Genomic DNA, 72,089 nt, shown 5'->3' with positions numbered 1-72,089 from the left:
TGTAACTAAAAATGAGTGGATAGATGGAGTGCTCACTTCTCAGTTCTCATGCCCTTACAAAATTGGGAACTTATTCACCTTGATAATCAATAATATTCTGTTCTTCTCACTGTGGCTGATCCCGCAAAAAGCTTCCTGGTCTACATGCAGCAGCTAGCAATCCTCTTTTAATCAGTGGCCAAAATACCAAATTCTCATCTGATTAATTGACTTGGGCAAAAGGTTTTCTTATCTACTATATTTAATATCTATTGTAGCTTCTAAGTTATGTAGTATGAATATGCTATTGTCTTAGCCATGGTTTACAGTATAAGTTGTCAGAACACCCTGGTGATGATTGAGTATTGAACATTGATTATCGGATTGTTGGATATTGAATTTGTTTGGAAGGTTGGAAGTTGAAACAGGTTAAAGTTGACGTAATTACCTAAATGGAATTTTAGGTTGTCCATATTTAGGGGAAATGCTGCCGAAATTTTCAGTCATCACCTGCTAAAACAATAGAAATGGTAGCCATTTATGTTGAAACTACTATCACCTAGAAGCCATGTTTTCCCATCAATATAAAGGCATAAGCTAAAGGAATGAACTAAATCACAAGGTGCCTTTGTCACATGCATACGAGTCAATTGTCATAGGAAGTTTCAATCGTAACATAAATATGAATCCAACAACCTGAACTATAACATGTTAGATAAATATGAATCCAACAACCTAATTACATGACATCATAATACCATACATTGTATTGAAAATATAATAAGTCATCAGACCCCTAATAATGTTCTTTGGTGTATTCTTTTTTGCAGAATGACTATAAAAACAGAAAAGATGCAAATCTACAATGTGAGGTTGAGAATCGAAGAACAGATGATGAGTTGTTCCTTGAGGCTACTGGTGGGTGGAGTGACAAGGGAAGGATATTTGGTTTGGGAGCAGCAGCTGACTCTTTCTATGAGAGACCTGAAGATAGGAGGACAAAAAAATCACGATTAAATTATGCAATGGAACAAAAGAAAGAGCTTGATGAAACCAAGGAGAACCTTGCTCAAACCCAGGAGAATCTTGCTGAAACCCAAACAAAACTTGCTGAAACTCAAAAACAATTGGAGGCTCTTCATGAACAAGTGCGACTTATTGTGCAAGCCAACAATCTTTCGGTCACTCCTCCTACTTCTACATCATCTCCTTGAGCTGCACTTATTTGGTAGATGGATGACTGCAAGCGTAATGGATTGAAGATTTCTTTTTGGATTGAAGATGGATTTTTAATTTGCACATACATGCCTACAAAGTCTCATTGTATTTCATTAAGCATGTTTAGTTATATTTTTCTAAAATATGCCTTAAGTTAGTATATTTTGTAATTAATGGTACAAAATATTAACCTAAGTTAGTCAGAGGGAGCTGCTTTTGCATAGGGGTATAAGCTCCTTGTTAGCCACTTTCTAAGCTTAGTTAACTAGATGATCTAGTTCTTTTGGGCATACTTGGAAAATTTTATTACAATGGTTATTATTTTGCAAGTCCCTTTTATTTTACTTTTAATATTCAAAGTTCAGGTACATTAAAACCTTATGTTTATTTAAAATGTATTTATCATTAGAATGTAATACTTGTAATTAAAATAATTGAAGCTCAGCGACAGATTACAATAAATCGTAGCTGAAATCTGGAAATCAAGATTCTGAAGTTAGAGAGCGAAGTGGAAATCCGTAGCTAAAACCACCGACAGAAAAACAAAATCCGTAGCTAAATCCAGAGACGGAAAATTAAATCCGTAGCTAAATTCAGAAACAGAAAAGCAAAATCCCTAGCAAGGCTCAGAGACAGAAAACAAAATCCGTTGCTGAAACCAGCGTGGGATTTAGAAATACCGTAGCTGGGTGTTTCAACGGTAATTTCCTTTCCGTTTCTAAAAGCAGCAACAGAATAATAAGTTCTGTTTCTAAGTCTTAGCAACAGAATTTTGGAACGGACATTTTTTTGTCGCTGGTTTATCGACGGTTTTCTTAGCATCCGTCGATATCTTCAGTTACCGACAAGGTTTTTGCCAACGGAGGCTTTCCGTTTCTGGATCCGTTGCTAACCTAGTTTAGAGACGGATTTCATGATTCCTGATACGGAATATTTCCGTCGCTATATCAATTTTTTTTTGTAGTGAACATAGTAAGAGCCTTATGTTCCAAACTTAAAAATTGAGTTAAAAGGTGCCATGCCAAAATAACACTTACTTGGATAACCTTCACATCAATCTTAGTAATAGTTTTCCGCCATAGCGAGGTGTTACTTATTGATTCTAAAGGGGTAAGGTACACAAACAATTGTGAGTACATGTTAGTTTTGGTAAAACTCAGCGATATAAGTAAGGAGTCCTTTTATGTCGTGGCAAATTCGATAGGTTTACCTAATAAAGTTCTTAGACGTACCTAACCAAGAGTAGTTTCTAGACTATTAGCAAAAGGCTTTTGCTTACCTAAAAGATTTTAGAATTGAGTCAAAATACATAATGTGCTTAATTCTTCAATGGTTTTTAGAGTCTTGGAATCATTTTATTCACACCTGCCGGAACACATAACATGAATAAAATGCTTAATGAACATTAAATTATGCATGTATGCTAGAATTTGAGTTTATTAAGAGAACCTGTGAATGATTATTTATTTGTTTATTCTTTTTCAATTGTAGTTTTAACTATGGCAAACAACAATTCATTCAACATTCGATCAATTCTCGAAAAGGAGAAGTTGAACGGGAAAAACTTCCTTGACTGGCAAAGGAACTTGCAAATAGTTCTTATCCAGGAAGAAAAGGAAAATCTCCTGGAAGAGGCGATGCCCGAAGCCGCGGGCGACGGGATCACTCAGTCAGCCCTCAATCGTTGGATTGATGCCAACAAGGATGTGAAATGTCTAATGCTTGCAACCATGGGTGCAGATCTGCAGAAAACGTTCATCAACTCAGATGCTTTCACGATCATCAATGAGTTAAAGAACATGTTCCAAGATCTGGCTCGAGTCGAAAGGTTCGAGACCCATAGGCAAATTCGTGAGACCAAGCTTAAGAAAGGCAAATTAATGGAAATGGAAATATTGCCGGAATCGGAAATATTGCCGGAAACGGAAATATTGTCAGAATCGGAAATATTATCGGAATCGGAAAATAATTACGGAAACGGAAATATTAAATATTTGTTCGAAACGGAAATTAATTCCGAAATCGGAAATATTAAATATTGTTCGTATCGGAAATGAATTCCGGAACCGGGAATTTAATCGGAAGCGCATCGTACGAATTAGCATCGGACGAGGCTTGCTAGACGAAGGCCCAGCATGAAGCCAGGCCCGCGCCCAGCAAGCCGAGCGCCCAACATGAAGCTGCCACAGCCTCGCCAGGCCCAGCGCAAGGCCAGTCCCAGCAAGGCCTTGGCGCGCGCACGCTAGGCGTGATGTTGGGCTGCGAGCATTGGCTGCTCGTGTGGGCCGCAAGGCCTGCGCGGGTGGTGCGATGCTCATGGCCTTACGATGCTCATGTTCGTAACAAATCCTAATCCTATCGGAATTCGTGTATTGATTAAATCCTAATCCTAATAGATTAAGTTTATTATTTAGAGTTCAAGATGGATTCTAATTAATAAACCCAAATCCTAGTAGGATTATAATTCCTTTTCCATACCTCTATAAATAGGAGCCTAGGGTCATAATTTATAGAAACAATTGAAGTATTCTAAAGGTAAGATTTTGGAGAAAAATCAGCCATACTGCACCTAAATAGACGAAATTCCTAAGCAACCTTAAGGGCGATTCTAGTTGGTCAAGCTTAAGGCGGACCCGGACGTGCTGTGGACTATCTACGGAGGGACGACACTTGGAGTCCTAAAGACTTGTTCTTGTTCGGTTCGGGCGCAGCTAGGGAGGGCACGCAACAAAGTGTATGCATCTAAACTATGCTAAATGATTATGTGTAAATAATATGCTTTCTTGGCTTTATGGTTTTTCCGCATGATTTATTTTTTGTCATTTGAATCATAATCTGACAGTGGTATCACGAGCCTCTTATTATTTTCATAATCTAAATTGCATAAACATGGTTAAATGTTACAAATTTGCAAGGAATTAAAAGGGGTGATTAATTTTCGTAATTGTTAATTAATTGCAAATTGCGCTTATTTAATTATATATACGCAGTTTTTCGGCAGAATGTTCGTTACTCATCCAAATCGAGTGATTTTTGTGTCAATTCTGCATGTAAAAGACGGACGCTACGTGTTACCCTTAAGGGGTTTTGTATAGTGCGGGCATGCGACGACGAGCAAGGGAGCTCGTCGCCCATGCGGTACGAATGCAGCGAGCAAGGCGAGTAGCACGCGAGCACAAGGCAGCAGCCCTACCTTGCGTCGAGTGCTGCGATGATGCATGGGCGGATGGGCGAAGAAGCATGGCGAGCGAGAATGGCAGGCACGCACGCGCGGGCAGCGAGGGGTGCCTCGCAGCAACGAGCGCTGCCTCGCCCAGCCTCGCCAAGCAACTGCTGCGCTACGAAGCAGCGAGCGATGTTGCGCGCAAGCGTGGCTCGACTTGCTGCGTTTGCGCGTGGTAGCTGCTCGTGCCTTGCTGTGCGATCACTCGTGAGGGGCGATGCTACCTCGTGGACTCGACGGGGCATGGGCGCAAGCCCATGGCCTTGTCTTGACCCGATTGATGCGTTTTGAATTTAATTTTTAATTTTCAGTTCGGAAACGATTTTAATTAATTTTAAAATTCGAAATTTAAATTGTTTTCTTGGATTTTAATTTTGAATATTATAATTATTATAAATTTTATTTATACTAATTATTTTACTAAAATTAAATCTTGAATTAATTTAAATTCGTTTAATTAAACTGAAATAAATTAAATTAATGGATTCGATTATAAATTTATATGAGCTTCAAATTTTAATTAAATTTGTATGTTTCCGGTTAGACTAGAAATACATTTTTATGTTTAAAATTAGTAAAGCATATGAATTTATTGGTTTAAGTGGAAGCATTTTTAGTCATAAACTCTTGATTAGGTCTACAAATCCTTTAAGGTTAAACAACTTGATTAGAATTAATAAGGACTGAATAATTGGTAGATTATTGGTGCCCTTAATTAGTTGCTGCAAATATTTATGTGATGCATAACATGTTTTACTAACCAGCTATATGGGCCATTCATGATAATGAATGGGTGAATGGTATATATTGTATATGTACTGTTTTGCAGGTTATGGAGTGACTTGTATGGCCCAAATAGGATAGAAAATATGGTCTGCGTACCATTAATTTGAATGTAATTGGTCTAATGCACCAAATTTGTTTTTCAATTTAAATATGGTCTGCGTACCATCAAATAGTTGTAATTAGTTTAATTATAGCTTATCCTATTTGAAGAAAATGGCGCCTCCCACGGTGAAATTCAAGACGGAATTTTCAATCCATTTTCATGACGGACTTTGAAGTTGAAGCTTCAAGATGAAGTCGGGCCATACTAGATCACATTTATCTTATGCATGCTTTAAGTTATTTTTTGCTTTAAATATGTCTTAATTATGCATCAGATTGTGGCTTGATTATGTTGCATGATTCAGGATTTTAGTTCACTTAAAATCTAACCAACATAGTAAGAGCCTTAAGTTCCAAACTTAAAAAAAAATTGAGTTAAAAGGTGCCATGCCAAAATAAACACTTACTTGGATATACTTTACATCAATCTAGTAATAGTTTTTGATCAGCGAGGTGTTACTTATTGGTCCTAAAGGGGTAAGGTACACAAATAATTGTGAGTACATGTTAGTTTTGGTGAAACTCAACGATATAAGTAAGGAGTCCTTTTATGTCGTGGCAAAATCGATAGGTTTACCTAATAAGTTCTTAGACGTACCTATCAACCAAGAGTAGTTTCTAGACTATTAGCAAAAGGCTTTTGCTTACCTAAAATGTTTTAGAATTGAGTCAAAATACATAATGTGTTTAATTCTTCAATGGTTTTAGGGTCTTGGAATCATTTTATTCACACCTGCCGGAACATTAAATTTGAATAAAATGCTAATAACTTGTTTAAATTGCATGAATGCTTTAATTTTCAAGTTATTACTCATGATAAATGTTTAGACTTTGCATGCTTCAATGTATGTTTTAATTATTGTTTATAATTAAATATCTTGCAATGCAGTAAATCCTTTTATAAAGGTAACAGTAAATTTCCTCGATTGGTAGTGAATCCAAGAACGATTCACGGAAATGAGAGAAAATGAGCAATTTAAAATGTACGTTTCTTTTAGCGACTTTTATGGTTGTTTTCGAGTATCAAAGTCGAATGGCAAACCGATTGGTGCTGGTGAATTCAAAATACAATGTAGTTTTGAGATCATAAAGCATTGAGTTTAAACACTCAGCTTTACCAATGGTTAACAACCTAAAATCTTTTTCCATTTAATTCTCGAATGAGTCTAGCCCTAGACATTCGAATAGATCGATGCTTAGAGAACTTTAGAAGCTTCTGGTAAGATCATCTAGTTGAAACAAAACATTCAACATAAATTAAATGGTAAGAACTTTGTTGGAGTACATTGAACATGTCTAAACAATGTATAAAAGTCAACACTAAAGAATTCAATTCTTAAGACTATAAGAAAGGGTACAAGAAATAGGAAAACAAAGTAACAAATGAAAGGAGTTTACAATTCCGTTTCTACCTATAAGTTTATGTTTAAAGAGAAGTAACCTAGCAATCAAACTTCCTTGGTATCATATACCTCTTGAGGTTCTTACTTCGGTAATAACTCAAACAATGGAAGCTAGGCTACACTAATGGCCTACAAGTGGGAAATGAAGCATGGCAATGCTACATTAGTTGTAGGGTCATCTAGTTTGTTTTAAGTCCTTTCAAAGGCTGGAACTTAATGGCTATTTTGTTCCATAATCAGCATACCTAAATTTCTGTTTTCAAACACAGAAAGACTCACATTCAAGAAAAACAAAAACAATGTTTGTTTGTTTATTTGAGTGAAATGGTCAATTACGGGTTGAGTCAATATGCTTGATTAAAACAAACAACTCTTTAACAATAAAAACTTTACTAGGTTCAAATCAACCCCTTGATTTGAGTTCCACTAATCTTTGGCATTGTTGCTTAGACCATATCAACAATTTAACATTCAAAAGCTCTATTTTGATGGACTTTTGAAAGTTCATTGATTTCTAGATCAATTTAAGACAACTAGTCTTACTTGTTGAAAGTAACAAAAGATATGAACTATTGTTAGAACGCCTAGAAAATAGAGTTCAAAGCTAAAGCAAGGTTTTTATGACTTTATTATTTCACACAGATTTGAGTGAATATAGGTTTATTTACTCAATGTGATATAAGTTTGAATCTGTTTGGCTAGTTCAAAGATTCAGAAGTATAAAATCCACTTGGCAAGGAATCATAAATATCTAGGTCAGATCATGTTGATGATTACTTAAGTCAAGAATGATCATCAATGATTGTGTGTTGTAAATTCACGATCTAGCTCCATAAGATATGGCATATCTACGTTGGAATAATCGAAGTCAATTAGTACTTGATTCGATCAATGATGAATCATAAAGACTTTTCCTATAATTTCTAAAACAAAATGCTCAACTACCACCAAACTAAACCAAATTCGTCAAAGCTATTGAAAAGTAATTTCAAAATATCTTTTCATAAATATATACCTAAAGAGTTGCTAAACTCAATGGGAGCTTAGTGTTTGTTATTCAACAAACTAAGGCCCATGTCTAGATATATGTTTCATTGTGATTTATTCAAATGAGACACAAGGGTATTGTTTGTACCACGAATTTTTGAGAACATAATGTTTGTTTGCTCGAAATGATGTCCTTTTGGAGATTCGTTTCCAAAATGACAAGTGGGAGAAAATAGACCTCGAAAGTCTTCGAGGCGAATAACAAACATAAACGGACATTCCGGAGGCTTTTCGAAGTGCTTCAGAAAATCCGAGTTTATTCTTTAAGGACTTTAGAAGTGGCTTTAAAGAATAGACATCTCTTAGAAGACTTTACAAGTGCTTCCAGGAGAACAGAATATTCAAAGGACTTTCAAGTGGCTATTGATATTATATTGTTTGATGTTCTATACCCAAGTAGGCATAGAGTTCAAGTCACTGAAACTATGAGATTCTTCTATTAGATAGTGAAGAAACATAGAGTTAAGGTCAATGAAACTATGAGATTCTTCTATTAGATAGTGAAGAAACCTACAACTTACAGTCAAACTATTATCATGTAGATTAATGATTTTATGACTTGTAAGAAAGCTATGACGAAATATAGATTCCCTAAAATGGTTAGAGGCCATATATAGACTTAATGTTTAATTGGTTAAAGGCCATAAAACATACTTAGTGTTTTGATGACAAAATTGATTTTTTGTTGATTTGCAAGAATAGTTTCACACCTATTGGTTGCAAGTTTGTTTTAAGGATAAAAACCATCAAACATGGAATTGTGTTCACACACAAAGCTAGATTAGTTGCTAAAGGCTACAAGCAAATTCATGGCGTGGATTGTGTTGAAGCCTCATGCATAATCTTAATGCTCAAGTCTATAAATCAAGCAATGATTGCATATTGGTACATATGGCAATTGGATGACAAAATGTATTCCTCAATCAAATGTTGGAAGAAACTATGTACATGGCATGTCATAGGATTTGTGGATCCAAATAATGCTTAAAATGAATGCTAGCTTATGAAATCTAATTACAGATTTAAGCAAGCAATTGGGAATTGGAACTGTATTTTTAGTGAAGCTAATAAGTATTTTAGTTTCATAAAATGTACATGATTCTTATAGATATATAAGAAGTTTAGTGGGAGTACATAAAACTTAATTGGTCCTGTGTGTATCACACACATATCTCTCTATTGTGAAATAGCATTCAAATGCTAATGACTTAGATTTGAAATTATTCATCAATGACGGACCAAGGCGAAACTTAGTGCATACTGGGTATTAAGATCTACAAAGATCTTATATTATTGTTTTGGATTAAGTAATGGCATTTAATAAATCAAACACGAAAGACTCCATTGGAGATATTCGATCCATATGAATAAATCTAAGTAATGAATGTTTTAACTATGTATAAGCATTTACTAAGTTAAACATCAAAGGATCTAAGTGAGATTCTTAACCTATATTATATGTCAAAGAATTTAGCTGGATTTAGTATCTACTGAAACTAGAATGAGCTAAAGTTACATGAATAGAATTCAATTGGGAATTATTCTGCAAACGAATTTATCATGTATGATATAATATAAGGATCGCCAAAAACGTATCGTAAGGCTTTAGGCATGACGAACATATACCAATCTCTATTGATCTAAGTGAAGATCAACTAGATTGAGATCAAGAATACTTATGGTATTGGAAAAAGTACATAGGAATAGTTCTTGATTCAAGGAAATAAAGATACGCTAAGTATTAATGCTACACGCATAAACACTAGCAAAGGATCAAGCAAGATTCCTTTGGAGTTAACCATTGACAAAGACGAGCTAAAGAGCATCGTGTTTTGAAATGACAACATGGATTGAAGACAATGAGTTGTTGCGTGGTAAATTAAAATAATAATTTCTATGTTCTAAGATATAGTTGGAGAGTCTTCCACATATCTATGAACTGCTTGGATAGGTAAATCCAAACAAAGCATCACTAGCAACCTATACAGTTGAAGTAAAAGTAATTATTGCCTAAGAAGCAATAAAACAGGGTTGTTTAAAGTTCTTCACTAAACTTGGGTAGATCAGCTATCTGCTGGCTTGATGGTTCTTCATTGAAAAATGCGTAGAACCACTCTTGAAGCAAGAAAAACGTCTGCTAACTTTATGGTGCTTCATTGCAAATTGCGTAAAACCACTATCAAAGTAAGAAAGACTAGATCACATAATAAACAAACTCAAAAAGGATCTTATCATCATATCTCGAAGAACTTTCGATGAAAAGGATATTAAGATTGGCAAAGCATGATAACTAAACATATGCAACAAGTGATAAACAACACTCACATTGTGGCATTGGAAATCAAGCATAGCTTTGAATTCCACGAACTATTTATCATATATGAAATGTATTTTCATATTCCATTTAATCTTGGTTTAGTATTAAATGATGTGTCCCTTCAATTTGACAATATATTCAAGATAGACTGTCAGGACCAGTCATGTGACTAAGAAATATCTATCAAATGAACTTGAATGTCAAAAGTTGAACATGGTCCCTGGTCGGAGTTTTCTATAAAATTGGACGCATAGAAAACGTTAGACGACTAGAATGCAAGATGACTAGTAGTTCTGTTTCTTGAACTATGTGGACATGGAAATGTCGTAATCATTTGCATAGATACTTACTTTGGGAAGACTAGTATCGGACAGACCTATGAAACATTACTGTAAGAGATGAAAATCTGTCATAAGTAAATTTCATTAAAATTATTAGACACTAAATCCTCAATACCTGAGTGATTTGAGATTACTTGTTTGAGAACTGGTTACTTTGCCGTTGACCAACCGTCGCACCGTAAAAGGAGGCTATAAAGGCAACGCTCAAGTAATCACCTATCAAACGAAGTCTAATCTCAAGATCGCAAGATTGGGATTGTCCTCCCATAAATCGGGATGAGATGCTTAAAAGTTGTACAAGGCCACTCGGAGAGCTAGAAACTGTAAAATGCATGGCCGTGCTCGGATGAATCATAGGCTATGATTATCTGTTTATTTGATCAGTTGAACTCTGAAAACCGAGAAACACCTCTACACATAATAAGGATGACAACTTTTACCTTATGTTCAAGAGCAAGCATCGAGCGACAAAGGAATTAGGTAATGCACACTTGTCCCTAGGGACAAGTGGGAGACTGAAGGAAATAATGCCCTTGGTCCAAGTATGCATATAATATTAAGTCTAATAAATGCGGTTCAGTATTAATTAACAAGTTAATAATTCAGTGAGATCAAGTGAGCTGAATGCCTAGCTAGAGGCCGCTTCAGTTCAAGTGGAATTAATGATATTAATCCACAGCTTACTCTTGACTGAACCCGTAGGGTCACACAAATAGTACGTAAACGGATCAAGTATTTAATGGCATTAAATACTCCATCTATGGATATTCGGAATCGACGGATCTTGGTTTCAGTGGGAGCTGAGATCGTCACAAGCAAGAAATGAATACTCCGGAAACGATGATATTACCGGAAACGGAAATATGGATCATATCGAAAATATAAATATTATCCAAGTCGTAAATGTTGCCGGAAACGGAAACATGGTACGTATCGGAAAATATTAATGGAAATGGAAATATTGCCGGAATCGGAAATATTGCCGGAAACGGAAATATTGTCATAATCGGAAATATTATCAGAATCGGAAAATAATTCCGGAAACGGAAATATTAAATATTTGTTCGAAACGGAAATTAATTCCGGAATCGGAAATATTAAATATTTTTCGTATCGGAAATTAATTCCGGAACCGGGAATTTAATCGGAAGCGCATCGTACGAATTAGCATCGGACGAGGCTTGCTAGACGAAGGCCCAGCACGAAGCCAGGCCCGCGCCCAGCAAGCCGAGCGCCCAACATGAAGCTTCCACAGCCTCGCCAGGCCCAGCAAGGTCTTGGCGCGCGCAGGCTAGGCGTGATGTTGGGCTGCGAGCATTGGCTGCTCGTGTGGGCCGCAAGGCCTGCGCGGGTGGTGCGATGCTCGTGGCCTTACGATGCTCATGTTCGTAACGAATCCTAATCCTATCGGAATTCGTGTATTGATTAAATCCTAATCCTAATAGATTAAGTTTATTATTTAGAGTTCAAGTTGGATTCTAATTAATAAATCCAAATCCTAGTAGGATTATAATTCCTTTTCCATACCTCTATAAATAGGAGCCTAGGGTCATAATTTATAGAAACAATTGAAGTATTCTAAAGGTAAGATTTTGGAGAAAAATCAGCCATACACTTGCACCTAAATAGCCGAAATTCCTAAGCAACCTTAAGGGCGATTCTAGTTGGTCAAGCTTAAGGCGGACCCAGACGTGATGTAGACTATCTACGGAGGGACGACACTTGGAGTCCTAAAGACTTGTTCTTGTTCGGTTCGGGCGCAGCTAGGGAGGGCACGCAACAAAGTGTATGCATCTAAACTATGCTAAATGATTATGTGTAAATATTATTCTTTCCTGGCTTTATGGTTTTTCCGCATGATTTATGTTTTGTCATATGAATCATAACCTGACAATGTAACCCCGCGTAGATCGCAAAGATATAGATCTCAACCGGAAAGGTACTAAGGTATTTTGACGAACGAGAACTATGACGTTCTATTACTTGAAAGTGATGAACCTGCGACTTACAAACAAGCTATGACGAGCCCTAGCTCCATGCAATCTGAATTAGACTCCATGTCAGAAAACCAAGTTTGGATTTGGTCGATTTGCCAGATGGCTACCAAGCCATAGGAAGAAAAATAGGTTTTCAAACTGAAAAAGGACAAGGATGGGAAACTTGAATTTTTTAAAGCTAGATTGGTTGCAAAAGGTTACAGGCAAGTCTACGGTGTGGATTACGATGAAACCATTTCACCAGTTGCATTGCTAAAGTCTATTGGGATAATGTTAGCAATCGCTGCATATTACGATTACGAAATATGGCAGATGGATATTAAAACCGCTTTCTTAAACGGCGTTTTAACAGAAACTGTGTTTATGACACAGCGTGAGGGTTTTGAGGATCCAAAGAATGCTAAAAAGGTATGCAAGCTTAAGAAATCAATCTACGGATTGAAGCAGGCATCAAGGAGCTGGAATATATGTTTTGATGAAGCAGTCAGTGACTTTGGTTTCATCAAGAACGCAGACAAATCTTGTGTATACAAGAAGGTCAATGGGAGCAAAATTGCTTTTCTAGTATTATATGTCGACGACATATTACTTATCGGAAATGACATTCCTATGTTGAACTTTGTCAAGATTTGGCTTGGGAAATGTTTTTCGATGAAGGATCTAGGAGAAGCACAGTACATACTGGGCATCAAAATTTACAGAGATAGATCTAAAAGGATAATTGGACTTAGTCAAAGCACTTATATCAATAAGGTGCTTGAAAGGTTCAAGATGGCAGACTCCAAGCGAGGCTACCTACCCATGTCTCATGGAATGACTCTAAGCAAGACTTAGTGCCCAAAAACACTTGATGAGCGTAGACGAATGAGTGGGATTCCATACGCATCATTGATTGGTTCAATAATGTATGCTATGATATGTACACGCCCGGATGTTGCGTACGCACTCAGTGCTACGAGCAGATACCAGTCAGACCCAGGAGAGGCACATTGGACTGCTGCCAAGAATACTCTGAAGTACCTGAAAAGGCACAAAGATGACTTCCTGGCCTATGGTGGAGATGATGAATTAATTGTTAAAGGCTATACGGACGCAAGTTTCCAAACCGACAAAGATGATTTCAGATCACAGTCTGGGTTTGTCTTCTACCTCAACGGAGGTGCAGTAAGCTGGAAAAGTGCTAAGCAAAGCACCATTGCGGATTCTACAACTAAAGCGGAGTACATTGCCGCACATGAAGCAGCAAAGGAAGCTATATGGCTAAGGAATTTCATAGGTGAACTTGGTTTAGTCCCCTCCATTAAAGGACCAATAGCCCTATATTGTGCTAATAATGGAGCTATTGCACAGGCAAAAGAGCCTAGACACCACCAAAGAGTCAAGAATGTACTTCGTAGATTTCACCTTCTACGAGAGTTCGTTGAAAGAAAAAAAAGTCGAGATAAGAAAGATTGGAACTGATGACAACATCTCAGATCCATTGACTAAACCTCTGCCGCAAGCGAAGCACAACTCGCACACTGAGCTATGGGAATCAAGCATATTGGAGAATGGCTTTGATGTCCTTGTTTAATGTTTTAAAGTTTTAGAGTTTAATACTTTGTAAAACATTATTGGTTAATCATTCACAATAAATGAATAGAATTCATTTTCCATTTAATTTGTGGTTTATTAAATGATAAGTCCCTTCAATTTGACGAAATATTCAAGATAAACTGTCAGGACCAGTCCTGTTACTAAGAAATGTCTATCAAGTGAACTTGAATGTCAAAAGTTGAAAATGATCCCTGGTCTAAATTTTCTATAAAGATGGACGCATAGAAAACATTAGACGACTAGAATGCAAGATGACCAGTAGTTCTGTTTCTTGAACTATGTGGACATGGCAATGTCGTAATCATTTGCATAGATACTTATGGGAAGACTAGTATCGGACAGACCTATGAAACTTTACTATAAGAGATGAAAATCTGTCATAAGTAAATTTCATTAAAATTATTAGACATTAATCCTCAATACCTGAGTTATTTGAGATTACTTGTTTGAGAACTGCTTACTTTGACGTTGTCAATCGTCGCACCGTAAAAGGAGGCTATAAAGGAAACGCTCGGGTAATCACCTATCAAACGAAGTCTAATCTCAAGATCACAAGATTAGGATTGTCCTCCCATAAATCGGGATGAGATGCATAAAAGTTGTACAAGGCCACTCGGAGAGCTAGAAACTGTAAAATGCATGGCCGTGCTCGGATGAATCATAGGCTATGATTATCTGTTTATTTGATCAGTTGAACTCTGAAAACCGAGAAACACCTATGGACATAATAAGGATGACAACTCTTACCTTATGTTCAAGAGCAAGCATCGAGCGACAAAGGAATTAGGTAATGCACACTTGTCCCTAAGGACAAGTGGGAGACTGAAGGAAATAATGTCCTTGGTCCAAGTATGCATATAATATTAAGTCTAATAAATGCGGTTCAGTATTAATTAACAAGTTAATAATTCAGTGAGATCAAGTGAGCTGAATGCCTAGCTAGAGGCCGCTTCAGTTCAAGTGGAATTAATGATATTAATCCGCAGCTTACTCTTGACTGAACCCGTAGGGTCACACAAATAGTACGTAAACGGATCAAGTATTTAATGGCATTAAATAATCCATCTATGGATATTCGGAATCGACGGATCTTGGTTTCAGTGGGAGCTGAGATCGTCACAAGCAAGAAATGAATACTCCGGAAACGATGATATTACGGGAAACGGAAATATGGATCGTATCGGAAATAAAAATATTATCCAAGTCGTAAATGTTGCCGGAAACGGAAACATGGTACGTATCGGAAAATATTAATGGAAATGGAAATATTGCCGGAATCAGAAATATTGCCGGAAACGGAAATATTGTCAGAATCGGAAATATTATCGGAATCGGAAAATAATTCCGGAAACGGAAATATTAAATATTTGTTCGAAACGGAAATTAATTCCGGAATCGAAAATATTAAATATTTTTCGTATCGGAAATGAATTCCGGAACCGGGAATTTAATCGGAAGCGCATCGTATGAATTAGCATCGGACGAGGCTTGCTAGACGAAGGCCCAGCACGAAGCCAGGCCCGCGCCCAGCAAGCCGAGCGTCCAACATGAAGCTTCCACAGCCTCGCCAGGCCCAGCAAGGCCTTGGCGCGCGCAGGCTAGGCGTGATGTTGGGCTGCGAACATTGGCTGCTCGTGTGGGCCGCAAGGCCTGCGCGGGTGGTGCGATGCTCGTGGCCTTACGATGCTCATGTTCGTAACGAATCCTAATCCTATCGAAATTCGTGTATTGATTAAATCCTAATCCTAATAGATTAAGTTTATTATTTAGAGTTCAAGTTGGATTCTAATTAATAAATCCAAATCCTAGTAGGATTATAATTCCTTTTCCATACCTCTATAAATAGGAGCCTAGGGTCATAATTTATAGAAACAATTGAAGTATTCTAAAGGTAAGATTTTGGAGAAAAATCAGCCATACACTTGCACCTAAATAGCCGAAATTCCTAAGCAACCTTAAGGGCGATTCTAGTTGGTCAAGCTTAAGGCGGACCCGGACGTGCTGTGGACTATCTACGGAGGGACGACACTTGGAGTCCTAAAGACTTGTTCTTGTTCGGTTCGGGCGCAGCTAGGGAGGGCACGCAACAAAGTGTATGCATCTAAACTATGCTAAATGATTATGTGTAAATAATATGATTTCCTGGCTTTATGGTTTTTCCGCATGATTTATGTTTTGTCATATGAATCATAACCTGACAATGTAACCCCGCGTAGATCGCAAAGATATAGATCTCAACCGGAAAGGTACTAAGGTATTTTGACGAACGAGAACTATGACGTTCTATTACTTGAAAGTGATGAACCTGCGACTTACAAACAAGCTATGACGAGCCCTAGCTCCATGCAATCTGAATTAGACTCCATGTCAGAAAACCAAGTTTGGGATTTGTTCGATTTGCCAGATGGCTACCAAGCCATAGGAAGCAAAATAGGTTTTCAAACTGAAAAAGGACAAGGATGGGAAACTTGAATTTTTTAAAGCTAGATTGGTTGCAACAGGTTACAGGCAAGTCCACGGTGTGGATTACGATGAAACCATTTCACCAGTTGCATTGCTAAAGTCTATTGGGATAATGTTAGCAATCGCTGCATATTACGATTACGAAATATGGCAGATGGATATTAAAACCGCTTTCTTAAACGGCGTTTTAACAGAAACTGTGTTTATGACACAGCGTGAGGGTTTTGAGGATCCAAAGAATGCTAAAAAGGTATGCAAGCTTAAGAAATCAATCTACGGATTGAGGCAGGCATCAAGGAGCTGGAATATACGTTTTGATGAAGCAGTCAGTGACTTTGGTTTCATCAAGAACGCAGACAAATCTTGTGTATACAAGAAGGTCAATGGGAGCAAAATTGCTTTTCTAGTATTATATGTCGACGACATATTACTTATCGGATATGACATTCCTATGTTAAACTTTGTCAAGATTTGGCTTGGGAAATGTTTTTCGATGAAGGATCTAGGAGAAGCACAGTACATACTGGGCATCAAGATTTACATAGATAGATCTAAAAGGATGATTGGACTTAGTCAAAGCACTTATATCAATAAGGTGCTTGAAAGGTTCAAGATGGCAGACTCCAAGCGAGGCTACCTACCCATGTCTCATGGAATGACTCTAAGCAAGACTCAGTGCCCAAAAACACTTGATGAGCGTAGACGAATGAGTGGGATTCCATACGCATCATTGATTGGTTCAATAATGTATGCTATGATATGTACACGCCCGGATGTTGCGTACGCACTCAGTGCTACGAGCAGATACCAGTCAGACCCAGGAGAGGCACATTGGAATGCTGCCAAGAATACTCTGAAGTACCTGAAAAGGCACAAAGATGACTTCCTGGTCTATGGTGGAGATGATGAATTTATTGTTAAAGGCTATAAGGACGCAAGTTTCCAAACCGACAAAGATGATTTCAGATCACAGTCTGGGTTTGTCTTCTGCCTCAACGGAGGTGCAGTAAGTTGGAAAAGTGCTAAACAAAGCACCATTGCGGATTCTACAACTAAAGCGGAGTACATTGCTGCACATGAAGCAGCAAAGGAAGCTATATGGCTAAGGAAGTTCATAGGTGAACTTGGTTTAGTCCCCTCCATTAAAGGACCAATAGCCCTATATTGTGATAATAATGGAGCTATTGCACAGGCAAAAGAGCCTAGACACCACCAAAGAGTCAAGAATGTACTTCGTAGATTTCACCTTCTACGAGAGTTCGTTGAAAGAAAAGAAGTCGAGATAAGAAAGATTGGAACTAATGAAAACATCTCAGATCCATTGACTAAACCTCTGCCGCAGGCGAAGCACAACTCGCACACTAAGCTATGGGAATCAAGCATATTGATGAATGGCTTTGATGTCCTTGTTTAATGTTTTAAAGTTTTAGATTTTAATACTTTGTAAAACATTATTGGTTAATCATTCACAATAAATGAAGAGAATTCATTTTCCATTTAATTTGTGGTTTATTAAATGATGAGTCCCTTCAATTTGACGAAATATTCAAGATAAACTGTCAGGACCAGTCCTGTGACTAAGAAATGTCTATCAAATGAACTTGAATGTCAAAAGTTGAAAATGATCCCTGGTCGGAGTTTTCCATAAAGATGGACGCATAGAAAACATTAGACGACTAGAATGCAAGATGACCAGTAGTTCTGTTTCTTGAACTATGTGGACATGGCAATGTCGTAATCATTTGCATAGATACTTATGGGAAGACTAGTATCGGACAGACCTATGAAACTTTACTATAAGAGATGAAAATCTGTCATAAGTAAATTTCATTAAAATTATTAGACATTAATCCTCAATACCTTAGTTATTTGAGATTACTTGTTTGAGAACTGCTTACTTTGACGTTGTCAATCGTCGCACCGTAAAAGGAGGCTATAAAGACAACGCTCGGGTAATCACCTATCAAACGAAGTCTAATATCAAGATCACAAGATTGGGATTTTCCTCCCATAAATCGGGATGAGATGCTTAAAAGTTGTACAAGGCCACTCGGAGAGCTAGAAACTGTAAAATGCATGGCCGTGCTCGGATGAATCATAGGCTACGATTATCTGTTTATTTGATCAGTTGAACTCTGAAAACCGAGAAACACCTCTGGACATAATAAGGATGACAACTCTTACCTTATGTTCAAGAGCAAGCATCGAGCGACAAAGGAATTAGTAATGCACACTTGTCCCTAAGGACAAGTGGGAGACTGAAGGAAATAATGCCCTTGGTCCAAGTATGCATATAATATTAAGTCTAATAAATGCGGTTCAGTATTAATTAACAAGTTAATAATTCAGTGAGATCAAGTGAGCTGAATGCCTAGCTAGAGGTCGCTTCAGTTCAAGTGGAATTAATGATATTAATCCACAGCTTACTCTTGACTGAACCCGTAGGGTCACACAAATAGTACGTAAACGGATCAAGTATTTAATGGCATTAAATACTCCATCTATGGATATTCGGAATCGACGGATCTTGGTTTCAGTGGGAGCTGAGATCGTCACAAGCAAGAAATGAATACTCCGGAAACGATGATATTACCGGAAACGGAAATATGGATCGTATCGGAAATATAAATATTATCCAACTCGTAAATGTTGCCGGAAACGGAAACATGGTACGTATCAGAAAATATTAATGGAAATAGAAATATTGCCGGAATCGGAAATATGGCCGGAAACAGAAATATTGTCAGAATCGGAAATATTATCGGAATCGGAAAATAATTTCGGAAACGGAAATATTAAATATTTGTCGAAACGGAAATTAATTCCGGAATCGGAAATATTAAATATTGTTCGTATCGGAAATGAATTCCGGAACCGGGAATTTAATCGGAAGCGCATCGTACGAATTAGCATCGGACGAGGCTTGCTAGACGAAGGCCCAGCACGAAGCCAGGCCCGCCCCCAGCAAGCCATACGCATCAAACCACACGCCAAAGCCTCGCCAGGCCCAACGCAAGGCCAGGCCCAGCAAGGCGTGGCGCGCGCGCGGAGCAAGTGGGCTGCAAAGCAATTGGTTGGGCGCTGTGCAGTTCGTGTGGGCCGCGAGGCATGCGCGCGGGCTGTGCGGTGCTCGTGCTCGTGCTCGTGTGCGTGCTATATGAATCCTAAAGCTATCGGAATTCGTGCTATGATTAAATTCTAATCCTAGAAGATAAAAATTAATTAAATAGAGTTCTAAAGGGATTCTAATTAATTAATTTAGTATTCTAATAGGATTCTAAATCCTTTTCCATGATTCTATAAATATGTGCCTAGGGTCACAAATTCATACGCGAGTTTAATAAGTATTCAAACAATAAAAGCTAGGGTTTTTAAGCAGAAAAATCAGCCATATTACTTGCCTATTTAGCCGAAAATAATAGTACCTTAAGGGCGATTCTAGTTGGTCAATCTTAAGGCGGATCCGGATGTGCTGTGGACTATCTACGTAGGGACGACACTTGGAGTCCTAAAGACTTGTTCTTGTTCGGTTCGGGCGCAACTAGGGAGGGCACGCTACAAAGTGTATGCATCCTAGACTAATTATATGATTATGTGCAATTAATATGTATCCTGGCATTAAGGTTTTTCCGCATGATTTATGTTGTTCATATGTATCATAACCTAACAGCGGGTGCTTTCATCAGGTCATCCTCTATGTCGACCCCGATGTCGTAGGTTCTCTTGAAGCTTTCCAGGCCTAGGTACTTCATGTGAGCATTGTACTTTGGAAGAAGACCGGCAATGAAAATCTTGACTAATTCTCTCTCGGAGGGCCAGGTCACCATTAGGGATTCCATTTCTCTCCACCGGTTGAGGTAAGTAGTGAAGCCTTCCTGAGGCCCTTGCCTGAGAACTTCTAGTTCCCTTAGAGTGGTTTGAAGTTGAATGTTGGGTTGATATTGCTCCATGAATGCTCGAGCAACCGCCTCCCATGTATTTGTTTGATGTTCCTTGAGTGAATAGTACCACTTCTGGCAGACAGTTTCCAGAGACATAGGGAATACCACTGGGTATAGCTGGAGTTCGACCCCCTTGATGGCCATTGTAGCTCTGAAATTCTTGAGATGGTACTTGGGATTGTCAGTTGATTTGAACTTTGGAATGTCATTGGCGGAGAATTTGTCTCGCAGATTCGCCTTCCCCTTGAGGTTGTCCTCCATTGAGGTGTCAAAGTAGTTCTCTTGATTGGTAACCTTACTGACAAGACTCTCGATTTTCTTGGTTAAGTCATCAGTGGGCGCGCCCTATTCCACGGCACCCAATCGGTTGCTTATGCTCTCCACATTGGCACTGAGGCTGGCGAAATCCGTTAGGAGTTGAGCGAGATGATCAGAGGCAGACATTTGGATTATTTCTTGAATGGGACTGGGAGTTTGATTTGTAGGAGATGAACTGGCTGCTCGTTCGATGTCGGCTATGAGGGAGGCTAGGGCTGATGGATTTCGTTTCAACCTCTCTCCTCTTCGGCGAACCCACATAATCCTTCGACTCCTAGTTAGAACATACCAGACGATTTTAGAACTTGGACTTCCCAACACATGATATGATATGCATGCAATGAATGAGACCGGCCTAGACTTGACCCTAAGTGCCACTCCGAAGATTCGGGATTTTGGATTTTGTACTTGTATTCGGGATTTGCAACCCGTTGGAAATGTTTGACAGGAGCCTTTATTCTTTTGTAAGAGTTGACTCTTTGTACTAGGACTTGGAATATCAAAAAAAGAATATTTCGACCTATTGGAAATTGGACTTATTTGAAGGGAATTTCAACCCGCTCAAGAATTTGGAAATTGGACTTGTACTAGGAAATTGAATTTTGTATTATTTCAAGGGAATTTCAACCCGTCAATATTTTAGGGGATTTCAACCCGTTGGACTTGGAGTATTTGAAGGGAATTTCAACCCGATTGAAAAGGGAATTGACTTTGTATTATTTCAAGGGAATTTCAACCCGTCAATATTTTAGGGGAGTTTCAACCCATTGGATCTGGAGTATTTGAAAGGAATTTCAACCCGCGGGAGAATTGGGATTTGTATTATTTCAGGGGATTTTCAACCCGTTGGAAGATTGGACTTGCATTATTTTAGGGGAGTTTCAACCCGTGGATAGAATTTGAACTTGTATTATTTCAGGGGATTTTCAACCCGTTGAATGGAATCTCGAACTTGTATTATTTCTGGGGAGTTTCAACCCGTTGGAAATGTTTTGAATTTTGTACTAGGGAGCAATGGAAAGAAAGATTTCTTTGTAACTTGAAGATGAATTTGGAATTTGAATTTGGCTCGAAGTTTGAACTTTGAAATGGAAAGGACGCACTTTTGTATGTAGAACATGAGGCTTTGTATTTGGAAAATCCGGCATTATGCCGCCGTGGATTTGCAACATTGAATTTGGGAATTTGAAAGTCCGGCAGTATGCCGTCGTGGACTTGGAATCTTGAAGTATAGTATTTGAGGTTTGAAATATAGAATAGAAAAGTCGGGCATTACGACGACATGAATTTGGAATTTGACCCTTGAAGCTTGAAATTTTGAAAGGTCGAGTTGGAAAGTTGGCATTATGCCGGTATGGGCTCGGACATTTGAACTTGAGACTTTCAGATTGGAATTGAGTTTGAGGTTTGAAGACTTGAATGTTTGAAATAGGAAATCCGGCATGACGCCGTTGGATTTGGGTTTTAAACTTGAAATTTGAAACTCGAAATTTGAACTAGAAAAATCCGGCATTATGGTGTCGTTGGATTTGGAGGTTTTGAATTTGGAAATTTGACTAGAAAATCCGGCATTATGGTGTCGTTGGATTGAGTCTTGACTTGAAACTTGAAACTCGAAATTTGAATTAGTATGTCCGGCATTATGGCGTCGTTGGATTTGGATTTGAAAATTGAGGTTTTGGACTAAAAAATTTGGATTTGAACTTGAAACTCGAAATTTGGACTAGAAAATCCGGCATTACACTAGTGGAAAAAGGGTCATTTGCATCGCACTTTTAAGCACATTTGCGTCGCACATCGTGCGTGGCAAAAGCTCTCGACGCAAATGACTAAAAGTCATTTGCGTCGCACATTTGTGCGACGCAAATGAACCTTATTTGCGTCGCACAATTAGCTAATGTGCGACGCAAATAACTTTTCAGGCATGGTGCTGAAAAGTCATTTGCAACGCACATTAGCTAAATGTGCGACGCAAATGACTTTTCAATATGTTAAAAAAAATGTCATTTGCAACGCACATTAGCTAAATGTGCGACGCAAATGACTTTTCAATATGTTAAAAAAATGTCATTTGCAACGCACATTAGCTAAATGTGCGACGCAAATGACTTTTCAATATGTTAAAAAAAATGTCATTTGCGTCGCAGATTAGCTAAAGTGCGACGCAAATGACTTTTGGATATTCTAAAAAAAATGAGCTGCTGATTTTATTTAATCCATAGATTAAATAAAATAAGCAGCTTTCAGTACTAGTATATTCAGAGCATAAAAATAAAAGTAAACTAGGTGAAAATTTTGACAATATTTCCTTTGTAATTTGACCCTCCCCAATACCGGGAATGTTATAATACATTAATATATACCTGTCAAAACAGTTTACAACCCAATAAAAGGCAAATTCACCATAGATCAACCAACATGTTGATAACCTAACTACACTTTAAACATAAAAGTTTAAGTAAATATCTCTATCCTGGATATAAAAATGGAAGATGTTAGAAATCAAATCTATGACAAATCAAGATATGACTTTCAATACAAAGATGGGATGCATTACCAACGGTGATAGTCACAGTTAAGGCAGAGAACTTCAAGAAAGTCCAGCAACTGGTGAAAATAAACACTCTTTAGGCTGGCTTGGTTTTGTTCTTGTTTCAACTGGCTGCTGCCAGAATTGCTGCTTTCTACTTCTGCCAGAACTGCTGCTGCTGCTTCTAGCTTGTAATCGATAACTGTTGTTGCCAGAACACCTGCTGCTGCTGCTGCTGCTGAAGCTAATGAGGTAATATTAGCTTGTAATCGATAACTGTAATCGATAACTGTTCTTAGAGTCATCTGCGTCGCAGATTAGTAATTATGCGACGCAAATGAGGTAATATTTTGCGTCGCATTATTACTAATCTGCAACGTAAATGACTCTGAGATCATCTGCGACGCAAATGACTCTAAGAACAGTTATCGATTACAGTTATCGATTACAAGCTAATCTGCGTCGCAGATTAGTAATAATGTGACGCAAATGAGGTAATATTTTGCGTCGCATTATTACTAATCTGCGACGCAAATGACTCTGAGATCATCGTAGAGTCATCTGCGTCGCAGATTAGTAATTCTGCGACGCAAATGACTAATTTTAATGCTTAAAACTGTGAATTGCGTCACATGTTTAAATGTGCGAGGCAAATGCGGTGATGCAAATGATTGTTTTTCCACTAGAATTATGACGCCGTTGGATTTGAACCTTGAAAATTGAGGCTTGGACTTGAAAATCCGGCATTATGACGCCGTGGGATTGAATTTTGAACATGGAAGTTTTGGATTTGAAAATTTTGATTTGAACTTGAAACTCGAAACTCGAAATTTGGACTAGAAAATTCGGCATTATGACGCCGTTGAACTTGAACTTTGACTTGGAAACTTGAGGTTTGGACTTGAAAATCCGGCATTATGACGCCGTGGGATTGAATTTTGAATTTAAAACTTGGAATTTGGACTTGAAAATCCGGCAATATGACGCCGTTGGATTGAATTTTGAATTTGGAACTTGGAATTTGGACTTGAAAATCCGGCATTATGACGCCGTTGGATTCAATTTTGAGTTTGGAACTTGGAATTTGAACTCGAAAATCCGGCATTATGACGCCGTTGGATTGAATTTCGAATTTGGCATTTGTGTGTGAGGCGTGTTTAAGGTTTTTGAATCAAATGGAGTGACACTCCTAAAGACCCTAAATCGGCGATTTAGATGCATGAGGTTTGAATGATGCTCCTAGGGGTTTGGTTTCCTAGTTGGAGGCTAATTGGTTTTGGCAAGCTAGAACTCGAGGTTAGCCATTCACGCGTGCAAAGACGCCCACACAATGCACAAGTAGCACGTTGTCACACTAATCATGAATATGAATGCGACATGCAAAGTTCTCAACCTAAGGTCGGTCTAAGTTTTGTATGATGCAAGTGGTCGGCTTTGGGTGTCAAAAGGTACTCGGCTAAGTGACGGATCCGGCGACAACTTTCACATCCGCCTAAGGGAAGTGTGTGTCGGCAGACGACCTCCATACTTGACATCGGGAATGTCAAGTAAATGCCAAGTTTCGGTAGGTGCGGAAATGGTCACACACTTTGGTCGGGAACCGTATGGAGAGTCACCATTTCGTTTCCCCCGGGGCTAGCCCGGATGTAGAACACATCCGTTTGGGCAAAGGTAGAAATTCATTTTGCACAGTATGGTTTTCGAAAAATGCATGAAACGCCTAGAAATTGAAATTGAAATCGTAGTTGAATTTGTATTTGTAAAGCTCGTTTTTCGGCACTTGTTCACGAGGTTTGGGAGCGTCCTTCCATATTCAAAAATAGACTAACTCCCAACACGAAAAGTTGAGCAAAAGTGGGCGACGAGCCACTGTGAGCCATTGTCCTGGATGCAGGCAGTGGCGTTGGGCGCAGGGGCTGCGCCTGGCGCCAGTGCTGGCATCCAGTACTTAAGCAGATCAGTGGTTTATTCCTCGAAATCTGCCCGCATTTTCGAATTGAAATTAGTAAAGTCCCCAGTGGAGTCGCCAGAATTGTAGGGGGTTTTTTTTGTGCAAAACTTGTTTCCCGTTCTACAAGAGAGGCGGTTCTTTAGAAAACCATAGAATTTTTGTACCTCGAAGGAGTCACCACCAAACATTGTTTAAAGTCTCGTTTGGAAAGACCGCAAGTGACTCTATTTTGGATAAGGCTTTGAATCCTCGAAACGGATGGGTGAGATCCGGGCACGGGAACAAAATGCTTATTCCGCGAGATTTAGAAATATTCAAGTACGTTGGCACAACATTTTCGAAAATATACTCTAGATTAGACTATGTGGGTTTGTATTTAGAGCAAATAGAATCTCTAATTGTATGGTGGTCACTTTGCTTTATAGATTGATTTAAGGAACCTAAGGCCGGTTTGTCCAAGAAATTATCTTTGTTAAGCGTGATGTAACCTTTGTATTTTGTTGTATTTAGCATGTGCGGTGATGAAAGCAATAAAGCAAATAAAGTAACATCACAATACTAAATAAAGTGCGGAATTAGTAAATACAAGACCCCCTAGAAAAGGACTAGGGAGTAGGTCCACATTGCCTAGAAATGGACTAGGCAAGTAAAGATGTGGAATTGAAAGTGCGGAATTGAAAGTGCGGAATTGAAATTGCGGTATTGAAATTGCGGTATTGAAATTGCGGTATTGAAAGTGCGATATTGAAATTGCGGTATTGAAAGGTGCGATATTGAAATTGCAATATTGAAAGGTGCATAATTGAAATTTTTACTTGGGCACATGAGATTCGAACGCCAAGCGGCTCCTTAAAAATAAGTGCGCCCGACACGAATTCAAAGCCAAAAATCTCAACTTGGGAGAGGTTGCTTAACCCAAATATCCTAGATTTTGCATGTTAAACTTGAACTTGAAAGATCGAATATTGAAGTTTTGAACTTGAAATAATTGAAATTTGAACTTGAAAGGATCCTAGTTTAGGGAAGTAACCATGAACAACCCTAAACATGGTGAGATCTTGAAAATTGAAAACTTGAACTTGTATATTGAAAAATGGAGTTTTGAATCTCAAAAGACTAAACCTTTAAATGTTAAAAGGTGTCATCTTTGATTACCCCATACTTGAAGGTGATTCTAGTTCAAAGAGGTGATTGTAAACAACTTGGACATCCTTGAATCTTGAAAGTTTGCATTTTGTATTTTGAAAAAGTTTGTATTTTTGGAAAACATGTATGATTGTTGCAAGTGGTGTTTTTAATGATTAAAAAAACACCAACTTTCTAATCATTTTGAAATCAAAGCAACATAGTTGATTAGAATGGGATTCGGATTTACCTAGTTAGGTTTAGGCAAGAGCTCCCAATTGCTTTTGAATTTAGGAATTTTGTATGTGTTTTTGAGGAGTTTTTGAGTTGTATTTTGAGGCGTAATGTCAAAATTACGACGTTGTATTGTTCTTCCCCTCCCCATTATGTAGAAAATGAGGGGTATTTATAGGAAGAATGGGTGCAAGGCGCCAGCACACACCAGCGCAGTGCGCTACTGACGTGGCTTGAATGCCGCCAAAGCAAGGACACGGGCTCCGTCCTTGTTTCGTCTTGTAGTGTTTTACGTGTTGTACGAATAGTACTAGGTTTGGCGTTTTGTATTTGCTTGGAGGTTAGGCATCATTTAGCGTCTAAAAACAAGCCTTTCACGGGTTTTGAATTCCGGTGTTACGGGACGGGGCCCGACATGCTCGGTTTTGTGGGTCGGCGCCCGAATTTGACTTGCCTTATATAATTTTGAGTGGAAAAGGCCTAGTAAAACCAATGGGATGGTCTACTAGATGAGATTGTACTTGGATTTTGAAATTGGATTTGGAAAGTTGTATTTTGTACCGAGAACCGAAAGGGGAACGGTCTCGGGGGTTGGATTTTGGATCTTGAATTTTGGAAGTATTCTTAGCAATTGGGATTTCCGCCTGGAGTTATTCCAATCACCTAGTAAGGATAATGGTATCGTCATCATCCCAAAGGGGAGACACAAATTAGGTGTCTACACATAGCTTTTGTATTTGGAGTAAAAATTTGTCGGAGAGTTCTATTGTAACGCCCGGATCTCTAATTCACATAATTAAGCAGCGGAAACCTCCTATTTGGTTGGGACATTACCGTTGTACTCCCTCTTAGGAATTACAAGGCAACATCATAACATAAGCCATTAATTAATCTCCAAATTAACATAATTATCCTTTTAAATTCCATAATAAAAGTACATAACTTACTAAATGTTTTTACTTAAGCTATTATAACTTTAAACGTTAACTTAGCTGAACATTACTAAAGTGAAATCCTCGCCATTATTCGTTTTCCTTGTCCCCAGCAGTAAAAAAAAAAAAAAAAAAAAAAAAGAACGGTGAGTCGAAGACTTAGTAACGATTTACTCTAGCATCGTAACATCATTTCAATTCATTTTATTTGATAAGACAGGAGAATAGAATATAGTAAAACATTTAACAAAATATCTTTTCAGAAACATATTTTCAGAATTATCATTTCATCAATTCAAAAAAATCATTTTAGGAACATCATTTCTTTAACCTTTTTCCTTTTAACAGTATTATTCTGGTCGTCAGGACTTTACAGGAAAACATGGTAGGACGTCTCCTACAAACAAGGGAAGCCAGTGATTCATAACAGGGGAGCCTGGGATCCATAACAGGGGAAGCCAGTGCTTCTTATCAGGGGGAACATTGGTTCCATATCAGGGGAAGCCAATGCTTCTTATCAGGGGGAACCTTGGTTCCATATCAGGGGAAGATAGTGCTTCTTATCAGGGGGAGCCTGGGATCCATATCAGGGGAACTTGACCAGTTCTTACACTTTCATTTATCATGTTTACATTTCTTTTAATGGAACATTATTCAGGAAAATATCATTCATCCATGGTAGTTCAATAAAACCATTAAATCTCGTTATTTCATAAAATAATTTCTTTCAGGAATAATAATTCATTAAATCAATACTTTTTATAAAGCTGCATTATCATAAAACTATTCAATCAAATCATACTTGTAATCCCGCAAATTATAAAACATGTTACAAAACATCAATCATAACATCATTCGTTGTTTAATGTCGTTGTGTTTGAATTTTGATTGCATTTTTGTGTTAATTCTTTGAATTTGGTTGTTTAATGTCGTTGTGTTTGAATTTTGATTGCATTTTTGTGTTAATTCTTTGAATTTGGTTGTTTAATGCCATTGTGTTCGAATTTTGATTGCATTTGTGTGTTGATTCTTTGGTTGTTTGAATTGACAGGTTGCTGCCACTGGAGTTATGATGATTTGTGATTTATCTAATCCATTGTTGGTTTTGCGCCGGTCAGCTGCTATCATTTGCAATTTGCAATTTTGCATTATTAGAATTCCTTTGTTGCTGAATTTATCGGATTGGTGTTGATTCATTAGTTAATGGACTCCATGTTCGGCGACTGGCCTTCACACGACCCTCACAACTTCAGCCAACTCCGCCCTTCTGATCCTGCAAATCTCCTCCATAAGTTACCATCTTCATCTTTGAATGTAGTCGTTTTTTATTGATTGTTCTTATTTTCGTTAAAAATGGAGTTAATCTGATTTGGGTTTTGCTGTAATTTGATTATTGAGTGATTGGAATTTGCCTAATGTGCGATAATTGAAGTTATCATGAATTTACTTCTTCAAATTCGTCTGAATTCTACTGAATTTTAGTCAAGTGAAGGTTTCGTACAAATGGGTGAGTTAATTTTTTGTGCAAATTTAGGAAATTCGTGAGTAATTGAAATTATGTCTCATGATTATGCTATGAAACGTATTAATTTGTCTCCTCAAATTCAACTAGAATCAGTTCATTTTAATTAAGCGAAGGTTTTGAATTCGACCACGTATTTTATTAGCTAGGTTGTGGAGGTGTAGTAGTGGACTTATTAGTTGCTGTTGCTAGCTATCCTAAGCCGGATGACAAGATTAGGAGCACCAGTTTTCAGGTAAATCAATCACCTTTTTTGCAATCTTTTGCAAAAACTATTATTATTTATCCTAAAATGTGCAATTTGAGTTTGCTTTGTTATTTCTGATCTAATATTTTGGCTGATTAACTGCTGAATAATGTTATGGATTTTGGTAGGACTAGGATTGAAAACTTTATTTAACTTTTGAGCCTTTTAAGGGTAAATTGAATTTGGAAAGTATGCCAAGAAATTGAGTTTATGGGCAATGGTCAATGTTATGTAGACTGTAGAGAACGGGAAAAGCCCAGGAGGCTTTCATTGTCAGAATCGAGAGATATTCATTCTGGTGACGATAATGTAAGACTGATAGATAAAGAAAAAAATTCTTGGTTGGTGGTGGGGGTGACTCCCCTTTTGCAATCTTTTGCAGCATAAAGAGGGAGCCTTACCTATAAATTCATTTCCCAACTTGCTGAAGATGTACAGCCTTTCTTTCATGTTTTTAAGTTGATTATATAATTTATAATTTCTGTGGAGAAAAACAATGTATTACAGCTCGAGATTTTTGGCATGCGCTTTACTTAATTACTCCCCTCCTCCGTTGTATAAATCTGCAATAAAGAACATGACAGTAAAGAAACAATAAGCTCCTATAAAAAACAAAAATTAATGAACAAGTCGGGGATAAGATCAGCACAAAATAGAAAGGGGGCAGAACCACCAAGACATGAAATCCTATCGAGAAATTCTGACACTTAAAAAGAGTCTTAACACCTCAATAATCCATCTGCACCCAACATAGAATTTAAGACAATTCCAAAATTTAAGGAACTTCAAAATGTAACGCACAGCACCGTTACTATAATGCATGTAACAAGGCTCTCACCCTATGGTAGGATAGTCATACGTGATCACATATTTTTCCCTAAAGTTGCAAAGAGACTTTTTCTGAGTTCCGATAAACAAAAGACACTACAAAATGTATCTATGCAATTGGAATTATACAGATTCTGCTTCCCTTCCCCTAACAGTAAATATATCCCTAATAATAACTCACTGCTAAGGGAAGGAAGTTCGCACAAACAGTGTGTTTAGTAACTTGACTTTAATGAGGAAAACTACGTAAAAATGTAATTACTCAATTTTACCATGTTTGTTTATTCGGAGAGAAAACTATGGAAAAGTAAATATGTGGAAAACTTTTAGTTATAATTGGGCTATTTAGATTTCCATAGTTTTTCAAAACTGTTGAAAAACAATGTGAACAATAAACCAATGTGAACAATTTGGTAAAAACCAATGTGAACAATAAATCACACTAGTAGAAAAACATTCATTTGCTGCCATGATTTTGCTGCGTTAATTACTTAACGCCTCTAACTAAACGACAAATTCGAAGAATCAGTTAAAAATTAACACTTTGCGGCGTTATTTACTATTATGACGCAGCAAATTAATAAAAAAATAAACGTTTTGCGGCGTGGCTCCTTTTAACGCCGCAAAGTTGTCACCTGTCCCCCACACAGAGACACGCGTATTAACCCCATATTTTTGGAGCCAGCTGCTTCTCTCTTTCGTCTCTTTCGTTTGGCTTGTCTCACTTCACAGAAACACCAACACCTTCTTCTTCTTTCATACGACTGACCCTGACCTACTCTCTTCACCACCGAATTTCGCCGGAAAACTTAAGCTCCACCGCCGCCGTGGTCATTCGAACTCATCTCCGCCGCCGCCGTTCTCAATTGAGGTAAATTATGCTTCCACTGCTCCTCCTCATCCTTTCCGTTTTTTCGTTTAATTGCTCTATTCCCCCTCATATCAGTCTCGCAATTAACATGAATTGTGTTTGAATTATCTAATTAGTACTCTCTTGCTCTGTCCTCTCCTCTCCTCTCTCCCCTGAAACTGTAAATTAATTAACCCTAATTTTCAATGTCAAATTTTGGCTTAATAGAACCTTAAAAATGCCTAAACTTTATCTCTGATTGTATCCTACAAATTTGGTATTGGTTCAGGCTCAAGACTAAGAAACTTGAAAATTTACCTAGTGACTGCAGCTTCTCTTGTAGCCCCTGAGCTGGACCGACTTCCTCGCCGTCTTTGAATATGTAAACCCGTAAAGGTTGTTTCTAGACTCTGTACTCAGATTTTAATTTCCTTTAACTCTTTCAGGTTAGCATTTTCTCTTATATATATGGCTTTTTGCATATTTTCAGTTGTGCTTGGAATTGGGGAACTTGCTGATTCATCTTTCTAGAGATAATATTTCTCACTGAAGAGGTAATTGACTGTTGAGGATTGCATCGTTATTTTGATTAAATAATGTAAAGCACTTATATACCGTTGTATTCACGCATATCTCTGCTTGTCAAGTTGAATACTCTAGCAGAAAATTGATTTCAATTTGTACTTCAAAAGTAAAACTTAGATTGACTGAATGCTACACTGAAATTGCATATTCGATTTGACACAGTTAGCCTATTATTATTTGTAGTCCGACTTTTTTCCATGTTTAAGCTCAGTTTGCTCCAATTCAAATGAATACTCTTCTTGGCCACCTTGATTATTTTCCTCAGTAGGCCTTCACTGGTAAATCCTATGCCACCATGACACAGGTCACAGGAACTGAAAGCCATGAATTTGTTATTTGGGTCCAGGTTTTTTGTTCATGTTGTTGGGTGTAACATGTTGTTCTCTGTTTTTTTGTTTTGCTAGTTCTGATTTGCTTAGTTTTTGTTGTTGGTCTTATTGTTGTTGCTTGCTTTTGTTGTCGTTGTTGCTGTTTTTGCTCTTGTTGTTCTTGGTGTTGTATGTTCTTTTTGTATAGTTCAACTATGTTTCACGAAATTCATTTAAGCATGTATACAACGTGTTACACCAATTTCAATGTGAGTTGCTATGTGTTAATGTGTTGACAGTTTGGTTGTATCATGACTTTAGCCGGTGAAACAGAAGGTATGAGTCGAAGTTGGATGTATGAGAAGCGAACTTCGTCGGGGTTCTTGAACGGGGTAGAGGAGTTTTGTAGATGTGCTTTGGAGCATCAAGAAAATGTACAAGATAATGGGTTTTATTGTCCATGTGTCGATTGCGAAAATGTGAGTAGGGTTAGTAGTATCAAAACATTAAGAGATCATGTGATTCGTCGTGGGTTTAGGCAACAATACCATGTGTGGATATGGCATGGTGAGATCGGAGGATATACGGGAAATTCCAGTGAAAATCCAATTATTGACCACCATGTACACACTGAACCTATTGATCGGACCGAGGATATGTTTTCGGAGGAAGATGATGAAGGTGAAGAAGACGTGGATGATGATATTGAGGAGGATCATATAGATGAAATGATGGAGGCAATTCAAGATAAGCCTCATTTATTTGAACGTTTGTCAGAAGCTGCTGAGAAACCTTTGTATCCTGGATGTGTCAAGTACACTCAGTTGTCGGCTGTGTCAGTGTTGACCAACCTGAAAATAAAGGGCGGTGTGACTGACGCAATTTTTTCACAATTTTTGGAGGCATTAGAGGACATGTTTCCCGAAGGGAATGTGTTGCCTAAGTCAACTTATTATGCCAACAAGTTGATGTGTCCTTTTGGATTAGCATATGAGAAAATAGATGCTTGTCCAAATGATTGTATTTTGTATCGAAAAGAGTTTGCAGATTTAGATAAATGTCCTCGGTGTGGTAAGTCTCGTTACAAGCTCCCAGATGGAGTTATGCCCGGGGAAGGCAAGAAAGGTCCCTCTGCTAAACTGCTTTGGTATCTTCCAATAATACCAAGGTTTAGACGATTGTTTTCAATAAAGAAGGAGGCAAAGAACTTGAGGTGGCATGCAGATAAGAGGAAGAAAGATGGGTTGCTTAGACATCCGGCAGATTCTCCTCAATGGAAAGATATTGATGAAGAATTTCCAGAATTCGGCAAAGAAGATAGGAATCTTAGGCTTGCGCTTTCTACTGACGGAATGAACCCATTTGGTAGTCTAAGCAGTCAACACAGCACTTGGCCTGTTCTGTTAGTAATTTATAATTTGCCTCCTTGGTTGTGCATGAAGTCAAAGAATATTATGTTATCCTTACTTATACAAGGGCCGAAACAACCAGGAAACGATATTGATGTATACCTTGCTCCGCTCATTGATGATTTGAAAAAAATGTGGGATGAAGGTATTTCTGTTTTAGATGCGTATGGTGATGAGATTTTCACGTTGTGTGCAATGTTATTTTGTACCATCAATGACTACCCGGCTTATGGTAACTTGTCAGGGTATAAGGTAAAGGGAAAGATGCCATGCCCAGTTTGTGAAGATGATATGGAATCAACCTGGTTGCCAAATTCTAGAAAACACGTGTATCCAGTTCATAGAAAGTGGCTAAATAGGTTTCATCCTTATCAAAAGAAAAAATCTATATTTGATGGCAACGTGGAAGAACGTAGATTTCGTAGACCGTCATCTGGAAGAGAGGTTTACAACCGTGTTAAAGGCATAGAGACGGTTTTTGGAAAATCTGGGAAAAATAAAAAAGATGGAATTTGGAAGAAGGAGTCTGCCTTTTGGAAACTGGAATATTGGAAGCATCTGTCAGTTAGACATTGTCTCGATGTAATGCACATAGAAAAAAATGTGTGTGAGGCCATTTTGGGTACATTGTTGAACATGGATAAGAAATCGAAGGATGGCATTAAGGTGCGGAGAGACATGCAACACCTGAAGATTCGACCTCATTTATGGCCAAAGCTTAAGGAAAAGGCCAGAAAGGGGAAAGGTAAGTCTTACTATTTACCCCCTGCTTGCTATACATTGTCTAAAGTTGAGAAAAGAATATTTCTAGAGTGTCTTTATGGAATTAAAGTTCCTAAGGGCTACTCATCGAATATAAGAAAGCTTGTGTGTATGACTGAATTGAAATTACATGCAATGAAATCCCATGATTGTCATGTCATGATGCAAGTATTGTTGCCCATTGCAATTCGTGGGATTTTGCCTAAGCATGTAAGAGATGCCATCACGAGACTTTGTTCGTTTTTCAATACAATATGCAACAAGGTACTTGATCCGGAGGAATTAGACAAACTACAAGCTAATGTAGTTGTAACACTGTGCCAGTTTGAGATGTATTTTCCGCCTTCGTTTTTCGACATAATGGTTCATTTAGTTGTCCATCTTGTTCGAGAAATCAAGCTTTGTGGTCCAGTGTTCATGAGATGGGCTTATCCTTTTGAAAGGCATATGGGGTGCATGCAGAGAAAGGTGAGGAATCCCGCACGACCAGAAGCAAGTATGATTCAAGGAACTGTGTCGGCGGAGATTGGTGCGTTTATTGCTGAATATATGTCCAGAGCTGAACCAATCGGACTTCCTAAATCTCGACATGAGGGGAGACTTGAAGGCAAAGGCACAATTGGTGCTAAAGATATCAGTGCTCCATTAGAGAAACAGATGCAAGCCCACTTATGTGTGCTACAACAACTCACAGAGGTTAGTCCGTACTTAGAAAAGCATATGCAGGAGTTAAGAGCTCGAAATCCGACTAAAACAGAACGTGCCTTGGTGTTGGAACATAATCGTACTTTCAGTGATTGGTTTCAAAATAAAGTGATGGCTGAGTTGGATGTTAAAGGCCACAAAATCTCCAATACGATAAAATGGCTATCATATGGTCCACAAGATACTTTGCACTCATATGAAGGGTATGACATCAATGGATATACCTTCCATACGCTACGTCAAGACAAAAAGTCAAGGTCTACGCAAAATAGTGGTGTTACAATGGTTGCTTCTTCTAGAGATTATGCAAGTGCTAAAGATAAGAATCCAGTTGATGCAACACATCCATATTATGGGGTCATTCAGGAAATATGGGTGCTTGATTATAGTGGAAAAATAAAGGTACCACTTTTTCAATGCAAGTGGGCAGAGAATAGTCGGCGCGGTGTTAAGCTTGTTGACAATAATATGACTATAATCAATATGACACGGTTGCGCGACACTTCAGAGCCATTCATACTCGCATCCCAAGCAAAGCAAGTTTTCTACATAAGAGACAATGTCGATCATGATTGGTCTGTTGTTGTTAAAGGGAAGAGATATATTCTTGGTGTTGGTGATGTCGATGATGAAGAAGAGTACGATCAGTTTGATGACTCACCACCGTTCTCAATTTCAGAGAGCGATGTGCTTGATGGAACGGATAATGATACCAATTATATGCGCTTAGATCATACAGAAGGCATAACTGTTGATGAACCTTGATGATGATTTAGGTACTCACTGTGTAGACATATTTCTCATGTTTTGTAGTTGATTGATTTCTTATTTAAAGTACTTGTTATTTTTGTTCAATTTTGTATTATTCTGTCTGTTCAGTTATTTTTTTATACTAATTCTGTTGTGTTCTGTTTATTGTGCTAGTGTTCTGTACAAAAAATACTTTAACTTTTTTTGGTTTTGTACTGTTTTGTAGTGTGTACTTTAAGTGTGTTGGGTTATGTACTTTTCTGTTTTGTATTATCCTTTTTAGTTTCGCTATTGTACTAAAGTTAAAAGATTCAAATTTTGCAGAGCTATGGCTAGAAATGGGGATGAATCTGATGAAGAAACGCCAGAAAAAGATAAGGACTATGATGCCTTGAACGAGAAAGACCAAGGTGAACCAGAAGATATAGCTAATGACGAGTATTTGCGTCGACTTGATGAGTTTGAGGAGCTGGCTGATGCTGCTGCCCTTCTCGGAGTTGATACTAATCATCCTACAGAGGAGTCAGGTAGCAAGAAAGGCAAGGGTAGGGGAAGGGGGTCAGGAAAAGCTAGGGGTCCGACAAAAGGGCTAGGAAAGACCGGGCCCATGTTCCTGCAGTTTGACAGCCTTTTGCGTCCATCCGGCAAATGGAGATTGAAGTATGGTCAACAGATCGGTTTGTGTAGTCGCAAGTTGAATATTAATTGGGATTGGCCAAGTGTTAGTCAAGGTTTAAGGAGTAAATTATGGGAGGACACAATGGTAAGTGCTAAAATTATTCTTTTTTTTCATTTTTCTATACCTACTGCCTTTATTTTTTGAAATTTTAAACAGCCCGGTCGTTGGTTTCTACTTGATTTAGTGTGATTTTGTAGAAGTTGGGAAGGTTTGGGGTTATTTTTTATTCATTTTGCCTTTGGTTTCTGTTGAGCTGCTTAGAATATGTTAGCTGGTTTTTCTGTTTCAGCTGGCATGATCATTGTCCAGCGATTCTTTTGATGTTTGGGCTACATGTTGAGTGAGCATACTTGCTTCTACTTGACATGCTCTTGGCAATTAATGCTGTCGGTGTAGTTTAAGGCTTGAGATATAGGGGCAGCAGGTTCAACTAGTTCAGTAGTTTAGTTATTTGTTTTGTTCACTCACATCTGTATTACTGGTTCATCTGTCAGTGTTGTTTAAGGCTTGAGACATAGGGCAGCAGTGTCACATTAGCTTTGGATTACTGGTTGATTATTTAGGACAAATCAGGATTTGTAGTTTAGTTTTAGTACAGCTGATGGTTGCTGTTAATTAATTATCTGAGTGTTTTAGTTTTTGTCTCGTGTTCTAGGTCTGTTTAGAAACTACAGTTGTATATCGTGTATTCCAGCCTCATTCTTCAGCAGGGCCTCATTCTAGCATGCAGGTCGCGGTCCTTAACAGTCCTGGTCCATGCCTAGCCCGGCCACTCTGTTTTGTGTCAGGCCCTGCTGGGTTGAGTAGTTCAGCTAGTTGAGTAGTTCAGTAGTTCACCTAGTTCAGTAGTTCAGCTTTAGTAGGGCAGCAGGTTCAGCAGTGAACCTGGTTCAGTAGTTCAGCTAGTTCAGTAGGTCAGCTAGTTCAGTAGTTCAGCCTGTATTTCAGCTAGTTCATTAGTTCAGTAGTTCGGTAGTTCAGCCTGTATTTCAGCTATTTCAGACTGTATTCCTGCCATGTCTTGATTGTTTTGTTTTAAACGTGCAGGCAAGATTCCACCTTGAAGATGATCCAGTAATCAAAAAGAATTTCCTCTCTAGTGTAGCTAAGAGATTCAGGGACTTCAAGGGAAAGCTAGTGAGTGGCCATATTATTTTTACAAGAAAGTTGAGCAAAAATGAGGTCAATCGTCAACCATATGAGATTTGGAAAAACATCCAACGAGAAGATTGGGAGACATTTAAAAAGTCAAAAACATCTGACATAGCAGTGGTAAGTTTATATTTCACTATTTTGTATGATGTGTATAATTGGCTATGGTATGAAACTAACGTAAAAATTTATGTTTGTTAGCTTAAGCGTCAAAAGGCCCAAAAGAGTGCAAAATCGAATGATAATCCTCATCACTTGGGACAATATAACTATGAGGATGCTCGGAAAATATGGATCCACGAGGGCTTTTACCCAAATTCTGAACAAAATCGAGGTGATGATTGGTATTGTTCAATGCATAAGAAAGACAAAAAAACAGGAAAAAGATCTATCCCAAAGCCCAAAACGAAGGCAATTGCTGACAAATATGTAAGTAATTCAATTCTTGTGATTTTCTATATGCGGCCCACGAGATAAAGTCTAGTTCATAATGTGATACACTGAATGATAATGGAGTTAATATCTTGCCACTTATTATATGAACTAGAGCCTGTGATCGATACTTTTTTTAAATCAATGGTGCTTATAGTGCTTCCTTTGTTGGTTTGCTTGTGTATAAGTTTTGATGCCTATTCTTTTATATAACAACTATGAACAGCTGGAGATTAAAGAAAAGCAAGCAAAAGGGGAATTTACTCCACATCGGAACCAAGATGCCTTATCCGAGGCTCTTGGGAAGTCAGATCATTTGGGCCGGGCACGTGGATTTGGAGGGGTGAATGTCGGGGTCAAAAGGGCGTTTGGAAAGGCAACATCAAAGCCTAAGTCTGATCATGAGACAATAAAAGCACAACTTCGGGAGGAACTTCGGGAGGAAATGAGAGAAGAGTTAAAGGCTAGCATGAAGGCCAATCTCCCTTCCATTTTAGAATCTATGGGTTTAAGTACCACATTGCCTTCAACAACTCCTTCGAACCACTCTCAACGTTCACCACCCAGGCAAATTGAGCTACCCCATGAGAAGGCTCTGCCATCTGAGTTGGAGGAGGTTCTGCCGCCCTTCGAGGTAACTTATCACTCACTGAATGTCTATTATGAGCTTATGCATACAGATTCTAGCTTTTCCTAGACTCAAGATTTTCATAGCTAGAGTAATGCCCGGTTTTTTGAGCTATACGAGAACCACTACACTGCAGCACTGATCCACTTGTCTACTGCACAACAGCACTGCACCACTACATCACAGCATCATTGCACTGCTGTCCTGCTGTGCATTGCACTGCTTGCAGTAGGACAGCAGTGCAGTGCACAGTAGGACAGCAGTGCAGTGCTGCTACAGGACAGCAGTGTAGTGAGGCACATGTCCGGAAAACTGACCAAGTTGTTCAGCAGCCAATGCACTGAGAGTGGCACTTTAATCCAATTCACAAAGTTCTGTTAAAAATTGAGCATTAGACGCCGTATCATACAAGTTAAAGTTATAGAATCCCAATACACAAACATATCCCAAAATTCCGACTTAATTAGAAAAAAAATCTAATATATGTGTCTAGGAATCAAATTCACATTGCAAATCTGATGCCATTCTGTTGTTAGTTCTGGTCAACAGGGTTGACTTTTTTGAGGTTCAGGTCAAAGTTGACCAGAGTTGACTTTTTCAAGAATCTAGTCAAAGTTGACCAGTGTTGAAGTGCAAATGTTTTGCCTTATTTTGTGTAAACTTATTTGAAGTTTACTTATCTCTAATATATATGTCTAATGTGATAAAAATCCTTACCCAGGTAGAAACTACATGCCAACTTCTACTTAAAGACCCGGAATCTGGAGCAATGTATGATGTGGCGAGTGCTACCGCATATCCACCTCGTGAGAATGAAGTTTGTCACACTGTATCGTTACTTCCCGGTCATTTGAAGGTGAAAATTCAGAAAGTGCCAGATGAATTCTTGGGCTTGCCACTTCATGTTCCTGTTCCGGCGTTCGAAATTGAGGCAATGGAGAATGCTATTGGTACATATGTGCAATGGCCTACTACATTAATTAGGTTTTCAGTTGAGGTAATAAGATTCTAATTGTATTTATTCAATTATATGTATTTCATATTCACCAATCATGTTATCGATTATAGTTTATATTCTTTGATTTTAATTTTTAGGCGACACCGAAAGTTAAGAAGTTGAAGCGGATGTCGCCAGAGATGATTTTTAGCAATGAACTAGCCTCTGTCTTGTCGGCTTCTCGAAAAAGCCCGGATATTCCCGATACCATTGTAGATTCCCTTAGTCAAGAATGTGAGTGGTTGCGGACATTTGTTGCCTCCATGCCAGATGGTGATTCTTTTGAAGTGATTCTAGATGGTACCTCGTTCCATTACAATGAAAATGGAAAAATTCAAGTAGACAAGAATGATATTTCACAGTTCTTAAGAGGAGCAAAGCTAAATATATCCATTATTCAAGTTTTCATGAGGTAATTTTTTTTAATCTCAAGTAGGTAATAGATTTAACTTTCTTTCACGTAAATCATGTAACCTATTCAATAATCGACCGCTCAGAGCACTCCAACATGAATTGAACTCAAATGACAAGGCTTCCAAAGTTGGGTGGCTATGTCCAGACACTACTTCTGACACCAAAATAAAATCAAGCACAGAGGAAGTCAACGCATACATTTTCAAAGCAATGAACGAATCAGTAAAATCCAGAAATGAGTTTGTTCTGGCACCTATTTTTGAAAAGTAAGTATGAAATGAGTTCGTTTGTTGCTTCAATTCTATTGTATGAAATGGTGTTCACAAAATAAAAATTGGCAATGAACTCTAAACTACATTACTCAGTCACCGTTTACCAATGAACTCTCTTGCAAGTAGCCAGACTTTCAGCAGCAATAATACATCTGATGTTCTTTTTATTATGCTGCTGCTGCTACTCTTTTGAAATGGCATTCAATTCTGTTGTATTGTGTTGCTGCCACACTGTTGTTGTTGCTTCAGTTCTGATGTATTGTGATGTTGCTATCTGATATGTCTGATGTATTATTGCTTCTGAAGTTCTTGTTATATGCTGCTATTGTTATGCTAAGTTGCTGCTGCTATGCATGATCAGTTATGCTAAGTTGATGCTGTCTGATAGTTACTGTTCTAAGTCAGTGCATATGTTGTTGTTCTAAGTTGTTGCGCCTGCTGTGTTGCTCATATTCTTACTTATATTATTAAAATGGTAATGGAATTGTTATTGGATCCAGCGACCATTGGATGCTCCTTGCAATATCTGTAAAAAATTGCACCATATATCACTTCGATTCCATTTGCTTGAGTTTAGGTCGAAAGATAAAGATGAAGACAATAGTGAGACAGTAAGTCCTTTTAGTTTTTTCGTTATGTAATTATGTTTTTATCAAGTATCCATCTAAGGATATAACCAAGCAATAACTTAAGATTAATTGGGAATTTCTAGTTTTTTTACAAGGTACAAGATGTGTGGCAACCGTGTCAACAGGAAAGAGCCTTTATGGAAATATGTGGAGGTAACTGCACACGTAAAAATTATTTGATATTTATAGTTTGTATATATTCCATTTTTACTTAATCTAAATTCTACCCTTGTTTCTAGTGCGCTCAACAAAAGGGAGGCCTTGAGTGTGGATTTTACGTAATGCGGTACATGTTTGATTTAGTCTCTTGCTGCAATGATGTTTCAGACTTAGAGAAGGTAAGGGTGTTATCCTTGTTATATAGTTTAATTTATTTTTGGATTTTAATTTGGTTATGTTTTAATTTGGTTTAAAATACCAATCTAAGTTCACGGGTTAGAGTTGGGAGCAAAAACGACTATAACGGTCAAAATATGACCTATAATGATCATTAAAGCCTTAAACGCGCATAACTTGACCAAAGTAGATGGTAATGATTCTAAGTAACCTAATACTAAGTATATTAAACATTTTAAGGGTTTAGAATACCAATCTAAGTTCACGGGTTAGAGTTGAGAGCAAAAACGACTATAACGGTCAAAATATGACCTATAATGATCATTAAAGCCTTAAACGTGCATAAATTGACCAAAGAAGATGGGAATGAGTCTAAGTAACCTAATACTAAGTATATTAAACATTTAAAGGGTTTAGAATACCAATCTAAGTTCACGGGTTAGAGTTGGGAGCAAAAACGACTATAACGGTCAAAAAATGACCTTTATTGTTCACTAAAGCCTTAAACGCGCATAACTATACCAAAGTAGATGGGAATGAGTCTAAGTAACCTAATACTAAGCATATTAAACATTTAAAGGGTTTAGAATACCAATCTAAGTTCATGGGTTAGAGTTGGGAGCAAAAACGACTATAACGGTCAAAATATGACCTTTATTGATCAATAAAGCCTTAAACGCGCATAACTTGACCAAAGTAGATGGGAATGAGTCTAAGTAACCTAATACTAAGTATATTAAACATTTAAAGGGTTTAGAATACCAATCTAAGTTCACTGGTTAGTGTTGGGAGCAAAAACGACTATAACGGTCAAAATATTACCTATAATGATCATTAAAGCCTTAAACGTGCATAACTTGACCAAAGTAGATGGGAATGAGTCTAAGTAACCTAATACTAAGTATATTAAACATTTAAAGGGTTTAGAATACCAATCTAAGTTCACGGGTTAGAGTTGGGAGCAAAAAAGACTATAACGGTCAAAATATGACCTATAATGATCATTAAAGCCTTAAACGTGCATAACTTGACCAAAGTAGATGGGAATGAGTCTAAGTAACCTAATACTAAGTATATTAAACATTTAAAGGGTTTATAACCGTAAGGCACACAGAACACCTAACTATAAACAGGCTGGAAAACTACAGAAACTATAACAGCAAATATGAATCTTTGCTAAATCCTCTGACAAATGGTAAAATCATATGTCAAGCATTTCATTCTTGCATGAAACTAGAGCTTTTCAGCGTAACATCGTCGCACATTCTGCTTTATCCCGTTACTAGAGACACTGGATAAGTTGACAACTTGACATGGGCATCAGTATTGAATCTAACCGAAGATAACTAATTTTATGATGTATATATTATTTTGTTAGGTTTGCACATCAATGAGTGGAGATCCTTTCACCGATGAGCAAATTGATGAAATACGAGACAAATGGGCATCATACTTCACCGAACATTGTGTGTAATTAACGCTTCATCGATCTCTTTTTGTGGATGTTTCATGCTATTAAAATCATATATGATTGCCTTATTATATTTTTGGTGCAATTTTGTAACGTGTGAAGTGTAAAAGATATATTTATTATAGACTTGAAACTATTTAGTTGGTTTATTTTGTAAACATATGATGGTTAACTTATATGTAAAAATCAAAGTTTCTTGGAAGTTATTGGTGGTTGATGACACTTTTGAACGTTGTATAAATGTGGCGTGAGTACAGGTTTTATATTTTTGGGATTGTTTAGTTCACAAAAAATATATTATTTATTAAAAAAAAATTACAAATTATTTGCGGCGTATAAACTCCCGCAATTTTACCAAAGTTTGAGGCGTTCAGGTAGAAACGCCGCTATAGAATTCATATAATTTGAGGCGTTTTTTTTTAATAGCGCCTCAAATGAATGATTGATTTGAGGCGTTAAAAAACGCCGCAAATCAATACCATTCATTTGCTGCCACTCTATTTGCTGCTATGCCTAAAACGCCGCAAATCAATATAAAAGTGACGCCTCAAATCAATATTTTTCTACTAGTGTCAGCTTCTTTGTTATGAAAAAAAAACCTTTGAAATTTCTGTTGTAGATTTCCTGTAGTTTTTCTTGCAGTCAGAATTCTGTTTTTCCACTGTTATTGTTACGCGTTTATTCTGAATGCAACTGTGTTTCGCTGTTTGCAGGAACAAAGCTGAGACAAGGGCGGAAATATCAGTAAGTTAACAAAGTTTCTCATTGTTTTGTTAATTCATGGTCTTGCAAACTATCTATAATGAACCCATTTAAAAATTTAGATGTTTAATTATAGAGCCTTTCTATTCGTATTTTTCTTAACCTGTTATCTTTATTTGAGTACTACATTGATCCTGTTAAAGGTCTGGAGCTAACCTTTGGCATTTATGTCATGTTAATTCGTCAACCCACATGCCAACAGATTTTCCATGAAAGTTCTAGTTAAATGGCCCTTGATCTTTCCAAAGCACTTACTAAGTTTATACACACAGAGAATGATTATAAGTACCACGTATGTGTGTAACTAAGAAGTTTTAATTGTTTGTAAATACTTGCCTCAGAAGCACATAGAGTCCTATCATGTATATATGCATTTGAGTTATTTCATCGATATTCTATAGAGCTTCATTAGCATTTGAGATTTCATTTTCTGAACTACATATTATGTTCCTGTGGCTGCCAAAGTAGATGTCAGATTTTTTTTTTCACATTTAGTGAAGAAGGTGATGAGAAAATAATCATGGCATAACACCAGCAAAAATGTAAAATATTGTGGAAATTTTTTGATGATAGCAGTGTGAAAAAATGTAAAATATCAGATTTTTTCACATTTAGTGTGTTCCTATTATCTTCTTTCAGATCATTTTCTCAAATAGGTCCTCCAACTTTTGGGTATTGACGCTTTGTTCTTATTATCTTCTATGATTCTTGGTGTGATAAATCTGATAATAGTTTCGTAATATATGTCTTGCAATAAAAAAGGAGTCTAATCAGTTTAGTTGTGCTTAATTCTTAGGCTTGGTTCAGAGAACTTCCAACTGGTATTTTGGATTGTCTTTCTCCGGAGCAAGTCATGGAATCTCAGACAGAAGAGGAGTGCTTTTAGCTTGCAAGGCTTCTTCCTCCAACAGAAGCTGCTCTTCTGGATAGATTGACAGCTGATGTTGCACAAGCTTGAACATGTGAACAAGATGAATGCGCGCAATGTTGCTATGGTATTTGCTCCAAACATGACTCATGTGAGTAAAAAAAAAAGTTGTAATGTCCATTGCAGATACATATGATTATGATTATTGGTGCGATAAATCTGATAACGTAATACACACGATATACTCTCTTGATTTTAATAAGCTCATATTGTATACTTAAAAGTAAAAAGAAACTTGTTTACGTTTATGTATCCTAATGAATGTAATTGTGTCATGGAAGTGTATTTTCAACATTTGGAAACAAAGTTGTGATAACACATTTTTTTTAGTTTTTATATAATCTTGCACGCATCGCGTAGTAAATTTTATGGTAAGTAAGTAGTGATAACATAAATTTTCAAAAAAAAGTGATTATACAATAAACGAGTTTGTTCATAAGGGTAACTAATAAACTTGTTCAATAAAAAAAATCAAGTTGATCGCGTTCACTTATTAAATACGTAAAAAAGATATTTAGCGGATTTCAAAATCCAAGTCCAATATGTCTATAAAGATTCTGGAGTCATTTATACCCCGTCTATGACCAGCCAAAGAAGTTGTCAAGGACATAAACAAGCAGCAGAGAGAAGGGGCAGAGAAGGATAGCCGTAAGTGCAGTCCAGAGAGGGAAAGTAGTACGGAAGCAAGTGAGAGCACCCATTAGAGTACAAACCAGGAAAACGATAAGCACTTCTGAAGAGAAATCCCAAGTCAATCCTCTTGCATATACTAAAGTCAATAGCACTGTCAGACCCACTACATTTCCCATCGTCACTTCTCCATATAACTGTACAATAACAGAATCAACGTACATTCAAAACATAAAACATAAAACATAAAACATAAAACATATACCGATATACAGAGTACTAGTATGAAAGAATCAACATTCAAAAGAAATTGTAACGAACAAGAAAGAACGGATAGTAGAAACGAACCTCACAAAACGCCAATGAAACAGATTTCCTCTTCTTGCTAGAGGCAAAACTAATAACAGAGACAGCTCCTTTGGAGTTAGTAATTAAGGGTAAGAAAACAAAGGAAATGAAGAAGGGAGGAATGTTGGTTGCTTCAGAGAAACTATGTACAGAATCTACTAATGGATCTGCAAAGGCAACGGTTATCACTGTCCCAAGCAAAATCAGTAATATTGCCTTAATTGTCGTTGCCTTGCGATTTTCTATTTCTTCACCCTTCTCTTCATCTAAAAAATCATCCACTAAGAAATGCTCTTTTGTTGCTTGCTGCATACAAAAATAATTAAACAACTTTTTAACTAATTCAAATAAGTTACGGGATAAATAACTTTATTTCATTAAAAGACTAAGTTAAGCGTGCATTATATTCACTTAATTATCACTAATCTGAACGCCTTAGAACTTATTAGAACTAACTATACCTTTTTTTTTTTTGAGGGGCTCTAAGTATACCTTATTAGAGCTTATTTTAATTATAAGTTGTGTTTGAATAATCATTTATTTATTTATTTAAATCTTGAGTTTATTTCAAGTGAAGTTTTTTTTTTCCATTGGGCCAAAAACTCAATAATGGGAGGCCAAAATATGGGTTAAGTTCTCATATGACTACACTGGGCCGAAAAAATGAATTACATTTTTTTAGAATCCGCCCCTGATTATAACTTATTAGAACTATTATTTAATATATATTTGTGAACCTATATTTCTTAAAATAGGCAGAATTAAGGTGAAATAAAAAATAAAAAAAAAACCCAAAATTTGTTTACCAAAAATGATGATGTCGGTTAAGTTATACGTAGTATGTAGTAGTTGAATTTATAAATAGTACCAATAAATGTTTTCCAGCTCGTTTTCTATCAGATTATTAAATACTTATTTAATTGTTAAAGTATATTCAATACTCTACCAGCAAGCTAGATAGAAAATGGATAACATAATATATGATGTTACAATTTATTAACATAAAAAGCATTAGCAAAATGGAGTTTAGTGTGATTTGTTATTGAAACAACATACCTCATCATAATGGCTCAAGTATTTTTGTGTATCAGCATCGTTGTGATCAATAGCCTTTTCACCTCTAACAAGAGCAAGGAACTTTGAGATACCTTGAACAAACTCTTGTTGATCAATCCGATCATCTGGGCGGTCTGTATCGAATTCCTTCATTACTTTGTCTAAAAAATAATCTTCGCCCATCCCTTCAAACTGCATCCCTACTACAAAGGCTCTGAGTTCTCCACTTGATAGATGGTTATCACCATTTTGGTCTATTGCTTTGAAAAGCCTATATAATATATATCACACATTATCATATCGTGCATTAATTCAAATGATAAAATGATAATCCGGTCGTCAACTCTAATTAAAAAGACCCTCGTTCTATTAGTCATATTTACTAATGGCAGTAAACAGGTAACAACAAGATAAACAAAGAACTTACTTTTCTACAACGTCTCGATTAATGGTACCATCACGATTGTAAAATTTTCCAGTAGCATGAGTTTCCAAATGTTTAAGAAATCCAGTCATAACACGCTTATGTTTCACATAGTCAAGCCTCCTTTCTTGGATCCATGGTTGGGAAACCTACCTCAAAAATTGAACTCAAAAGAATAAATAACTCTTTATATATAATTATATCGTATGATATGTTGTTCAGTTGTTGGATTAATCACCTGATATACACAATATCCAATCAGCAAAAGAAGAGAGACTATGAGGGAAATCAAGATTGAGTAGTGTCTTCCTGAAGTTGAATTGAGAGCATTTGGTAATTGGACAACAAGAAAAGGTACTACAGAGATAGCCATAATCCTTGCAGCATAACTTGTCCATATATCAGTTGAAACACCAGAATCTGAAATCACCCAAGAAATTAATATGCATGCGATTGCGAGGAGAAAATTACTAGTGGGCAATTGGTAAATTATGTACCTTGTAGATGAAAACCTTTGGTATCAATTCCATTAAGTGCTCGTGAATTTTGAATGTCACACTTGCCAACGAAAACACAACAACCCCAAATAACAGTCAGAAGCATAATAGTGGAACCAGCTAGCATTCCCATTCCAACTGAAACCTGCTCTTGAGCAGTTGTTGTGCTTCCAGAAAGCCCAGATACTGTACACAATATTATCACAAAATACAATTGCAATTAGTCCTTTTACCAAATATATTGTATAATTCCGTCAATAAAAAACAAAAATTGTATACTTAATTGTCCGTTGCTTAACTTTTAAAACGTTATACTAAGTAACACTTTTTCCCCTTAATTAATGAAATAGATTTCATATCATCTTCAGTAAAAACTTTTAAAACGATAAAGCTTGATATCATTTGTTACCCAAATCCCGTTGACACATGGATGTCACAACAATCATATTCACTGGTATGTGCTACCACCAACTTTTCTACTTTTGTGTTAATATTTGTGCAAATAGTAACCGTAAACATCTTTATGAAAGGGATGTAGTACTAAGTTTAATTCATCACTTTTATTGTTTACAGTCAAACAATGGACAAGACATTCTTTTAAAAAAAATCAAGTCTTAAACTTCAAACCGTTTTAAAATATATACTAGTTTTAGGGCTCGGACGATGCCCCGGGTTACTACACTAATAACATTTGCACTTATTTATTTTTATTTTCGCAATAATAACATGAAACGTGTTATTACTTGGTGGTAGAGACTTTATTGTTTAAACACAAGGTTGGGGTTCAAACTTTATGCAACCCATATTTCCAATTATTTTTTTAATGTATGTGAAAATCGCAATTAGTGAATGACTAATAAGTAGAGCGCCACGTATCACGTAAACTTCTTTACAAATGTCTTTTAATATACATTATAGATAGATTTACTATCTATCTATACTATACAATTAAAAAGTGTTTCTACAAACGTCTACATGCCACGTGACGCTCTCCCTCAATCAATAAGTCCATGCTATCAATCCAATTTCCTTTCAAAAAAGAGAAATATGATTCGCATAAGATTTTATCTTGCGACCTCTGGTTTCAATACTAGAGCATTATCCAATTGAGCTAAACCTTTTACCTGTTATCTTTATAATATAAAATAATTATCTTGTGGGAAAAAAAATTAACATAATTTCATTAATAAAATTAATAATTACTTGTTATTTACATAAAAACTCGAGCATCATCCAGACCCAAATACTAATTTATCATTATTATTTGACGGGGACGGTTTTAAATATTTAAACTAGTGACTACTGACTAATGAGTTTTTTAAGCGCCCCACTGGGATTGAAACAAAACTTGTTTGTAACTGTCCGGTCAACCATCCTTTTCTTTCCATCAAAAAAAAAATATATCCTTTTCGATTTTCTCAATTTAAACAAATCATGTTATATGTATCAAAGGGTTTTTTTTTTTACAATGATTTTATTATGCAGTTTTGGAAGAATAAATGAGCCACGATGGTAATAATAAATTACTAATGTGTGGAAGGAATTTGAGTCCGAGACTTATCGTACACATATCCTTAGTTTTAACCGATAGAGCAAAACTTCATTGGTTATCAAAAGTTTCCTTCAATAAACAGTACACTTATGTTAATTGTTTACTTTCACGGCCACGTGACTTTTTTGGATTATAAGTTTAACTCTTCATTTGAACATCAGGCATGTATCGTGTGCATAACAATAGCTCTAATCATTTAATTGTTTAACATTTAACAATGTATACTTCCTTCATTTTTTAAAGTTGTGTCTATTTAGTATAGCAAAAAGAGACCAATTAAGAGACCAATTAAGGAAATGTGAGAGTTAATTCCTGGCTCATACATGTATGGTTCAAGACTTCAAGGAATGAATATCAAATCCACTAGCCTTACCTAATGTTTGGTTTGACTTTGTGAAATTAAACTAGTTTTTGAGCCCGTTTAATGAATGTACAATTATATAGTGATTGTTAAGCCGTCTTTTAAAGTGTTATTTTATTAAAGGTTTGTGATTTAGTGGGAAAATATGATTTATATAAAGATGAAATTTGAAATTGAAAAAATATATAAATTAGATGGTAAATTAATATTGAGTGTTAAAGAGGAAGATGGAGTGGAAGAAGTTGAATGAATATATGACTCAAATAGTGAATTGATGTTGAATGAGGAAGATGAAGTGGAAGAGGTATTGAAGCTGTAAAATATTCCGTATAACAAACAACGTTAACAAATATCCAACTTATTGGGGGCCTATTAAATAGTGGGGGGAAAGATGTCTAATGAAGATTGCTGAACTTGTGGGGAAGCCGCTCAAGGTTGCTATGGCGACGCAAGGACGTGATCGACTGAACTACGCTCGAGTTATGATAGAGGTCTCCATGAATGGAGCATTCCCAGAGCAAATCCAATTTGAAAATGAATATGGGAAGCTGATTACTCAACCTATTTATTTCGAATGGAAACCAATAAAATGCTCCATATGTGGGCTATTGGGACACTATGTGACTACTTGCATGAAGGATCATCCACCTGTTAGGAGAACCTCTAAGCAGTGGGTTCCTAAGACAGTTGTGCCAACATTGCATATAGCTCAAGAAGCTCCACCCAAGATTCAAGGTGTGGCTCAAACACAAACTGACACAATATTTGATCCTGAGGGCTTCCAACGTCCTAGTAACCCTATAAAGAGAACAGTGAATTGAATGCTCACCGTCAAAGCATGGACAAGACTAAGGTTAGAAATCCTTTTGATTTACTTATTCAAGATGATACAACTATGGAGTTTGATGATAATATGCTTGTTCATGTGGATGAAAATGTTGTTCATGATCCCCCTGTGACCACTCATGAATAACATTCTTTGCTGGAATGTTAGGGGGCTTAATAACCCCTCTAAACAAGATGAGATGAAAAAATTTATTCTCCTCAATAAGATAGGCTTGTTTTGTCTAGTAGAAACAAAATTTAATCAGAACTTTCCTCATGTTTATAGTAGACTTTGTGATGGGTGGTGTGTAAGCTCCAATTTTTCTCTTGCACCTGGTGGGAGAATTCTAATTAAGTGGATTGACTCATGTAATGATGTGAATTTCTAACAATGCCATGCTCAGTATATTCATATTCAAGTAACACATATTCCTTCAAATGCTTGCTTCTACTGTACTTTTGTGCATGGAGAGAATGATGCCAGAAAAAGAGAAGCTCTATGGGGGGGGCCTTGTTAGCATAAGTGTTGACGTTACTTGTCATTGGGTAGTTTGTGGGGATCTCAATAGCATCATGTCCAGGGACGAGAGATGTGGTTCCCGTATCTCCCATAATAAAATTGCTCCTATGAATGATTTTATGGTCCACTGTGACCTCTCTGTGATGGCTAGGAAAAGATGCTTTTATACCTGGAATAATAAACAAGATGGAATTCACAGGGTTTTTACCAGAATTGATAGAGCTATGGTAGATGAAGCTTGGAATTCAAACTTTCCAACTTTTATTATTAACTATCTTCCTGAAGTCTCATTCGATCACTGCCCTGGTATTATTTCTCTCTCCAATGACATTGTGGGAGGTAGAAAAACCTTCTGATTCTTCAATATGTGGACTGAACATGGTGAAGAGTGTTTGGCTAGCCCCTTTTGATGGGGTCCTGATGTACCAAGTAGTTAACAAATTGAAAATGTTAAAAGCTAGATTGAAGGAGCTCAATAGGTCTGGGTTTTCAGATATTGAGTGCAGAATGCTTGAAGCTACTAAAGATCTTTATGAGTGTCAAATATTATTGCACACCGATCCCCTTAATCCTGATATTGTATCTAAAGAAAGGCAGGCTTCCGATACCCTCGGAACCATAAAAAAAACACTTTTCAAGCTTCATGTTGCAAAAGGTGGAAGCGACTTGGCTAAAGGATGGGGATTGTAATTCTTCCTTTTTCCACAGAGCTATTAAGGTAAGTAAGTACCAAAGTAGTATTCACTCTCTAATGAATGGTGATGGAATAATGGTTAACTCTCCCTCTGAGGTCTCTAACGCTTTCATTCAGTACTATACTCATCTCCTTGGCTCTAAAGTAAGTACAAGGATTCAGGTAAACAATTAGATGGTAGTAAAAAAATGGCCCTCTTATCTCTGAGGACCAAGCTAATTCTCTTTACCGTCCTTTCACTCCTGCAGAGTTAAAATCGACTTTATTCAGCATCCCAAATGACACGTCCCCTGGCCCTGATGAGTTTAATAGTTACTTTTTAATGCCTCACGGGATATTGTTGGTTCTAATGTTACAAAAGCTATTCTTGACTTCTTTCAATTTGGTAAAATCCTAAAAGAAATCAATCATACTTCTTTGACCATGATCCCAAAGGTCAAGCACCCCGTCTCTGTGGCTGACTTCAGACCTATAGTGTGCTGCTCTGCTTTGTACAAGATCATCTCAAAGATACTTTGTTCATGGCTCAAGTTGGTTCTCCCCTTTATGATCTCTCCTTTCCAAGGGGCCTTTATCGAAAGTAGACAAATCTTTCACAATATTCTTATAGTGCAAGATTTGGCCAGGCTTTATAAAAAGAAGGGTAACAAAATCAACTATATGATGAAAATCGACCTACGTAAGGCTTATGACTCTGTCTCTTGGGCTTTCTTGGATGAAATGCTAGACTACCTTTAGTTCCCAACTATATTAAAAAAAATAGATAATGATGTGTGTTTCTTCTCCTTGTTACTCTATCCTTTTGAATGGAGGTTTGCATGGTTTCATCAAGGGGACCCCCTTTCTCCTCTCCTTTTCACGATTTGTATGGAATATCTCTCAAGACTACTGGTTCATATTAGTGAACAGGATGATTTCTCCTTCCATTCAATGTGCCCCAGGCTGACACTATACCAGTTGTCATTTGCCGATGACCTGCTTCTCTTTAGTAAGGGTGATTAAGAATCAGTCCTTCTCCTCCTTCAAGCTTTTGCTACCTTCTCTAAACTGTTCGGGTTAGCAACCAATGTGGCTAAGTCTGCTATTTATTCTTGTAATATGGAAAATGAAGATGTTTCCCGACTTTGTGCTGCTTCTAGCTTCCAACTTGTCACTCTTCCGTTCAAGTACCTAGGCATGACTATTTCAACCAAAAAAGTAGGTGTAGATGAGTGTGCCCTTTTGGTGGATAAAATCACTGCTAGGTTGCTATGTTGGGGGACAAGAGCTCTCTCATATGCAAGTAGATGTCAACTTATAAACTTTGTCCTCATTACCCTTAACTCCTACTGGGCCAACATCTTTATTATCCCAAAAAAAATTCTTAAAGACATCACCTCTGTATGTCGTAATTTCTTATGGGATGGTAAACCTATAAGCTCAGGAACCCCACTAGTAGCATGGGGCACTATCTACAAGCCGAAAAGTTGTGGGGGACTTGGAGTAAAAGACTGCTATATATGGAACCTTGTTACAATAGGTAAATATGTCTGGAACATTGCCAACAAATATGATAGCATGTGGTTAAAATGGATATGCCATGCATACTTAAAAGGAAAGGATTGGCGGTCTTATTGGCCTCCAAAGACTGCCAGTTGGACTTGGAAACAAATTTGTGAGGCTAAGGATAGATGGAAACAAGGCTACTCCAGAGATAAATGGATCGCTAGCCCGGAGGGTTATTTTATGAGGAGTGGGTATGTTTGGCTAGTTCAAAAGCCAAACAAGGTTGTCTGGCACAAGTGGGTGTGAAATAGAGAAAACACCCCAAAGCTTAGGTTCATATGTAATACCTCATATTTTTCTATTATTATAAATATATTTTATTATATTTATAAAGCATTTCGTTGTATTTTTACAAATTCATTTCATTTAATGAGAATTAAATGCACTTTTGTTTTTAATTAATTTAAATATTAATTATTTCAAAAACCGTATTTTTATTAAATAAATTCAAGGAATTTATTTAATCAGGAATTGTTGGGTCGTATTTCAAAAACGAACTTAATAAACTTAAAGCCCGGTCATTTTGTTTTAATTAAACCCAACAAAGCTTGCAAGGAAATTAATGAACTAAGCCCGAAAGCAAGCCCAACTCAAAATTACCCTAACCTAGCCCACAAGGGAGAGAAAACCTATAAATAGACCCTCTCATTAAACCCTCACAAAATTTTCAGCACTCCCTCTCTCTCCTCACTTTCTCTCTCCTTGCGGCACCCTTCCCTCTCCTCTCGTCCGACCCCTTTGCTTGCAGCGCAAGGCACGCTGCCGTGCCGTGTGTGCTCGCCCAGCCTCACGCGTCGTGCCTCGTCCCGCAGCCCGCAGCGCCCCTTGTTGCTGCTGCCTTGTCCCTCGCCCAGCACTTCGCGTTCCCCTCTCTCTCTCGTCGCCTCGCCCCGCAGCGCAGCGCCCTTGCTGCTGCTGTGTTTTGCGTGCGCGTCGTCCCGCCCAGCAGCCACGCGAGCTCGTGCCCGCTCGTCACTGTGTTGCGCGCCCAGCGCCTGCCTGCCCCTCACTCCCTCGCGTGCTCGTGAGCACTGTTGTTGCGGTGCGTGCGTGTGTTGTGTTGTTGCGTTGATTGTTCGACGCACACAACACAATTAATTGTTGTGTGCGTGTGTGTTGTTGAAATGGGACAATCAAATTATGTTTTCAAAAATATTAATTTACAGTTTTCAATTGATTTAATTATTGTGATTGAGTTAATTATTGGAATGTTTAGAGTAATTAAAACGGTTATGAACACCGTATTGGGTTAGTATTGTGTTTTAATTAAAGAGATTGGTTTTGATGATTTAAATTATGATTTTCAGATTTTATATGTTATAAAGTGTGAATTTTTGAAGTCAAAACATGTTTTCGGATTAAACTATTGCTAGGGTTTTGGTTTCAAATTGATTTACATAATTTAATGTCAATTTAAATTATGGGAATCAATCAAAATTTTCAGAATGTTTATGAGCTTTGAAAAGTTGGTTTTTAAGGGTTTTAAAGCGAAAAAGTCAATGTTTTTATACTAGGACTTGAGTTGACTATTTGAGACTATTAAATTACCAATTAATGAATGATTTTTAATTAAACTAAGGGTTTTAGTTTCTTAAATAGTTGCTGGAAATTTAGTAAACATGGATAATAATTTAGTTCTCTTACTTTGTTTTATAGGAGTTGATTTCTAGTGAGTCGTGATTCGCACAGTGGCCCCCGTACTTAGGTATTCCGGGTACGTACAAGACTAGGGTGACCGCCCATCCCTTGAGGACTTTATGAAGTGTATTGAATGCGAATCACGTGAACTTATATGTTATGAATTCATGTTTGATGATTGGGAATGAATATGTTATTACGAATTCATGTTTAATGTTGAGAACGAGCATGTTATTATTATTATTGAATCTATATGAACGAGCATGTTATGAATTGAATTATGCCTTATAGATTCTATTGAACTATCATGTTATGGACTTTTATAATCGTTGAATTATGTCAAGCATGTTGTTCAAGTTGGTTTGCATGTATGAGTATTGCGCATGCAAGTTGTTATTATTATTATGCTATAGTACAGGATGTCTAGCATAATTATTGAGCCGGTCGAATATTGCCAGTGAGCAATATATATTCTACCAAAGGGGTAGAATATGTTAGAGAGTCTATGTGAATTTAATTAAGGACAATTCGTGCTAAGGGCACACCCCACTTGTTAATAGGCAATGTCGGGTTATCTCAAACAGTGTTTTTGAAAAGGAACAATGGGAGTAATTTCACTTGAGTCTATGTTTGATCACAAGTCCTAAAGAATAAAAATAATGAAGTGTCATTGTTGAATTGTTTAATTGTTCAATTGTTTGTATGTTGTGTCTTGAGTCGCCTTGAACATAATATACTAATTAACGTAAAGTGTAACCCAAAGAGCTTCAAAACTCTTGGAACGTATATACCTTGAGTATGAACAATGGGGGGAGTCTTGCCGGAAAACTTGTACTCCTAGAATGATACAAGACGTTGTTTCATTTTTCTTTTATGCCGTTGTGCATTGGAATTCCTGTCGGTATGGCCCGACTGTCGGTAGTAGCCCGGCTTATTTTGGTGTATGGTTGGCTCCCATCACCCTTTCTTTCCTTTTGAGGATACTTTACTCTTACCCGTTCGAAGCTACTTTTTATTAATCTGTGAGTCAAGAGTCGTGTCTCGTGTCGAGTCTTGTCTCCATGTTTACTCGTTTATTTTATGGCTTTTGCATGTGGATTATTTAATTGTCGAGTGAAGCATGTTAGGATAGAATGTTATTCTAGCTTTTCCGTACTCAGCTTTTGCTGACTTCGTGCTTCATGTCTTCTGGTCATGGCCTTCGCCTTAATGACCCTATGATGATCCATCAATTGCATTTGCGTTGTTTGTAGATTTTCAATAAAGCAGGTTTGTAGAGATAACTTGCGGGAGAAGTTATCATGGGATTCGAGTTGAGAGTTTTATGCTTCCGTAATTTATAAACTCTATTTCTATTTATAGTCATGACTAATACTACTATTTTCAGTTAATGGATTTCAAACGGTTTGTTTTAGTTTGGGCCTCAACGGTTCCAAGTTGTTTTAATGACCATTAACTATTTATTTAATGTGTTTTGAAAGTTAATTATTTCCGCTGCGTAATTCTGGTAAATAACCTTAGCCGTTATCACGGTGGCGGTAATATCTTGGTAATTCCTGTGTTTTAAGTTGGAAAAAATTTTATAAAAAGCAAGGAATTATTAGGGTGTTACATCATAGCATATGGTTGGTAATGGCTGGAAAGAACAAGGGACAGACTCTCCAAAATCAATGTGTGTGATAGCAATGTTTGTCCCCTGTGTGAAAAGTACCCGGAAAGCCATGAGCACTTGTTCTTTCTCTGTGAGTTTAGTGCCAATTTTTGGGCTAAAATCAAGGAATGGTTGGGCATTAGTGCTAGAGAAACCAATGTACATCAGTGTTTCAGATGGCTGGACATAAGAAAAGATAGTACATTCAGACGAAGTGTGAAATATGCAGCAGTAGTAGCCCCAATCTACAACATCTGGCTTCAAAGAAACACAACACTGTGGCAACAACAATTGCAGCACCCCGAGGCAACTGTCAAAAGCATCCAACCTAGTTTGATTACGAGAATTAGACAAATTATTGCTTGTTAAACTAGTACTGTGGATATGGGCTGGTTTTCCTATTATGAGTTTGTATAGCTTACTGTGCTTTCTGCATCTTTTGTCCCAAATTTTTTTTTCTCCTCCAGTTGTGTACCTCCCTAAGGTTGTTATGGCCAACTGTCTTTTGTAAAAGTTTCGGTTTCCTCCATACTTTAGGAAGCTTGATTGCAATATACTCCTTACTTAATTACCAAAAAAAATAGAAAAAAAAATATGGATGAAAGATAGGGTGACACGTGTCATCCAATTATCTATGAGTTTTCTTTTTAAATACTAGGTATAGATACATTACTCATTAAGCTTTTCAGCTCTTGTACACCCTCCTACAAGAAGTGGGTTATGACTTATGGGTAACATTTTTATCTTATAATAAGTTAATAACTCATAGTTAGCTCTTGTATGGTAATCACTAAAAATGAAGATGCAACCAAGACTCCAGTCTCTAGGAGCACACATTCATAATGTATATCTGCATATGAGCTTCGGATTTCAAGTTTTGGGGTTTAGGCTCAGGGCCGATCAACTACATATTGTGTAAGGATCTCGACCTTAATCTTTGGCTCTCAAATAAGTTTAGAAGATTAAATTTAAGTGAAAATCAATTGAATAAAATATACCCTTGTATATAAGAATGTAGTACATGCATGTTGTTACGGCAAGAAGTTTAACGATTGTAACATTCGACCTTTACACTTAAGCTTTTACATCACTTAAAAAATATTCCCTAAAGTATTGAATTAAGTCCCTCAAACAAAACAAAACAAAAACGTAGATATATATATATATATATATATATATATATATATATATATATATATATATATATATATATATATATATATATATATATATATGCTAACAAAAACAATTGTTCTTTCATGAATTCTCTGCTAGATTTAAATCTGAGCACTCCCACCCTCGTCATATTCCTATCCCATGGATACAATCATATATCTCTGATGAAGATAATTTAACATTGACTCAACTATTTTCAGATGAAGAAATTCACTATACTTTGTTTGATATGTCACCACATAAAGCTCCTAGTTTAGATGGTTTTGGACCTAAATTCTTCCAATTTTATTGGCATATTATTGGCCCAGAAATTTGCAAAGCTATCCGTGGTTTTTTTCATAATGGAATCCTTTTACGCCAACTGAATCATACAATTATTACGTTAATACCAAAAGTGGACAACCCAAATCGGGCTAACCAGTATCGTCCCATAAGTCTTTGTACTACTATATATAAAGCAATTGCTAAGCTGTTAGTCAAACGAATCAAGCCCTTCCTTAAGAACGTTATTGGCCCGTACCAAAACTCTTTTGCTCCAAATAGAGAAATCCAAGATAACATACTATTAGTCCAGGAAATTCTAAATATGTTTAACAAATCCAAGAACAAAACAGGATGGCTAGCCTTGAAACTAGACATGGAAAAAGCGTATGACCGAATAGAATGGGACTTCTTATGGGCAGCTCTGTCCGCATTTGGTTTTAATGATACTTGGATTTCTTGGATCAAGTATGTGTTACTACAGTTTCATATTCTTCAGCAGTTAACAGTGAATCCACACCTTTAATCACTCGTACTAGAGGATTGAGACAAGGGGATCCTCTATCCCCTGTTCTTTTTGTTATATGTATGGAGGTTTTATCTCGTAGATTGTTAAAACAAGCTAATGATAGGAACATGGGAATTGGTATAAAAGTTTCTTCCTCAGCCCCAACCATACCCTGTTTTCTCTTTGCAGATGATAGTTTACTTTTCTGTAAAGCCAAAGTAGGAGCTTGTGCAAACCTCCATCATACTCTACATGAATTTTCTATTATGTCAAGACAATTGATTAATTTTCAAAAATCATCAATTGTCTTTTCACACAAGGTTACTAATTCTAGAAAAATCCAACTGGCTATTTATTTTAATATGACTCCGAAATCTTTTCTGGGCAGATATCTAGGTGTCTTTTTTAACTCCAGGACATTTACAAAGCACAATTTTCATCACATTGTTGCTAAAGCAGAACAGAAAATGAACAGTTGGTCGTCTAACATAGTTTCCAAAGCAGCTAAAACTGTTTTAATTCAAAGCACTTGGAGGCTCTTCCCTCCTTTGCTATGACTACCGCCCATCTCCCAAAGACGATTACACATTCTTTAGATCAAATCAATAGGAATTTCTTTTGGAAACAGTCCCCCGGGAAACAAGGTATTCCTATGTTGTCTTGGGATAAAATTTGCCAACCTAAATCTCAAGGAGGTCTAGGCCTACGCAAATCTGAAGCAGTAAACACCGCCTTCCTGGCAAAACTAAGGTGGAAAATTTTAACAGATCACACTAGCTTGTGGGTCCAAACCATCTATACAAAATATTTGAAGCATAATAATTTTTTTGAATATAAGCTGCAACCTAAAGACTCCTGGATTTGGAAGAAAATTCTCCAAATTAGGCCCCTTCTTCAACAAGGCATAAGGTGGAAAGTGGGTAATGGTTCTGGAATTCATTTCTAGCTAGATAATTGGTGTTCCTCTACCAATTTAGTAACTTTTTTTAATTTTGATACTGATAATATCCAAAATTTGGACATGCATCACAATGGATCATTTTATTTCTTCAGACCGTCAATGGGATATCCAAGCACTCTCATCTTTGGTTCCTCCAGACATAGTACAGATAATTAGGAGTATTCCGGTTCCTATTTCTGATCTTATTGATGAACCTTGTTGGGGTCTATCCAGAAATGGTGAGTTCACAGTCAAATCGGCTACTTGGTTAGCTCATAACTTCTCTTCTAAAGCTAAATGAGAATTTTCATGGATTTGAAAACTTGATATTGCACCTAAGGTTAGAGTCTTTCTCTGGAAGCTACTTCATAATGGCCTTCCAACTCGAGAAAACGTAATTGATCGGAATATTTACATACCTACGTGTTTTCCTCTCTGCAATAGCCAACGGGAAACGCAAGATCACTTGTTTTTGCTCTGCCCTAAAGTTAGAGAGTTTTGGGCTTCACGTGTTGCTACGCAATGGTTGGGAACTCCCGTCCAATATCCCTCTGTCCTACACCTATTTCGTGACCTACGCCAAAACATTAGACTCCTGGTTAAAAAAATAGTTACATCACTCTGGAGTATCTGGAAGTCTCGTAATGCACTCATCTTTCGACAAACTCCTTTCTTCAGTATGTCTACTTATTCTAGGGCTTTTCGAATTTTTTCTGAATGGGGTATTCGTACCAAACTTGATTCTATGCTCATGGAGCGTCAGTCCAGACAATCCTCGTTTTCTCCCAAGATTATTCAAGTAGGATGGTCTCCCACAGCGCCCGGTGTATTAAAAATTAATTTTGATGGCTCTATTCGTGATAAATCTGGCACTGCGTGGGTAGTGATTAGGGATTACCTCGGAAATAACATTGTTAGTCGCACTTATAACCTAGGAGCTACTTCTCCTCTTGTAGCTGAAGCCATGGCCCTCCGTAACGGTCTTTTACTTGCCATAGAACATAATATTAGACATATATTTATTGAGGGAGATAACCTTCTGGTTATTAATATTTTGCAGGGTAAAGCGCAGTGTCCCTGAAAGATCAAATCACTTATCGAAGATATCAAGCAACTGTTGACTCGTTTCGACACTAAACACTCACGACATGTTTACCGTGAAGCTAACTATGTTGCTGCTTTAGGCCACCTAGTCCAGACTCATCAGGATATTGACCCATTTGTAGATAGTAAATTTTCTTATTTTCTTTCTTCAGATAAGTTAGGTTTCAGTATTGAGAGAAGAGTTTCCTAACTTTTGTATTTTTCCTGATAAAAAAAAGAAAAAAAAAACATTGTCCATGCTTCTAGTATATATCATTGATGAATTTCACTACATGGTTGAGATTCAAATAAATAAGGTACAAAAAAGATAAATTAACTAAAAAAAATTTATTATAAAAAATGCATGGATTAATTGCATATCTAGTCAAATAAATACATGTATAATACATAAAAAAAATATGGTCAATGTCTTAATTATAGTGGATATTATAGATTATAAAAAGAAAAGAAAATAAAATTATAGTGGCTATATAAAAAACTATTTTAAGTACAATTATTTGTAAATAATATATACTACTTATTATAAGATATTTAACTCATAGTTAGCTCTTGTAAATAACTCATAGTTAGCCCTTGTATGGTAAATAATATATACTACTTATTATAAGATGATTATATATTAGAGTTTGTGTACGTAATACGTGCGTGACATATGTATGTAATATGTGCCTAACATTTTATATGAATTAGATAGGTCTCGTGCATGCTGAATATTTGAAAATTATTATTTGATCAGCTTTTTTTTTATAAAATATTTAACTGAAATATTTATTCCTTAAATAATAAATAAATCTCGAACGTAATCATTTTATCATATAATATATAATTTTCACCCTGCTAGGTATTATATAGTTTATATGTTTAACATGATGATTTGACCAACATATTTGATATGTTTAATATGCTAATTTGACCAAAATATTGAGTTAGAATATTTTATATTATTGATATGACAATTTGATTAAAATATTACCAAAATATCTAATATATAGTATCATATTCCATAATCTTACAACTTTTTCCATATATAAACATTTATGCAGAAGCAGAAAAAATAAAAAAGAATAAAGTAGATATTTTTCTTTAGGAAAGAGTTTTTTGACGGGAAAAATTTGCATGCACCAAGAATTGACATGTGTCATTCCTGGTGTCTGTTTTAGTATAATTTAACTAGTATAGTACCCGTGCGATGCACGGTTTATAATCTAAATATATAAATTTATATCATCAAAATAGAGCTTATAGATATTCCAAATTAATGGTGGATAAATTTGTTATTTCTCATTCGGTATCTTATTTATTAAAACAATTACAAAAAAACTTGCATAGATAAAATTATTTTTATTCCCATTCAATACTTGTGTCAAGCATAAAGTTATCTCATCCACCCTTCACTTGGATAGGAACACCACTTAACACTCACACAATTTCCTTATCAACCTCATTACCGATCATTTAACACCTACCCACACCGCTTACTTTATTCAGTTAGAGATGATTTTTAGGTGGGGTGGGCCTGCACAACATTATCCGCCTAAATTTCTCATCATCATCTCCTTCATCCACGATAGAAACGATAGCCCCCCCTCCAATTCCCCTTCTCTAGAGTTACAAGATAAAATTCATCAACTCTTTCATCACCCCCTCCCGTGTCTCCACACCCGCCTCAAACCCACCCCTAGACTCAACTTTTTTTGTATGAGAGTTTTAAATTTTACAACTTGTAGATTCTTTGGAAATTCATTTGTCTGATTAGAATAATTGAGTAAATAAATAAAATATTATAATATGTAAGTTCGTAGTAAAAATTTCTTTATATTTTCCTACTTAATTAGATGAAAAATTAGCGACTCGGACGGGTCCAATCTAGCTATATCCATCATCGCCCCATCACCCACGACAAACAATTTTTTTAAACCAATCACCCACCAAACTTTCCCCCATCCCTGCTCATTTGTGGCGGATGCAGGGGGATCTCCCAAAAAACCCATCCCCTCCATCCACTCTATGAACGATACCCACCCCTCCCAATTCCCCCCTCCCGCGTCTCCACACCCTCCTCAAACCACCCCTAGACTCAATTTTTTTTTTCTATGAGAGTTTTAGTTTTTAAAACTCTATTATAGAGTCTTTGACAATTCATTTGTCTGATTAGAATAATTGAGTAAATAAATAGAACATTATAATATGTAAGGTTGTAGTCATTTTTTTGTATATATTTTCATAATCAATTAGATGAAAGATTAGCGACGCGTATGGGTCCAATCTAGTTAAAATCCATCATCGCCCTGTCACTCGTGACAAACACTTTTTTTAAACCCATCACCCACCAAACTTTCCTCCATCACCGCTTACTTGTGGCGGATGCATGAGGATCTATAATAGAATACAAATATTTTTTTTAAAAAAATAACTGCTAAATTAGTGCACTTTCTAAATCATGTTTGGAGGGAGTCAAATTTTATCCGATTAATTATCTCCAGTTCTCTATACTCTTATTTTCTTTTAAAAGTTTCGCGGAATTTATAAAATATTCGAAACCCCAAACTCCAAACCCTAAAAGCGTGATATGCATTATTAGTTTGTTTTTCAAATAAAGTATTGTACTTTAATATTTATTATTAGATATGATTATAAGTTGTGAAATTTTCAAGTGGTTAGCGCAAAGCTTGTTTATGAAAATTCGTTCTTGAAAAAAGCTCGTTTATAAAATTGGCTCAATTAATAAATGAGCCATTGACAAACAGTTCGCGAACACAAAATCTCTTAAATGAACCGAGTTTGAACAAAATGTTGAGCTCGGTTGAAAGTCCGAGCTCGTATAAATTAAATGAACATGAACAGGTTAGTACTCGGCTCGGCTCGTTTGTACCCCTAGTTAAAATAATACTAGAGTACCGTAGTTTTTTTTTATACACTCTTATTCGTATTTAATTAATTTTTATATTTATATTTTAATTATGTAAGTACAAATCAGTAGACTACTCTTATTTTTTTTTATTTTTTTAAATCCTACTACGTAATTCATATTATGGATTAATGTTTTATAAAAAGATAATCTTATATTTGTTACGTTTGTTACCAAAATATTGAAAGATAATTTACAACATACTCCGTATTCCCCATATGTAGAATGATCTTTTTTATTTTGGGGAAAATGAAGTCAAATATTTTTATTTAGTGAAAGTTAACAAAATAATTATAGAATCATATATTATATTTTTTTTATAATTTTTTTTGTAACAATAAGAGAGGCAAATCAGAGAGCGACATTTGTAAGCTCCATACTGATTTATTCTCTTTTAGTATAATAAATAGATAGATTTTGGTAATTTATACGTTTTTGTAATATTCTTAGGATGTTTATTATCCACAGAATCTTTAAGATTTATAATGACAATCTATAATATTTTCTTTGTGTATATTTTTCCTTAAATAAAGCAAAGTAATTTTGACCAATAATTTTAATTAACTTTTATTTAAAAGATAGGCCAATCAAAAAGTGACATTTGTCATCACCGTATACTAGTCTTATATGCACGCGATGCGTGCGAATATAAGAAGCATATTTTGTGTTATTAGATTTAAACCAGAAATAATAGGTAAAAAATATAATATAAATGCGATGCAAATATAAAAAACAAATAAGTTAGATAGAGCCGGACAGATATAAACCGATTGATTAAAATGGTAAGAATTAATTTAAGGGGCTAGATTGATAAAATGTTTCTTTGGGCTTATCCTATTGAGTAGTTTGTCATTACATTCACTATTCTATAAGTGGGGAGGATATTTTAGTAATTTAAGGGAGACACCAAAAGTGGATTTACTAAAATAATCCCAGCTCTTCACTTATATAATAGTGATTATATACATAGATATGAAATTTTATTAAGGAGTAGTTAGATAAATAAAGATTCTATATTTTTTGGTTTGATATGTTTTTTCCCCCCTAGAAATAGATAAATTAATTTGTTATATTTCATTTGAACAAATTTAACACAATAGTATTGTTATAATTGGCATTTGACATCATCATTATCATTATTATTATCATTATCATTATCATTACCCCATTGATTTAAAGAGGCTATGTAAGAAGTGGGGTAAATGGGATCGTGTGTACGCAACCTTACCCGTGCAATTGCAGAGAGTTTGTTTCCAATTGACCCAACAACGACAAGGGGACGACAACGGGACGACCATCTTCTACTTCATAAGGAAGCGAAGAGATTTTTTAAACCATTTTGATTTAGTCCATTACATTCTACAGCCAAATGAACAAATGAATCTTTGGCTCTATCAGAAATAGACCAAATTTAACATGAGATAACAAAAAGTCAAATAGCTTAGGTGTTCCTTATCGAACAAAGATGTTATTTAATTTTCATAAAATGAAAAAAAATAAAAAGGGAAAATTACCCAAAATGAGCATGCCATCTGGAAGAGCTCCAAGCAATGGAAGAAAGAGACCAGCGACAATACCAGGACCAACAATCTCCAACAAAAGTTCAGCTCCATTTGACAAATGAATAGCACCAGAGAACATTATGTATCCATAAACTACTATCGAAAAGAAATTTCCTAAACCAGTTTTAGTACATGGCAAAAATCCATAACTCTGCTCACAAGTAGTAGTCTCTGATGAAGCTAGTGATTTAATGGTTGGGAAACGAATGTAAGACGAACCCACCGTCTCGTTACCACCATCGGACACCAGATCACGGGTGGCCGAGACGACGGAAATGAGAAGAATGATGAGACCAAAAATTGGGATATAGCTAGTTTTATGATTTTTGATGCATGCCATGAAATTCATGGTGCTAATAATACTGTAAGGTAAATGACCAAAATGTTATGTATATGAGAATTTTAAGGGATGTACGTATGAATTATTGTTTGAATTGGTACAAATAATTAAATAGCAAGTGGCTTAATGCAAATCATGTTCGTACATGATAGGGAGATGACCAAATAAATAAATAAATAAAAGACGGGGAAATGACTAGGGAGGTTCATAACGTAATGTCAACGAAAATTTAAATTAAGAAGCATACTACATTTTCATTTTAATTTTAAAGTAGAAAAGTTGGGTTGTTATACTAATAAAATATGGATAAAGTATGATAAATGTTTAAAAATCTAGGTAGGTGTAAGAAAAAATGAATAAAGTAAGATAAATTGAGTGAAAAATTGTAAATATTGTAGTGTAAGAAGGGTAGGATAGTAAATGTTCATGTATAAAATAGAATAAAGCAAAGTGTTAAAAACGTTATGAAATGAACTAAAACATAAAGTGTAAAGATCATTTTAAAACGGAGGTAGTACGTATTAGTAGTTAACCGACGTCAATTCGTGAACTATGAAAAGGGGTGTACAATGATCGAGGTCTTGGCCTAACAGATAAGAGTCTTGAGACTGAGGTACACAATAAGTCTTATATTCAAATTCCGTCACCATTTATAATTTATTTATTCTTGTATCTTATTTGCGCCAAAAATAAAGAATAAATAATAACACAACACAGGTTCTTTTAACATAAACAGGGACAGATTATTAAGGGCAACGAGTAGATAAGGGTCTACGGTCTACCTCTTTAAAGTACTACTCCGTATGGTTTAACATCAAAAATCAAGTTGTACCTTGGTGATATTTGGTGTTTCATTTAAAGGTTTGTTTAGCTTTGGATGGTCAAAAGTTCTATCGGGCCTCGCGCCTAAATTATCCATTTTATTAGAATAATCATTTTGTTTTCTCTATGTACAAAAACTCACATTGTTTTAATAAGTGTGTACCCTATTGACCTATTCTAATTTTTAGATACGTCACTGAACGTAAAGTTATGTATTTAACACAAGTGTTTGTGTTGATCTTTTGTTGCCCCCCACACTCTTCGTCCACCCTTTTGTACCGTCTAAATTGCAGATGTTACTAATAAAATCACAAACCATGTACAACTCTTTTGTTTTTTGTTTTTTTCTTTTTGTTTTTTTAAGGGGATTTTTTTTTTCTGAAGATAAAATTAGTTTATCAAAAAAAATAATACAACATCTACAATAGAAATCAAAATAAACAAATGCATTATAATTTGGATCAAATGAAATTCTAATCCGGCAAAACCACGATCGTTGTAGATGAGATATGACAATGATGAATACCATCTTTTACATCGCTGTTTGATACTACAGCCTTCAACGAGGGGGTCTTTCGATATGTTGTAGTTTTGATATTGGAATAAATTCGATTCAATTGATTGTAGAAGTAGAACTGACCTCTGTTATAACACCGCACAAATCTTCATCTATAAATCAATTTTTCCTGTGAAATTAAAAACATAGCCCCATACTCTCACAAGGACAAAGATAAAACTCAATAAATATGTAGAAAATACCCAATAAAATGGGTAAAGAAACTCTCCAACAGAGAGAGAATGAAATTCTTATTTCAAACATGAAACCAAAAGCTTAAAAAAATAAAAAAAAAATGGGTTTACCATCAACCTAAAGGTTGGTGGTTGGTGGTTGGTGATAGCCCCTAAACAATTAGCGCTTTGAAGGAGGAAGTGAGAGAAGAGAGAAAAATGGGAGTTTTCTAGGGGATCATTGGGTAAGTTTATTGGATAAATTTATTCCTATTTTCTTTATAATGAGAAAATTATTTTTAAATGAGAACTAATATAAATGTCGAGAAATTAAAGTGGAGCGCTAAAAGCCGCCCCATATTACTCAAAACCGCCGTATTATTTTCGCTTATTTTCCATTAGTACCCTTACTTAATCTTACTTTCCAATTCTCTCACACCACCCCACCACCTCCGGCCACCATCGCCGGCCACTACCTCCGGCCACCACCATCACGTCGTAGGTGACAAAATGGCCGAGTCTTCACAAGAGTTTTTTTTTTTTTGTCCGAATTTTTTTTTAGATACTTATGCATGTTTAGCTTGTACCATGGTACAAGCTTATGAATTTTAAGTTTGTACCATGGTACAGACTTATGAGTTTTTAGCTTCGACCATGGTATTCACTTATGCAATCTAAGCTTGTACCATGGAAGGAGCTTAAAATTCATAAGCTCGTACCATGGAAGGAGCTAAAAATTCATAAGTCTCTATATTTTTTTTCCGATTACATTAAATCAAATGCAACAACAAATCAAAATCTTAAATAATATAGACTTAAGAATATTTAGCTTGTACCATGGTATAGGCTTATGAATTTTTAGCTCTTTCCATGGTACAAGCTTAAACTGCATAAGTCAATACCATGGTCGAAGCTAAAAACTCATAAGTCTGTACCATGGTACAAGCTTAAAATTCATAAGCGTATACCATGGTACAAGCTAAAAATGCATAAGTTTCTAAAAAAAATTCCGGTGGTGGTGGTTAGATTTGGGCGGGCATATGGGTAAATGTTGAATGAGGAGTAAATAAAGAAGGGTATATTGGTAAATGAATGGGGCGATTTTGAGTAATATGGGGCGGTAAATAGTAAGCCCTAAATTAAATTAACTGAGCTTGTGTTTGGAAATGAGGATTTCATTTCAAACTAGTTTAGGGCCCGTGCAACGCACGGTTATTACTAAAACAATTTATTATTTTAATAGTAACTAAAAGACTTGTGATATTAGGAAAACATGAAAATAAAAAGGATATATGAAAAAGTATAAATTCAAAGTTGTGTAAAAAAATATTCAAATGAACAAAATTTGCATATTACTATACAAAATTAAAAATTATATTCGTTTACTTGTATGTAGAACGATCTAACAACATTAACCAAACCCGAATGACTCAAGACTAATTTTCGAAAAGACCCGAGCATAACCGAGTTAGTCAAATACAACATATTTAATTTGAATTGAGTAAAATCTTGATAAATAAACTTATATGTAGTCTACTTACCATGTATTATTAGTTTAATTAACATTCTTACTTACCAGTTACCATGTATTATATTATTAATAGTAGAATAACATTAGAAGTTCATTTATCAATATTTTTTATATTTCTTATCAGATTAAAAAGTTATAATAATCCATAAATAAAATATATCATAAAGGAAAAATAATATTGATTTATCTTTCCTCCAATAATATATTATGCAGTACACATCTATGGTAATTAAAATATATTTAATTTTATCTTAGTTTCCTAAAAAAACGTAATGTAATTTATTTATTTTAAAGTAAAAAAATAAAAAAATATTTTGGTGTGAAAAAATCGCACCAGGAAATGACACGTGTCATTCCTGGTGTCTCTTTTAGTATATAGTAATAGATTCTGCATTTCAAATACAGAAGTTGAAATTCTCATATCCAATTCAAAATACTACGTTTGGAAAAATTAAAAAATTTTAAATCTATCATTTCAAATCCAATACTGTTTGAAAAAACTTTGAAATAACATTTCCACAATTTGAAATATCAACCGATTTTACAAAGAAAAAAACATATTCAACAAAATATGAAATTATTGTTTGATCCTCATACTTTCCATTTCATTCAAAGATTTCAATGAATTATTGACAAAAGAAGAAAAACAAATTCAATAACTTACTAATTGAATGAAATCAATCATGTTCCGGTTGTGGACTTGGAACAGGAAAGGGATGACTGGCTACCGACTGAGGTTGCTGACTGGATCCTGCACAGTGAAATCGTTAACTAGCCTCGGGGGTGATCCGAGAATTACCCCTCCGATGTTTAAGTCAGATTATGCTGATAGCTCTGTAATAAATGCTTATAAGAATGATTGGGGTGGAATCGCGTACCTTTGGCATTGATGGGGGTCCGTATATATAGACGGGTTACTTGTACGGAGGATCCGGGTTATTACCCGTTGGGTCCGGGTCCTCTCTTTCGGATCTGATAGGTGGATGATGTCAGAGCAATGCCGGCTGGGTTTGTAAACCCTGAATACCGACTGCACCCTTGGTGCTTCTTATGGATATATGCCTATGTTACAGCTGTTATGGGTTGTCCTACCGGCATGCCGGTAGGGCTTCCCGTACAACTAGCCCCCTCAGAGTGACTACAGCTGTCTTTGACAGTCTGTAGTTGTTCTGATAAAGAAAAAAGCGAAAAGCGGGGGTAAACCCCCTATACAACTAGCCCCCTCAGAGACGATCAACACCCAATGGGTGTGATTGTTCTGAAAGTGGCCGTTTGCAATGCGGTTTTGTGTTCAATTCTTGTTCTGATGCCACGACTAGCCCCCATTAGGACAAGGATTGATCGCTTTGAGTGGATAGCATCCTGTTAGCCGACTGGTTATGTCTGGCGTTTGACCTCTTGGCTGACTAATCATTTTGACCCTCTTAACTAACTAGCCCCCTTGAGTTTTTAGGCTGACTAGCCCCCTTGACTTTTTAGGCTGACTAGCCCCCTTGACTTTTTAGGCCGGCTAGCCCCCTTGACTTTTTAGGCTGACTAGCCCCCTTGACTTTTTAGGCCGACTAGCCTCCTTGACTTTTTAGGCTGACTAGCCCCCTTGACTTTTTAGGCCGACTAGCCCCCTTGACTTTTTAGGCTGACTAGCCCCCTTGACCTTTTAGGCTGACTAGCCCCCTTGGGTGGCACGTGGCGACGGTTCAGTTCTTTTCTACGCGTGGCGGGAGATTCAAAAGTTTGGTTGTGACACGTGTTGGTCATCCTAGGGGTGTTGGAAGTTGTGTTTTTCTTTCAACCGCCCAGATTTGTTTCCTGTCGTTTCAACTTCTTTTCATTTTCCTTAAATAACCGTTGTTTTTCTTTTCCTCCGATTTCCATTCTCTCTCCTTAGTCTCTGCAATTCGCTTGTGCTGCCAAATTTTCTCTCTCTCTCTCTCTCTCTCTCTCTATCTCTTTTCTCTCACTCTGTGGTCGACTCTTCCTGCCGCTCTTCGTCCGTTGGGATTTGGTTGTTTTTCTTTGGTAAGTTTCGAACTTGGTTTGGTGTTATAGGTTGTCCCGTATTTATTAGGGTTTGGTTGTCTGATTTTCTCGTTTGTTCTTTCAGTTGGGTTGTTTGAGAGACTGTGCTGCTGTTGAGGGTGAATTTCTTGGTGAATTTCCAAATTTAGGTACGGTTTCTGGCTTTGTCTTCTTTTTTGCCGGGTTATGCTTTTCTCCGTCTGTTTTGCATGTTTGGGAGTGGGGGTATCTAGGAATGAATAGCGGGGTTGGGCGCGATAATGTCATAGATATTTCAGATACTAGTAGTGATTCCGGCATTGAGTTAAACATGGATGGGAAAACGGCCGGTAGCAGTGTTAAGTATACTGGGTGGGGGGTTAAGTCAGACACGCCACCTCCTTTCGCACAATTTATGGGTGGGAACCCCGTTACTGGCCCGTTTATACCAATGACTGCGGCTGAATTTACTCGTTCGCAGCAATTACACGGTCTGCGGGCTCGAATGGAGAGGGAACTTAGACCGAATGAGCACAACGTGCCGGCTGGAGAGCCGATTCTAGATGTAGACCCGATTGCGGTTAGGTACCACCTGCGTTCTTATCGGGAGTTTACCCAACCTGGCGGTTCGGGTCTTGGGGAGTATGGGACTAACATCGGCAATATCTATGTTTCTAGGGCGATGCCGTCTGACGCGGAACCGTCTACCAGTAATCGGCGGGCCGGTAAAGAGCCTGCTGTTCATGATGTGGACGAGAGTGAGGCCTCCGGCGACTCCATTTTAGAGTCCCCTTCTCCTGGCGACTCCATTCTAGAGTCTTCCGATTCTGAGTCTCCTGGGCTGAGGGGTCCACCCATCGCTGACTCTGACGAGGATGAGGAAGATGCTGCGATTTTGCAGCAAGTGTTTGAGGAGGAGGCTTTGGATGCCGACGTGAATTTCGAGGGAGAGTCGGCTACCTTTCTGGTACCGGCTCCACCGTCAAATGATTCCCCTGCTGTGACTACTGAGATTGATGGGGATTTCGTGGATGAGGCTAATGCCAACCGGCATTCGGAGGTCGGTGGTCGCTTTCTGGGGTTGCCTGAGGGGTATCGGCTTGTTGTGCCTAAGAAAGAACAGACGGTGTCGGCCTGCCCTGAAGGTCATGTTGTGGTGTACACGAAGATGTTCGACTATGGGTTGCGCTTTCCCTTGCACCCATTCATTGAGAAAGTTTTGCGGGCTTGGAATGTCGGCCTCGTTCAGTTGTCCTCCATAGTTATTCGTAACTTGGTTGCCTATACTTGGCTGTTTTCATACAAGCAGTGGCCCTTGACCCTCAATCTTTTCCAAAGACTGCACTGGCTGAAACGCGACGGGAAGGATACTGGATGGTGGATGATCTTTACCAAGAATCAACGTCAGACTGTAAGTCCTCGCCTCTCCAGTTGTAAGGATTGGAAGGATCACTTTTATTTCATGGCTGTTCCCGAAGATTATCCTCTCCGGCGTACTTTCTACCAGCCAAAACCTAGGATGGAACAGTTTGACCAAGCTGACCTTGGGCCCCGGGAGCAGCGTGCGTATGACAGGTTGCTGGTTGACTATGTTGATGTTGGTTTATCCAAACCCAAAACTCTGTCGGCTTTCTGGCTCCCTCCCGCCGGTTATATTTTGAGTCCTCCTGCATTGGGTGCAGTCGGTCTGGCTACCACACATCCTCTTGGTAAATGTGGTTTCTTGTTAGCCTTCTGTACATGTCGTACTTGATTACATTTTTGGTTTTTTATGCTTGTGTGTTTTGCTTTGTGGTGTTTATTTCTGACCACGCTGTTGTTTTATGTCAGGGCATCATCTTTTAAACAAGGCCTTACTTGGTCTTGACAAGAACTGGAGGGTCGTTGAAAAGTGTCCGGCGCCGCCTGTGGAGATATATTATACCGTTGCTACGTTCTGTGCGAAAGCTTGTCGCGGTCGGCCTGCCAGCTTTGTGACTCCATCTGTCATTGTGAATCGAGGTGTTGTCCCTCGCGTAACACGAACAAAGGTTCCGGCAGCTGCTCAAGCTACTTCCTCCGCCCAAGACGAAATGACTGCCGGCAGGTTTGCTGCTCTTCCTACCGGTCGTGGGGGACATGCTACTCGGAAGAGGTCTTCCAGTCAGGCGAAGGCCAATTCTCCCAAACGGTCAAAAAACGACGCTGCGAAGACAGCACAGGAGAAGGTGAAGGATGTCTACGCCAGCGTCGACAAGCCCGTGCAGACATCTGGCGTTGGAACGAAGATTGTTGAACAGCCTGCTCAGTCGGTTGAGATC

At 37.0% G+C, this 72,089-nt stretch overlaps 5 protein-coding genes and 1 long non-coding RNA gene across 6 annotated transcripts in view; 5 read left to right on the top strand and 1 right to left on the bottom strand.

The window, feature by feature from the left end:
• The window catches only part of LOC110802428 (uncharacterized), a 2,187-nt gene extending 769 nt beyond the window's left edge, over positions 1-1,418 (top strand). The window contains exon 3 of the mRNA XM_022007867.2: positions 810-1,418. Within this exon, the coding sequence (XP_021863559.2) occupies positions 810-1,193 (384 nt within the window). The 3' untranslated portion in view covers positions 1,194-1,418. The remainder of the gene's footprint in view (positions 1-809) is intronic.
• Positions 1,419-30,842: 29,424 nt separating this feature from the next.
• On the top strand, positions 30,843-31,673 carry LOC130459408 (uncharacterized). Its single transcript, XR_008918793.1, has 3 exons — positions 30,843-30,971; positions 31,240-31,346; positions 31,441-31,673. It is a non-coding gene; the product is annotated as an uncharacterized lncRNA (long non-coding RNA).
• Positions 31,674-31,830: 157 nt separating this feature from the next.
• On the top strand, positions 31,831-35,484 carry LOC110802420 (uncharacterized). Its single transcript, XM_056842083.1, has 3 exons — positions 31,831-31,881; positions 31,955-32,032; positions 32,143-35,484. Exons 1-3 carry the CDS (start codon positions 31,831-31,833, stop codon positions 35,482-35,484), a joined length of 3,471 nt encoding a protein of 1,156 aa, XP_056698061.1.
• Positions 35,485-35,737: 253 nt separating this feature from the next.
• On the top strand, positions 35,738-37,777 carry LOC130471782 (uncharacterized). The gene is made up of 3 exons (XM_056842082.1): positions 35,738-36,232; positions 37,196-37,420; positions 37,502-37,777. Exons 1-3 carry the CDS (start codon positions 35,798-35,800, stop codon positions 37,775-37,777), a joined length of 936 nt encoding a protein of 311 aa, XP_056698060.1. The 5' UTR covers positions 35,738-35,797.
• Positions 37,778-37,910: 133 nt separating this feature from the next.
• Positions 37,911-42,635, top strand: LOC130471781 (uncharacterized). The gene is made up of 8 exons (XM_056842081.1): positions 37,911-38,366; positions 39,082-39,357; positions 39,456-39,769; positions 39,855-40,037; positions 40,544-40,654; positions 40,756-40,825; positions 40,912-41,010; positions 42,387-42,635. The coding sequence occupies exons 1-8, from the start codon at positions 37,926-37,928 to the stop codon at positions 42,480-42,482; spliced, it is 1,590 nt and encodes a 529-aa protein (XP_056698059.1). The 5' UTR covers positions 37,911-37,925; the 3' UTR covers positions 42,483-42,635.
• A 1,962-nt stretch (positions 42,636-44,597) lies between these two features.
• LOC110802423 (sodium/calcium exchanger NCL) lies at positions 44,598-64,788 on the bottom strand. Its single transcript, XM_022007865.2, has 7 exons — positions 64,322-64,788; positions 47,125-47,310; positions 46,866-47,047; positions 46,631-46,776; positions 46,204-46,474; positions 45,148-45,453; positions 44,598-44,996 (listed from the first exon to the last, which is right to left on the bottom strand). Exons 1-7 carry the CDS (start codon positions 64,716-64,718, stop codon positions 44,748-44,750), a joined length of 1,737 nt encoding a protein of 578 aa, XP_021863557.1. The 5' UTR covers positions 64,719-64,788; the 3' UTR covers positions 44,598-44,747.
• Positions 64,789-72,089: the final 7,301 nt, after the last annotated feature.

The sequence above is a fragment of the Spinacia oleracea genome, chromosome 4 (genome assembly GCF_020520425.1).
Source record: "Spinacia oleracea cultivar Varoflay chromosome 4, BTI_SOV_V1, whole genome shotgun sequence".
NCBI lineage: Eukaryota > Viridiplantae > Streptophyta > Magnoliopsida > Caryophyllales > Amaranthaceae > Spinacia > Spinacia oleracea.
The sequence above is the reverse complement of the archived record's forward strand: the minus strand, read 5'-3'. Positions and strand labels throughout refer to the sequence as shown.

Coding starts and splice junctions, on each gene's coding strand:
- LOC130471781 (XM_056842081.1), top strand. CDS start 37,926: ATGCCTATTCTTTTATATAACAACTATGAACAGCTGGAGATTAAAGAA. Junction 38,367..39,081: donor AGGTTCTGCCGCCCTTCGAG/GTAACTTATCAC, acceptor ATCCTTACCCAG/GTAGAAACTACATGCCAACT. Junction 39,358..39,455: donor TAATTAGGTTTTCAGTTGAG/GTAATAAGATTC, acceptor TTTAATTTTTAG/GCGACACCGAAAGTTAAGAA.
- LOC110802420 (XM_056842083.1), top strand. CDS start 31,831: ATGACACAGGTCACAGGAACTGAAAGCCATGAATTTGTTATTTGGGTC. Junction 31,882..31,954: donor AATTTGTTATTTGGGTCCAG/GTTTTTTGTTCA, acceptor TGATTTGCTTAG/TTTTTGTTGTTGGTCTTATT. Junction 32,033..32,142: donor CTCTTGTTGTTCTTGGTGTT/GTATGTTCTTTT, acceptor ATGTGTTGACAG/TTTGGTTGTATCATGACTTT.
- LOC130471782 (XM_056842082.1), top strand. CDS start 35,798: ATGGCTAGAAATGGGGATGAATCTGATGAAGAAACGCCAGAAAAAGAT. Junction 36,233..37,195: donor AATTATGGGAGGACACAATG/GTAAGTGCTAAA, acceptor TTAAACGTGCAG/GCAAGATTCCACCTTGAAGA. Junction 37,421..37,501: donor AAACATCTGACATAGCAGTG/GTAAGTTTATAT, acceptor TATGTTTGTTAG/CTTAAGCGTCAAAAGGCCCA.
- LOC110802423 (XM_022007865.2), bottom strand. CDS start 64,718: ATGAATTTCATGGCATGCATCAAAAATCATAAAACTAGCTATATCCCA. Junction 47,048..47,124: donor CAAAGGTTTTCATCTACAAG/GTACATAATTTA, acceptor GGGTGATTTCAG/ATTCTGGTGTTTCAACTGAT. Junction 46,475..46,630: donor AATCGAGACGTTGTAGAAAA/GTAAGTTCTTTG, acceptor TATATTATATAG/GCTTTTCAAAGCAATAGACC.